The sequence below is a fragment of the Symsagittifera roscoffensis genome, chromosome 9, assembly GCF_963678635.1.
Source record: "Symsagittifera roscoffensis chromosome 9, txSymRosc1.1, whole genome shotgun sequence".
Lineage (NCBI taxonomy): Eukaryota > Metazoa > Xenacoelomorpha > Acoela > Convolutidae > Symsagittifera > Symsagittifera roscoffensis.
The window spans coordinates 53,398,337-53,456,049 of record NC_087070.1 but is presented as its reverse complement, the minus strand read 5'-3'; the positions used below and the strand labels follow the sequence as shown (position 1 = coordinate 53,456,049).

Here is a 57,713-nt window from a genome sequence, read left to right as displayed (position 1 = left end):
GGTCTCGCTGGTCAGTGTGAGTCAGGCAACGTTCCTTGATATAATTTTCACGCAATCTAAGCAAGTCTTTCTTGGTCTCCCATGTATTTTGATGGAAAAACTGACATTTTTACGTCAATTTTGATGCATGAAACAAAAGGAGCGCGCTCAACATTTTCGAATCATCTGAGGCGTCTGCTTCTGAGGACGTTCATAATGTCACACAGACCGAGGTTATTAAGTGCATCTGAGCCATATTTCCACCTGTTCTAAATCAAAGGTGCCTCGATGTTAAAATGAAGCTTTTTCCTGAATCAAATCCAGGCCGAGCAAAACCGGGCATCAATTGCCTTATCAGAGCACCCACCATCAATGAAATTACTACCCAGTTAAAAAACTTTGCTCAGCATCGAGCGTAGCGCCGAATACGTCAACCATATTTGAAAAGCGACCTCCGATAGCCCGCGTCACTCCAGTGCATCTGGGGCAAACATATTCTGGTTTGGCTACCAGCCGACCTGATAATCCGCAGCCTTTTTGTGAACCCAAAATTTGCACTGAGAGCGAGAAAAAGATTTGCTCCCAAAACCTTTACCGCAGACGACAAAAGGGTATTCGAGGAGAACAAAGACTGATGTCTGCGATCAGAATTTTCGTATTTTTTTAAGCATTGAATCGCTGTTAAGCGAAGATCAAGCGTATCATCTATTGATACTAAGTCATCCGCATACAAACTCCCAAGGCACGCCTTTACGTTGATTGAATCGATGTAAGAGGGCTTCTAGGACGAGGATGAAGAGAAGTGGACGGAGAGAGAGAGAGTGAGTGAGCGAGTGAGAGAGAGAGAGAACAGCAGAACCCTGGTATACACCGACACCTACTTTGTCATCAATTCAATTAGATTAGCAGCCAGAGACAAATGGTCAAAAAAGCTGGAGGAAGGTCTCAATAGAACAATTTAAACACCATGGAAAAAATCAGAATAAGTTTTAAGAACTCAGTTAGTTTAGAATGTCAAAAGTACTGCCAGTTGAAATGAATGGAGAAGAACTGACACAAAAAAACACTTTCAGTGAAACTTTGCAGTCTGAAAAAATATATATACACAGAAGCGAAGCGGAGCTTCCCAAAACTTGCGATACAAACATGAACGACTATGATGAACAGCTAAAAAGGCGAAATTGAAAAAAAAAACGTTTTTTTTGTAAAAAAAAGCAAAAAGGACGAGAATTTCCCGGAAAAAACAAGTGCACCATTTGAAACTTTACGAAGAATATTCAAAATTGCACAAAGAAACTGAACCTTTCTCCGTGACACAAACCAACAAAAATTAGCAGACACGATAGTAAAACTTTCGATTTCCACAACAAAGAACAGGTCGCGGCTGCAATCGAACTTCTGAGATGTGTCATCTTAAGAATGAGTGTTACTACAGCACCATTTGAAAAAATTTAACTTGATTCCATATAGAAAAAAAACTAATTTTAATGAAAAGAAAAAATATCAAAAATCAAAATTATGCAAAAGCTCTCAGAACTCAATTAGTTGCCCAAAACCGGAAAATGCCATTAAAAACTAAAAATTTGAGTTAATTTTGCACAAAATTCAGATAGATTTGGCGTTGCAGCAACTAAGCTGACAAAAAGCCGACAACAATTTTTCCACGAGCGGACAATTGTTCGCTTATAAAAAAAAACAGTTCCTGGCCGGATTCAACTATTGACCTTTGTTTTTATAGGCAGGTGCGTTACCTCTTTTGGACATGCGCGAAACAACGTGTGACTTTTGATTTCATATGAAACAAAGGTAAAGTGATTGAAGTGATTCTGTTAAACTAAAAAGAGTTTCAGTTAGAATGGTTTTTTGAAACTTTTAAATGGAACATTGGATTTGACTGATTCTTTTTATATTTATTATATAACATATTGAGATTTTTGAACACGTACATAAGAGTTATAACAATTTTGAACACGTGGGAAAATTTACAGCGGGAAACTCACACGTCTAACAAAACATGTTCACACAGGCTGAGTAAGCATATGCAGTTAGCCTTTTCTACCGTGTTTGAATGTTCACTATGCCTTTTACTGTTGAGCAAAAGAAACACATTATTTGCAAGACTTGACAAACCAGCCTTCGTACGCCGGCAATATATCCAGGACTTTAATATCACACCTCTTGAAAGCACAAGATTGAAATGTAAAAATTTTTCTCGAGTACGGGGAAAATTTCAAGAAGATTATCAAGCACCGCATGCGACTTCCAATCGCAAAGGAACTGGAATAACGCAAGATATCAATGCTAAGAACTTTCAAAGAAACCCTACCCACTCAATCAGTAAAGCCGCAGCGAACTTTGGATACTCAAAAAGAACAACATGGAGAATCGCGAAAGAGCTAAAATTAAAGCCATTTAAGATAATTAAAACCCAGAAAACATCCCCAGTCAATTACCAAATGCGACATACTTTTTGCCTTTGGTTTATCAACATGCTCAATTTGACAACCAATTTTGCCTCGAATGTCATCTTCTACGATGAAAAATGGTGGGTTTTGGACTCTGCTCCAAACTCTCAGAACCAGAGACACTGGTCCCTTGTAAATCCCCGAGAAATATTGGAATGCAAATATCAAGGCAAGAAAAAGGGTGTGCTGGGCGGGGGTGCTTAAAGGTACTTTATTGGGCCCATTCTGGTTCGTTGATGCAAGAGACAATCCGGTCACTTTGAACCAGCATACGTATCTTGACATGTAGCAGTCTAAACTCTGGCCAATTCTTCTGACACGCCGCGATCTTCGGCGCCTGTGGTTTATGCAGGATGGTGCAACGTTCCACTGCACAGAGAGAGTCTTCACATGGCTCAACTCAAAATTTGGCGCTAGGATTATAAGCAGGAGGAGTGCAATTCCTTAGCCACCCCAAAGCCCGGACTTGAATCCATTGGATTTGTGGCTATGGGGTCATTTGGGTAAATTGATTTTTGATGCCAACCCCAGACAGTCGCAAATCTTATACAAACTGTGGAAAACGCTTGTGGAACAATAACTCCGGCGCAGGGAGTGAAAGCAGCAACAAATTTTGAGAAGCGGTTACATCTTTGTATTCAAGAAAATGGTGGACATTTCCAGCAGTTATTGTAACTCTTATGTACGTGTTCAAAAATCTTAATCTGTTATATAAATGTAAAAAGAATCAGTTAAATCCAATTTTCCATTTAAAAGTTGAAGACGTTTAAAAAAACCATTCTAACTGAAAGACCCTGTAGTTGTTAACCCGAAGTCTATATTACGATTTGATAACGCTTGCTAATCGCAAGCGTCAAAATAAACTTGAAATATAACTCTTTTAAAAAGTTTGGATAGTATAAAACTGACGCTGCCAATTTACAATTGGATTGATTAACTGAGCAAAACGAAGTTCTCGCCCGGAGCCGTTCCCAACAGAAGAAGAGACTTTTGGCAAACTAGTGGAAAAGAAACTCTTGTGATCAGGAGTATGCCTACACAAAAGCTCTAAGGGCCACCAATTCATTGCAATGCACCGATCGTTACAGATACTGACTGTTAAAATAAGGAACATCATAAAGTGATGATAGCGGAACGATATCAAATTCTGGATACCGATTGTGATGCTAATACACTACCTTGCAGCCAAGTGCTTTAACAACTGAAAGTGATAAAGAAAATAAGTTCTTTGGGTTCTTGTGTATTAACATTTACTAACTCTTGTTAATGACTGTCATGTTTCGATATGTCTAACAGTTCTTTGTGGTAGTGATGTTGGACTTGATACGATAAATCGCACTTCAAACACTTTAAGTCAAACTGTCTTCACGCTTAGTGAGCAAGCAAATACTTTATTAGGACAAACATTGTGCGTACAAAATTTCATTGATCTGGCGTATCGCCATAGTTGTCTAGCAAGAAAGCAAAAAAGAAGGACTTATCATTGTCGTCAAATTAAAGCAGCCAGAAGCAATTGGTCGATCGAAGAGCTGGAGGAAGGTCGACTCAACAACGATTCCGATGACGCAGACTGAATTGAAAAACGAGGAGAGAGAGGATAAACTCAATTGAATAAATTTGCAAGCCTCAAGCCATCCCAAATAGTAAGACACGTAGCTATGAAGATGCTTGGAGAGCATGCAAACTGCCAATTGATGCTTGAAAAGATTCCCTGAAATTGAAAAGTTCTGATCCTGAAAGAAAGCCGGTCCCAAAAGGGTTACAGGACAATGCATCTCATACGAAAATATCCCATTACAAAATATCACATACCAATATATCCCCATGGACACAATAGCCCATGACATTAAAGCCCATGTCAATTAAAATATCCCATAAGGGATAAAAACTATTTTATGATATAAATTACCAAGAATTGGTGCATATCTCTAAAACGCAATTAAAAAGAGTCAACTCAGCTGTCTCAATTTACTTGAGACACCAAATAGAGATAGTGCTTAGGGTAGAAGACTGTTTTCAAGGGAATAATTTTTGCTTCTCAGCCTGCTAATGGAGTCATATTTGCGAACAATTTAATAATGACACACAACGCAAAGATATATCATTACACTCATACAATGAACAACATAATGACCGATTTTATCTACGGCAAAAGTCAACAAGGTAAAACTTTTCTCATCTTGGATGGGCACGAACTCACTAAAAAGCGAGACAAAATCTACCAGTCACTGGCTTTGTGCAAAATGGCGGTCTCATAAATGTCCAATGGCTCGTAAAACTTGCGACAAAACCATGATTTCTTTTAATCACGAACATATCCATGAGTTTAAGTCCGGTCGCGTGGAAGCAAGGCAGTTAGTTAGTCAGCTGAAAGAAACCGCAAAATCACAAATCAACCCTGTAAAAAAACAGTGGATAGCAACCAGTGAACGACATTCCCGACAAATATTTGCTAATTATTGTATATGATAGCGGAAAAGAGGACAACGAGGGAACCATTATTCTCGGCGTCATGGAAAATTTAAATGCTTAACAACCAGTGAACGACATTCCCGAGACAAATATTTGGGTTTATGTGTATATTATAGCATAAACGATGACAACGATTCATTATTCTCGCTGTCATGAAAAATTTAACTGATTTTCGCGTTCATAGCAAAGTTTGACTTTGTGATGGAATTTTTAAAATATGTCCGTTATTATCTTAAAATTATCAATTGTACACAGTACATATCCAGATTGGCGGCTTTCATCCCCCCTGCGTTTTCACTTTGCCTAGCAACAAGATAGAGTCCACTTACAAAAGCTTCCTTGAAGTCCTGATTAGCCTCATTGGAGACGTCATACCAACAAAAAAATCTAATTAACTTCAAACAAGCTGCCTTGAATGCATTTGCCTCCTATTTAAAACTGAATTCTTTTCATTTGCTATTTTCAATTATGCCAAAGCTTCCGTCGCAAACATTCAAAATTAGGTTTGAAAAAAAAACCTAAGAAAACAATGCTAAGCTAGCCTTAACCTTAAAGTGATCCCAGCTTTAAGCTTCGTTCCTCTCTCAGATGTCGAGTCTGCAATTTCTAAAGTAACCGACGAAATTTGCGTAACTGCCGATGAGTATGACATACCAATTGAAACTCTCGAGAAAATTGACGAGCTCGCAACTCGCAACATATTTCCCGAAAATTTACAACTGAGACAACTGCCCCCCGCAACACACTGTTCAAAACATAAGGCACTAAACTGGATTAAGGATGTTCGAGATTGAAGATCACTAATTAATAAAGAAAAAATAAATTAGTTTTAAGCTTGAGTATGCCATTGACACATGACTCAGATTTCAGAAGCACAGTTTCCTCACATACAAGTAACAGAGCTATAGCGGACCTCTCAAGCCTCTCATGTTTAACGGATTTTTCCGATTTCTTCGACAGGCGCTCTGACTGCGGACTACCTGATTGTTCGACTGCCTCTTTCCTTTTTTCTCGCTCGATTTCGGAAATCAAGAAGGGTATGACCTCGTCGCATAACATTTCCAGTTCGCCATTTCCCTTCCAAAAGTCAAACGGCAAAAGTCAACAAGGCAAAACTTTTCTCATCTTGGATGGGCACGAACTCACTAAAAAGCGAGACAAAATCTACCAGTCACTGGCTTTGTGCAAAATGGCGGTCTCATAAATGTCCAATGGCTCGTAAAACTTGCGACAAAACCATGATTCCTTTTAATCACGAACATATCCATGAGTTTACCTCCGGTCGCGTGGAAGCAAGGCAGTTAGTTAGTCAGCTGAAATAAACCGCAAAATCCCAAATCAATCCTGTAAAAAACCAGTGGATAGCAACCTGTGAACGACATTCCCGACAAATATTTGCTAATTATTGTATATGATAGCGGAAAAGAGGACAACGAGGGAACCATTATTCTCGGCGTCATGGAACATTTAAATGCTTAACAACCAGTGAACGACATTCCTGAGACAAATATTTGGCTTTTTGTGTATATGATAGCTGAAAAGATGACAACGAGGGATTTATTATTCTTGCCGTCATGAAAAATTTAAATGATTTTCGCGTTCATAGCAAAGTTTGGCTTTGTGATGGAATTTTTAAGATATGTCCGTCTTATCTTGAAATTATCAATTGTACACAGTACATATCCAGATTGGCGGCTTTTATCCCCCCTGCATTTTCACTTTGCAACAAGATAGAGTCCTCTTACAACAGCTTCCTTGAAGTCCTGATTAGCCTCATTGGAGACGTCATACCAACAAAAAAATCTAATTAACTTCAAACAAGCTGCCTTGAATGCATTTGCCTCCTATTTAAAACTGAATTCTTTTCGTTTGCTATTTTCAATTATGCCAAAACTTCCGTCGCAAACATTCAAAACTAGGTTTAAAAAAAACCTAAGAAAACAATGCTAAGCTAGCCTTAACCTTAAAATGATGCCAGCTTTAAGCTTCGTTCCTCTCTCAGATGTCGAGTCTGCATTTTCTAAAGTAACCGACGAAATTTGCGTAACTGCCGATGAGTTTGACATACCAACTGAAATTCTCGAGAAAATTGACGAGCTCGCAACTCATTTCCCGAAAATTTACATCAAAGAAGAAACAATTGGTCGACAACAGCGGGATTTTTTAGACCCCCCCCCGCTCTATGGAACCATTACAACAACGCGGCGGCAGGTCTCAATCGAACTACCAATGGAGTTGAAGGCTGGCATTACGGCGTTACGTCGCTTTTCCAGGGCAGCCACCCGTCGATTCATACGTTTCAGGAAAAAATACAGCTCGACTTAATGAAAAAGTCCGGATGATAACTAACTTACGCAAAAACTCAGATTTTGTAAATTATGTTCGAGCTCTGGCCCATTTGACTCTCTCCTAGATTTCTATTAGATTCTATTAGGGATGTGATTTCTATTAGGGAGGTGATAGAGGCCAATATAACAATAATTTGCCTTTTCCCTCAGCCAGACCTCATTACCGGTTACCTAGTACAGGTGGGTTTGTGTTTTAGTGGACAATTTTATCAATTTCGTGCTAAAACTTCCGATCCACCGTGAATCTATGGTATGATCTTTAGACCATGAGTCATATTCTTTAACCATAATTCCAAGTGAGCTTAGAAAGTCATAGCTTATTGCTTTGATAGTTCAATTGAAAATTTCACGCTCTGAACAGAACTTGATTTCACGCGCTTTTTCAAAATTTAGCATTGCTTTGCTCAGTTTGTTCAATATCGGCATCTTGTTTTTAATTCCTTTGATTATTGTATTGCGACCTTTTAATTGTTTCGATTCCTCAGATGTGACATTGTAATTTGCATGGGCTACTTTTTCCTGGGCTGTTCTAACTACTGGGTTATTTTTGAGTGGGATATCTTCGCCTAGGATAAAAATGGTAAGGGATAATTTGTCTTGAAACCCCCTAAAGAAGATAGTTTCCTTAAATATGAGAGTCGGGATATGCTTACACAGAAGCTGAGATGCTCCTAATTCGATGGGAAATACCGGTCAATTTAGGTATCCTCAGAACTTAAAAGAAGGAGCAACTAAAGAATCATACCGAAATGACATCAAAATCAGGATACCGATTGATAACTTGCAGCCAAATACTTGAAAAATGCAAAAATTATTCTGCACATGATCAAAAAATAGACCCTAAATTTGATTGAAAGTAAGCAATATCTTAGTCGAACATGAATTTGGCCTTCTGCCTTATCTTACAGTGCTCGATTCGAAGTGGCGACCTCTCTTTGTATCAAAGATAAGCTCAAAAACAGACAGCAACAGTTGTGGAAACCGATGAGCTAATGGAAATGGTGGAAACTGTGGAACGGAATTCCTTGCAAAACATGCTTTCAACTGTCGCATATCAGCAACCAATGCCACATTATGTGTTGGAAAGCGTTAAATGCCAATGGCTCATATTTATCATGATAAAAGCTCATTACTTTGAACAGGTAATAGAATGAGTCTTTGTTCCTAATAAGAAATTGATGCTTTTTAAAAAACGAAATAAAGTAACGGATATTAATGGCTACAATTAAACAAACCGTAGTTGGTTTAACAAATGCATGTTGCCGTAAAAGAGTGAAAAGCATACATTAAACAAACGAAAAGCTAGAACACAAACACCGACCATGACAAAAGTTAAAATATATGAGATCACCGGTTAAGCACCTGAGAATTTTGAAAGTCCAGCATCTCATTCTTCTGCAAAAGGGGATAAAATCAAAAAACTCCGAACGTATAAACAAATTGCATAAAAAGTTTATTACTGAAATTATGACAATTTATTAAATATGCTTGAGAAATCAACAATTAATCAGCAATATCAAACACCCGGACAAAAAGCTTATCAAACTTAGTTATAAAAAAGGATAGATCTTTATGATTAATGTTTGAATCATAATAATAGAAGCCTTGGGCTGCTACCATATTGCTTATTATCTCTTAATTAATATTCACATCTTTATGATTCATATCTCTTTAGTTGCTCTCCATAGCATATCGACCATCACAGGCAATAATTTGAGAGCGAATTATTCGGGTCAAGAAATCTATGTGTTCGGCGAAACGGTGAGTTTGATCAGCGTGTCTGATCTTGCCTGTTAGTGCGGGTAACAGGTCCCATTTCTGACTAAGAATTGAACCCCACGTTTGGAAACACATCCCCAAACTCCCGGTTTTATCATTCTTAGATTCCTGTCACACGAAGATTCGCCGCTGATTCCAGTCGCCCTTCTCGATACATCGGTTGCCGGAGCAATTGGATGACAATGACATTTTTCTTTCTCATGCAACCAACCACTCTTGTGATTGCAGAAAAAACGCAAAACTTTGGTAATTGGATGTTCCATGTTTTCAAAGTCACGTTCTTCGGCGAAAAAACTAAACAGATTGAAAACTCAGCACTGTGGAAAACAAAAGGAAAAACTAAAACAAAATGTCACAATCATTACCTTCAGGAAATCTTCACTTTTCAGGGTGACCAAAAACCTAGGAATTCTGATTGTCATTTCCTCATTATCCAATGAAGCTTGTAAGAATGCCCTTTCTTACTTGATCGAACTCGAGATGAGTCACTTTGCATTTTAGACCGGCAAGCCAAGTTGTAGAGCCAATCTGCACTATAGTATATTTAAGAGAGTTATTAAACACTTGAGCATTTGAGACAATTATCCCGCCTTCCCTCTAAAGAATTCTCAGCATTTAAGACAACTGCCCCCCACAACCCACTAAATATTTTTCGGCATTTGAGACAACTGCCCATCACAACCTACCAAATATTTCTCAGCAATTGAGACAAATGCCACCCAAAACCCACAAATATTTCTCAGCATTTGAGACAACTGCCCCCCGCAACCCACTGTTCAAACCATAAGGCACTAATCTAAACTGGATTAAGAATGTTCGAGGCTGAAGATCACTAATTAATAAAGAAAAAATAAATTAGTTTTAAGCTTGAGTATGCCATTGACACATGGTTCAGATTTCAGAAGCACAGTTTCCTCACATACAAGTAACAGAGCTATAGCGGCCCTCTTAAGCCTCTCAGGTTTAACGGACTTTTTCGATTTTTTCGACATGCGCTCTGACTGCGGACTACCTGATTGTTCGACTGCCTCTTTCCTTTTTTCTCGTTCGATGTCGGAAATCAAGAAGGGTTTTCAATTATGCCAAAGCTTCCGTCGCAAACATTCAAAATTAGGTTTGAAAAAAAACCTTAGAAAACAATGCTAAGCTAGCCTTAACCTTAAAGTGATCCCAGCTTTAAGCTTCGTTCCTCTCTCAGATGTCGAGTCTGCATTTTCTAAAGTAACCGACGAAATTTGCGTAACTGCCGATGAGTTTGACATACCAACTGAAATTCTCGATAAAATTGACGAGCTCGCAACTCATTTCCCGAAAATTTACATCAAAGAAGAAACAATTGGTCGACAACAGCGGGATTTTTTAGACCCCCCCCCGCTCTATGGAACCATTACAACAACGCGGCGGCAGGTCTCAATCGAACTACCAATGGAGTTGAAGGCTGGCATTACGGCGTTACGTCGCTTTTCCAGGGCAGCCACCCGTCGATTCATACGTTTCAGGAAAAAATACAGCTCGACTTAATGAAAAAGTCCGGATGATAACTAACTTACGCAAAAACTCAGATTTTGTAAATTATGTTCGAGCTCTGGCCCATTAGACTCTCTCCTAGATTTGTATTAGATTCTATTAGGGATGTGATTTCTATTAGGGAGGTGATAGAGGCCAATATAACAATAATTTTGCCTTTTCCCTCAGACGGACCTCCTTACCGGTTACCTAGTACAGGGGGGTTTGTGTTTTAGTGGACAATTTTATCAATTTCGTGCTAAAACTTCCGATCCACCGTGAAACTATCGTATGATCTTTAGACGATGAGTCATATTCTTTAACCATAATTCCAAGTGAGCTTAGAAAGTCATAGCTTATTGCTTTGATAGTTCAATTGAAAATTTCACGCTCTGAACAGAACTTGATTTCACGCGCTTTTTCAAAATTTAGCATTGCTTTGCTCAGTTTGTTCAATATCGGCATCTTGTTTTTAATTCCTTTGATTATTGTATTGCGACCTTTTAATTGTTTCGATTCCTCAGATGTGACATTGTAATTTGCATGGGCTACTTTTTCCTGGGCTGTTCTAACTACTGGGTTATTTTTGAGTGGGATATCTTCGCCTAGGATAAAAATGGTAAGGGATAATTTGTCTTAAAACCCCCTAAAGAAGATAGTTTCCTTAAATATGAGAGTCGGGATATGCTTACACAGAAGCTGAGATGCTCCTAATTCGATGGGAAATACCGGTCAATTTAGGTACCCTCAGAACTTAGAAGGAGCAACTAAAGAATCATACCGAAATGACATCAAAATCAGGATACCGATTGAAACGCTACTACCACTAACTTGCAGCCAAATACATGAAAAATGCAAAAATTATTCTGCACATGATCAAAAAAATAGACCCTAAATTTGATTGAAAGTAAGCAATATCTTAGTCGGACATGAATTTGGCCTTCTGCCTTATCTTACAGTGCTCGATTCGAAGTGGCGACCTCTCTTTGTATCAAAGATAAGCTCAAAAACAGACAGCAACAGTTGTGGAAACCGATGAGCTAATGGAAATGGTGGAAAGTGTGGAACGGAATTCCTTGCAAAACATGCTTTCAACTGTCGCATATCAGCAACCAATGCCACATTATGTGTTGGAAAACGTTAAATGCCAATGGCTCATATTTATGATGATAAAAGCTCATTACTTTGAACAGGTAATAGAATGAGTCTTTGTTCCTAATAAGAAATTGATGCTTTTTAAAAAACGAATAAAGTTACGGCTATAAATGGCATCAATTAAACAAACCGTAGTTGGTTTACCAAATGCATGTTGCCGTAAAAGAGTGAAAAGCATACATTAAACAAACGAAAAGCTAGAACACAAACACCGACCATGACAAAAGTTAAAATATATGAGATCACCGGTAAAGCACCTGAGAATTTTGTAAGTCCAGCATCTCATTCTTCTGCAAAAGGGGGATAAAGTCAAAAAACTCCGAACGTATAAACAAATTGCATAAAAAGTTTATTACTGAAATTATGACAATTTATTAAATATGCTTGAGAAATCAACAATTAATCAGCAATATCAAACACCCGGACAAAAAGCTTCAAACTTAGTTATAAAAAAGGATAGATCTTTATGATTAATGTTTGAATCATAATAATAGAAGCCTTGGGCTGCAACCATATTGCTTATATCTCTTAATTATTATTCACATCTTTATGATTCATATCTCTTTAGTTGCTCTCCATAGCATATCGACTATAACAGGCAATAATTTGAGAGCGAATTATTCGGGTCAAGAAATCTATGTGTTCGGCGAAACGGTGAGTTTGATCAGCGTGTCTGATCTTGCCTGTTAGTGCGGGTAACAGGTCCCATTTCTGACCAAGAATTGAAGCCCACGTTTGGAAACACATCCCCAAACTCCCGGTTTTATCATTCCTAGATTCCTGTCACACGAAGATTCGCCGCTGATTCCAGTCGCCCTTCTCGATACATCGGTTGCCGGAGCAATTGGAAAACAATGACATTTTTTCTTTCGCATGCAACCAACCGCTTTTGTGATTGCAGAAAAACGCAAAACATTGGCAATTGGATGTTCCATGTTTACAAAGTCACGTTCTTCGGCGAAAAAACTAAACAGATTGAAAACTCAGCACTGTGGAAAACAAAATGAAAAACTAAAACAAAATGTCACAATCATTACCTTCAGGAAATCTTCACTTTTCAGGGTGACCACTTTCTAGGAATTCTGATTGTAATTTCCTCATTATCCAATGAAGCTAGTAAGAATGCCCTTTCTTACTTCATCGAACTCGGGATGAGTCATTTTGCATTTTAGACCGGCAAGCCAAGTTGTAGAGCCAATCTGCACTTTAGTATATTTAGGAGAGTTATTAAACACTTGAGCATTTGAGACAATTATCCCCCTTCCCACCAAAGAATTCTCAGCATTTGAGACAACTGCCCCCCACAACCCACTAAATATTTTACAGCCTTTGAGACAACTGCCCCCCACAACCCACTAAATATTTCTCGGCATTTGAGACAACTGCCCCCAACCCACTAAATATTTCTCGGCATTTGAGACAACTGCCCCCCACAACCCACAAATATTTCTCAGCAATTGAGACAAATGCCACCCAAAACCCACAAATATTTCTCAGCATTTGAGACAACTGCCCATCACAACCTACCAAATATTTCTCAGCAATTGAGACAAATGCCACCCAAAACCCACAAATATTTCTCAGCATTTGAGACAACAGCCCCCCGCAACCCACTGTTCAAACCATAATGCACTAATCTAAACCGGATTAAGAATGTTCGAGGCTGAAGATCACAAATTATTAGAGAAAAAATAAATTAGTTCTAAGCTTGAGTATGCCATTGACACATAGCACAGATTTCATAAGCACGGTTTCCTCACATACAAGTAACAGAGCTATAGCGGCCCTCTCAAGCCTCTCAGGTTTAACGGACTTTTTCGATTTCTTCGACTTGCGCTCTGAATGCGGACTACCTGATTGTTCGACTGCCTCTTTCCTTTTTCTCGCTCGATTTCGGAAATCAAGAAGAATATGACCTCGTCGCAAAAAATTTCCAGTTCGCCATTTCCCTTCCATTCTATGACCTTAAATACTAAATCGTCATATGAGACATATCTCTCATCACATGACTCATCTTCGAAATGAGCCGTTTTCACGAGAACCTGGCGTATGAATGGGTCGTTTATCAGAATGACACCTGTCTTGATTTTTCCTGATAGACTGAAGTATACAATGAAACCTCTTGTAATTAGCAGTGGATTCTAAGAAAGATTTTCTTTCCTCCGTGCCCTTTTTTCTTGCCCAGTTTCCTCATTTTTTCATTTTCTGGCGGTATTTTCAGATCAGCTAGTTGTCTTCACAGGGCTGATCTTTTTCAGGGACAAAAATATCGAAAGGTTTTTCTTTCCATTCTGTCCATTTGATCCGGGCAACCCAATCAAAAGACAAGACTTTAACTGATTCCCAAATGTAGGTTGTTTGATCCAGGACTTGAGCATCTCATTTTCCCTAAATTTTTGTCGCAGCATTGATTTGAATTTTTTGAACTAATTCTTAATTCTTCTTTGTTCGATTGTTTCTTATGTTCATGAAAATTTTTGATTGAGTATCGAATCTTCGATGAAATCATTGACTGAGATATTATTCTTAGCGAAATTGTCACTCTAATTAATTTCCGGACTCAGTCTAATAACTGCCTCATAACTCTTTCGACCCTACCCTAATCAATTACCCCAGCTCCCCACAATTTGTCGAGCCTAGGTTTTTACTAAATCATGCCAAAAAGTTCATACTCCCCCAGACAACTTGTAAGCTTTCTGGACTTCAATTCAATTTTTTATTTGAATTCATAGTAAACAATTTTGGAATCAGGTGCAATCAATTAGTATCAGTTCAACCATTTAATTTAATTAAAAAATTAAATCAAAAGTAACTTTCTCAACTTTTCAAGTCAGTTTTTCAGTTCAATCTTAGCGAAAAAAGGAATTAAGTCAAAAAAATTTCACCGACAAACTTCCAATTTCCCATGATGCGACCACGCCATTTCACGCCACCAGCAAACAGTCCGTTCATGACATGGTCACCCTACACACCGTGGCAATTTAAGCAACCCCGATCATCCCACCCAACCACCCCCTCCCCCCTAACGAACGAGTAGTACCTCTAGTCACTCTGTTTCTCACCAGGCTGCGAGTCACCAGCCTCCAAACCTGGTCATAAAAACGGATGGCATTCTGACGGAAACGGATATACAAGACCAGGAAAACATTCCTCCACTGAAAAACACTCCCTCCGTCGCATAAGTGTGTATCCCTAACCGCAAAAGAGTTGATCCGTAATCAGACGTAAGTTGTCACAATTGCTGTCAGGATTTGGGAAAAAAAGCCTCAAACATTTTTTTTGGAATGTTTGGCCTAATTAAAAACAGGAGGAGCTAAACAGTAAAAGTTAGTTAAATATTCGTCTAAAAAATCCATTTAACACCTATTTTTAAATTTGCTAGATTTAGAAAGCTCCTAAAATCTTATCAAGTTGGGAGGCTCAAAAGTGATTCCCTACGGAAGAGAAGACGACGATAAAACTCCTGACGTCAGAGATAATCAACTCTTTCCAGATAGAGGAGGTCATCCACCTTTAGGATCAAATAACTCTGTTTCGGTTGATTGTCTGCTTCCTGTACGTGTTTGCTGCCCCGCCAATGCTCGAGAAAAACATCAACATGGTAAGCATCTATGCAGCCGTCCAGGCCGCTATAGATACGCAGAAGGATGGTAGTGATGATGACCAGACATTGATTCAATTGTCCGTTGCGCCCTATCTTGGTAGTTTAAAGTCGTGTCAATTTTTTTTATAGATTATTTGAATATAACAATAAAAGCTGCAATTGGGTTTCAGGAAACTGTGACCGTGTGTGTCATAGACTACCAAAATGGGTAGCGGAGGCCATGAAAGTGTAACTCATTGGGGCCAGGAGCTATTTTCTGATACGCGACGAGGAGCCGAAACTGGAAAGCATTTCGAAGGCGATTCCAATACGGTGACAACAGAGTTGTTTTTTATCAACTCTATAGAAAGACGTATTTCCGTTCCCGCCAGTTATACGGCCAGACATCTATGAAGGTTTCTCTTGTTATATTGTTTTCTTGATTCAAATTGAGCGTGTGTTTGCAGAATTGAATGACAATTTCATTAAAAAAGATATACAATTACATATAAAAAGATAATAATTAAATGTTTGTTCTTTCAGCTTGCTGGGAAAATATTTTGGAGACTCAGGTGGAAAAACTGATGCATCTAACGAGTGACTCCAATTTCAAGATCAAGACAACAGTCCAAATGACCAAAAAACTCTATGAACTTGTTGAGGGCTACAGTTTCAAGGAAGTGGAGTCGGTCGTTCGAAAACGACCAGACACGCAGAGGTACGGGAGGCAAAGCAAGCGGGCGAATAGTTTGTCAATCTGTCTCCATTTTCTACCTTGAGTCTGCAATCCCTGATGTCGGCTTTCTACAAGAAAATAAAATGGGACATACATGACCAGGGTAAGGTTTTGGAGCAGGATGGTAAATTGCAGTCTTCCAATAGAATGCGCCAGAAGAAAACCCTGAAATTGGCAAGCGGGATCACACACACTTGCAACACTGTTGAGAAGTTTATAATGCTTAGCCAAACTTTACTCTTGCAGAGGAACAAGACTCAGACTGGATAGGCATCTGTGACGTGAAAATCATGAAATTTGGAAGGGGAAAGTAAAACTCATTAAGACATTTTTAGTTATTAAGGTTTTGTATCTTCAACTTCAAATAAAATAGCTCCAAATTAAATTGAACATTAAGTTGTGGGGGCAGTTGTCCCAAATCCCGAGAAATCTGAAGTAAGGAGGGGGCAACTGTCTTAAATGTGAATTGTTTCGTTATGAATATTAATTTGTTGTAAATATTGTTCCGTTTTAAATATTGTTGATAATTGTTACATTGCCACGGAGTGTAGGAGGACCATGTCATGAACGCAAATAACAACTTTTTTACTATCGCATTTGGGATAGAATTTAAAAAAACAAAACTAAAACAAAATCTGACTTGGAAAAGAAAATCGTAAATTCCAGAATCAATGAAACAAACATACCAAACAGCTCAAATATTATTAAAAAAATCTATCTCTATACCATTGCAAGGCTAAAATGGCGGACGCACCTTTGCTTTTTTGCTCTATTTGTTCAATTAACAATGGCCGCACATAATTCAAACAGAGACTATTTAAGTTTTGTCATCCGGCATGGATCGACAAACTAACTTTATACGTATGTTATTTATAGTATTTATAATCCTATGTTAAACGCCTAGACGGCCGGTCACTTGACCTTGATAGACAGAGAAGACGAACTGTATTTGAAATAAGAATCAGAGTTGAACTAATGTTATCTGTCAACTAGTCGTTTTATATCGTTCCGACTGAGAAACAAGGTTTATCGATCCATTCGGATTCAAGAATTAGAATATCATACCCTGCGGTATGACATGGCGCAGCCAACAAGATATTCCAAAAACCCACTGAATATTAACCCATTTTGGGAGAAAGCCTCTGCCGAACCACCACTAGAATGGTCAAAGTGGGCAGCTATATTGGAGATGGCTGTATTCGCAAAGGATGGGATTGAAATTCGGAATTTATTGAGAGCCAGACCATTACTCGTCGAACCCGCAGAACCCGTGTATGAAGTTGAAATAACGGGCGAAACAGAGGCACAAAGAAAAAACCGAGAGGTGCGCAATCAGGAGGAACGAGTTGGTTGGGAGAATCAAGTCATAAAAGCCCGGGAGAAAGCAGTATTATGTAATTCATATAGATGGGTCGAGGCAGACGCAAGAGTCCGTAGTTATCTTTTTCTCTGTCTGGGAGCCGAAGGTCAAAGACAAGTTCAACAGAAAAGACCTAGCCTTGTATTACACAATGTAACCACACCAGAATTTATGACAACACTGGAAGATATCTTTGTTACTAACGGAATTGTAGCATTCGAAAGATATAACTTTATTTGCCGTAAGCAAAAGAAATCGGAGAGTCTTGAACAATTTCATGCAGATCTAGTCGAATTAGCCTCACGGGCTCATTGTGGGGACAGAGAAAATGAATGGGTTAGAGACATGTTTACAGCACACATGAGCAACGAAAAAATCGCAGAAGAACTATTAGCACAAACACGGTCCCCACAAGAGGCATATGAATATGCAATCCGTCGAGAAAAAGGAATCGAACACAGTCGTACCATGAAGATAAACCCAATCGGGGGACAATCTACAACAAAACAAAAACCAGTACATTATATCAACACACGGGGTGGTCGATATAACTATAAAATAACCAAAACTCACAAAGAGGTCGGGGTGGTTTCCGCAGACGACCATATCCGCGTGGATCACAAAACACAAGAGGACAACAAAGAAATAACAATACAAACACTTCGAAACAATGTTATAAATGCGGAAATCAAAACAATCAGAATCATCTTCAATCTTGTCCGGCTAAAGACAAAATTTGTTCGAAATGTGCCAAACGAGGTCATTTTGAAAAAGTTTGCAGATCCACAAACGTTAACTATTAAGGAAACCAGCAGGATGAGCAACAGGAAGAAATAGAGACAGAGAGCCTAGAAACCGAAAACGACCGGTGGCTTTCGCCGAGTTTACATCGAATAACGGATGGGATGATTATCAAATAGACAAATTCTCGGTTATGGCAATCGCTGAATCTTTTGAAATTAAAAATACAATTATCCTATCGGAGGATGACCCGAACGGTCATATTGTTAAACTAGAAACAAATTCAGAAGAATTATTCGCCATCGCTGACTCAGGAAGTCCAATGTCGTTTCTAAATGAAAAACCGCACGGCGCCTTCAACAAAACGATAACTCAGCATTATTCAAATGCATCCCACCGGACGACACGGCCAGGAATCTGGCATGCTATAATGGTGAAACAAAAAATCCGAAAGGAAGATTGATTATAACAATTGAATCAGCAGGCTGGAAAATTCAATCAGCCCCGTTCGTCGTTGTAGATGATCAAAAGGCCAACATAATAGGACGCAACATACTACCACAAACAGGTGTCAGGTTGATACAAGAAAAACCTAAACAAAAAGTATTGAGCATACGCGAACAAGAAGAATCGGATCCGGAAATTAAACAATGGGTCAAAGATAATTTTCAACAACTGTGCATACGTATTGGAAAATCAAAAAATCACATGATGAAAATTCATTCTTCATGCCAATACAACAGAAAGAACGACATATCCCGGTACACCTACAGGAAAGAGTCGAAGGGGAATTAAACAAACTGATGGCTCAGAACCACATTATCAAACTAGATAAATGCTCAGATCGACAATTTATTAGCCCAATTGTCATCACAGTAAAAAAGGATCAAACAGTCAAACTCGCGTTAGATTCCAAGAAAATCAACAAACTTATTCACAAGAACAAATACCAAGAGCCCAACATTGAATTGCTGTTGGACAAAATTGCACAGGTGGTAAAATCAGACAAATCCAAACAAACATTATTCTCAACACTCGACCTTCGCTACGCATATTCACAAATCCCTTTGGATAAAACAACCAGAGAACAGTGCAACTTTAGTCTTATTGGTGGTAACGCCACTGGGACCTATCAGTTTCAAACAGGAGTTTATGGCCTCACGGATATGCCAGCCGAATTCCAAAAAGAAATCGATCTAACCCTTACAAATTGTACGAACACCTATGCCTACTTGGATGACATTCTAATCGTCACAAAAGGATGGTTGGATGTACACAAACAAAAGTTGCAATCAGTTCTGAAAAAACTGGACGAGGAAAATCTGGCGATATCAATGGATAAACGTAAGTTTGCATGCAAACAAGTTGAGTGGTTAGGATTTACAGTTAATAGCGAGGGAACAAAACCACTTATAAGAAAGACTGAGGCCATCGAAAAACTATCACCACCAAAAACTTTTAAACAATTAAAAATCTTTATGGGTTCCATACATCATCCCACACGATATATACCAAAATTGGCACAAACCGCTGCCGCCCTACGCCCATTACTAAAAAACACAGAAAAGAACAAACCACTTGACTGGTCCACAGAGCATAACACAACATTCAAAAACATTAAAATTGGTAGCTGAAATAACACAAAACAAACATTTTGATCAACATGTTCACACTCGCATCGTATGCGATGCTTCAACTACAGGATTAGGAGCTGCGTCAGAACAACATTCGCCAGAAGGTTGGGTCGCCGTAGCTTACGCGTCACGTTTTCTGAACTCATTAGAAGAAAAATTTTCTGTAAACAAACTCGAACTATTAGGGGTCGTGTGGGCAATCAAACATTTTAAATACTATCTATATGGAAAACACTTTACCGTCATCACTGATCACCAAACTTTAATCAGCGCTTTAAACGCAAGCGAACGATCAAAAACAAGTCAAAGCCGGCTCACACGTTGGATTGACCGATTAATTCCCTTCCACTTCGATATCAAACATCTTGCCGGAAGTAAAATGGGATTAATTGATTACATGTCCCAAAATCCGGTTCGATTGGCAATACCCCCTAGTGAGTATGATGAGGAATTTGTTGTAGCATCAATTAGGACATTCATTAATAATCTGGAAATGATTGACAACCTCATTCTAAATAATCTGGCCAATCAGAACAAAGCACCGTATGAGCTGATCAAAAAGCGCGCGAAAAACAAAGGGTTATTGAATGCTGCTTCAAATACTCAATTAGCAATGAAACATTCCAAACATTCCGCAACCGGTCATTGCCAAACTAAAAACAGAAATCAGTCTCACTCAAAATCTGCTATAAATCAGTCAACTCTCTTTCGATCGCTATCTCAACAGTACCAAACAAGCTGCAAAAATTCAGTCCACAAAATTTCAATTCATCAGAGTAACAACTCAAAAATGAGCCGTAAGGAAAGCAAGGGTTTTAAGGGAGGATTCATCCCACCGGAGCTTAAGTCAACAGAGCCAAGAGGACGAAAAGAATCAACCCAGAACTGGCAGGGTTCGTCTGACCGAGAAGAAAGTCTTTCGGACCCCAGATGGCATAAGCGACCTCCCACGAAGGGAAAGAAAGGAAACCCTGACTTAACAAAATCGCCACAATAGAGCACGACACATCAACAACAACACCCGTACGGGATGCCAGGGAAGTGCTATCGGCTAAGATGCTAGAGACCAAAAACAATCAAGTTTCCCGAAGATCACCTTCACAGACACGAATACATCTGGAAGCACAACGGTCAGACCCGAACCAAAATATATCATGAAAACGACGCAAACACAAACGAAAACAAATAATACAGCAACAACTACACAAACACTCGAACCACAAAATACAACAACAGCCACACAAACACCCGATAGAAGCAAAGACACCGCAGAAATATGTGTCAGTCGTGTAGACCCGAATATCTGTGTACAATAAGAACGGACACATAACGTAGAACCACCAGCAATGGGACCGGCTGCACAGTTAGAAGCCAGTCACGAAATGATTACAGATGAACTGGTCGCGACGGTGAAGAAAGCCACAAACACGGTGGAATCAGAGGAGGACACACCTTTGTTTAGACAGAGACTACAGCGAGTATTGGGCGTTCATCGCCGCAGCCACCAAGAAAGATCGAAATCTGCGTCCCTTAATTAACTTCGTTAAAAAGAGGGATTGGGAAGCTATCAAGGCTTCCTACGGTCAGTACTGGCACAATATTTGGAACAGGCATCATGCCGAGAGGATTGCCTACTCATAGACGAGAAAACCGTCATTCATTCACAATTGAGGCAGACAGTTCTCGACAGTCTCCATTTGACACATCCGGGATCGGCAGCAATGTTGGACTTAAGTAACCATGTCTGGTTTCCCCATATACATCGGGCAAGTGTGCAGATGGCACAAAATTGCAAACACTGCACTGAGCAAGGTAAAAATTTTAATCCCATCATAGGAAAAAAACATTCGTTTTAAATGGAACTAGTAGTCGAACCCAATGAGGAAGTAAAATTAGATTTTGCAGGGCCCCTTCCGGACGAATTAAATAGAGACGCATATATCTTAGATGCAAAAGATAAGTGGTCTAAATTTCCAACTGCAAAAGTCGTTACGAATACAACAGCGGATATCGCTATTAAATTTATGCAACGGTACATTTCGAATAACGGGGTACCCCGAAGATTAAGATGTGACCAAGCACAGACATTTAGAGCTAAAAAAAATTTCAACTGTTTTGTAATACAAACAATATAAAATTATTGTTTGCGCCGGTAGATGATCATAGAGCAACAGGGGTAGTAGAGAGGATGATACAATTTTTGAAGCGTAGATTAGCGGTCATGAGAATCGACAAAACAAATACACCGTACAAACTCGCATCAAATGTAGCCGAAAGTATTAAAACACTGAGAATTACACCACATAGCGTAACAAAAATTTCACCACTTGAGGCCCACATGGGACGTAAGCCAAACACACCCTTATCAAACGTAGCAACTAGTAGTTCACCTGACAATTTAAATTGGGAAAGTGCAAAACATGCAAGTTTAGATCGAAAGAATCTTACAAAGCCGCCACTACCCGCCGATGTAAGGCACGATTTGCAACGGTGGTCAGAAGACGAAGTCAATATCAATCAAAGAGAGCCCAAACTTCAAATGCCTCGGAACCTGACAAACTCAGACTTACCGACACAAAAAGACACAGGTGCAAAATCTAAAGCTATAGAAATAGTAAAGGATAAATTAAACGTAAGATATAAGGGAATACAAGCAACGGTAGACAAAAACACGAAAAAACGGATAGATCAGGTAGCACGGAAAACAGTTAGAATAGCAACGAAGGTTAAGGATCCGAGAACATTCAAACAAAAACACAAAACCGTTGACGGAAAAAATCTTACATATACCCCACACAACGCTTGGGTGCAAACATTCGGAAAACAACCAAGATTACTAAGAAATAGCGGTGCCGCATTTGTCCCAAACCCTTAAATATACGGACCATGCAGACCGTCTCGACTCAAGAATTACATTGCCTATAAATCCGCGCGGAGATCAGGACCATGCCTACGTTTTTTAGACATCGAGAACCCTACTGCTCCCCAGCATCCAATGTTCAGACAAGACGAAACGACTGGCCTTCCAAGGAAACTTACCCAAAAAGAAAAGATGTTGGGACAAGAAAAAACCGATAGTCCAACAAAGCGGAAAGCAAGAGCAACAGGAAACCGGACCGGCGGGCGACTGAAACGAAAGCTACAAACCAGCGGAATGAGTTTGCAAACGGATATCCCGGCCGGGGGGACTTCAAACAATGACAACATCATTTTACAACCAGTAACACAAGACTATGACGACCAGGATAATGACGATCAATCATTGGCCTCATCAGAGGATATTGCCCCATCGCCTAAAAGGCAAAACAAGAAAAGAACACCACCCGCGATTTCAGCGGAACCGTTAAGAAAAGCGACAAGAAACCGCCAATCGGCGCTGTCCAATGCGTTTGGGAACCCGGTACCAATTAACGCCATTAACAATAAACACGACAAAGAAAGGAAAACGCCGCTCCAATTTGAAATTGATTCACGACCGGACAAACGAGATACGGGCAATTATTCAAGCCTCAAGTCCCTAATCCAAGAAATGGGTTTCACTGAAAAGACCCAATACAGAGCATGTATAAAACTGATTGAAGCGATTAGCCTGAAACACAAAACAGGCCACATAGAAGTAGTCGATTTAACCTCGCCCACAGAGGACGACGCCACAGCCGGTAACAATAACTAAATTTTATTCGTCAATTCGAAACTACAAGAAGGCGGGACGGAACAGACAAAGAAAAGCAACACATTACAAGATGACGAGGAACACGAAAGCCAGGGGGAGGAAATTGCCAAAGATGACATACAAGCAGAGAAATTATATGTCACAAAGTCCTATCGGGACTATAAAACTCAAACCTGTCAGTCCTTAGGGGACTCTTAAACTCACAAATCTGTCAGTCCTAAGGGGACTTTAAAACTCAATTTAAAAAACGATTGTTTATAAATTTTGTTGTCAAGGGGGAATGTCATCCGGCCTGGATCGACAAACTAACTTTATACGTATGTTATTTATATTATTTGTAATCTTATGTTAAACGCCTAGACGGCCGTTCACTTGACCTTGATAGACAGAGAAGACGAATTCTATTTGAAATAAGAATCAGAGTTGAAATAATGTTATCTGTCAACTAGTCGTTTTATATCGTTCCGACTGAGAAACAAGGTTTATCGATCCATTCGGATTCAAGAATTAGAATACCATACCCTGCGGTATGACACGTTTGTCCATGGATTCAACATATACTCTACAGGGTCGAGGGCAGTCGAAGATTTTCGAGACTGAAAATAAAGTCCAATTTTAAAAAGTAAAAAAAAAATACCACCAGCGAACTTCCCGCCTTGAATCGCCGCAGGCGATAACTTTTTCTTCTTTTTTTGTCTACACTCTCAAGGTCACTGCCTAAATCAGTCGTAGAGTCTCGCTTTTTTGGGATCTTTCCTACGGGATACTTGAATGGGCATAAAGCAGAGATTCAGCGGTGCCCTTTGTCAAAACAAAACCACCCAGCTCTTTAATCATTCCTTCAACTATTTCTTGAGGGGCTTAGGGCGGTTTTCGAGACCTTCCGATATCTGCCGCTACGGTTCCATCGTGCGCCACCAACACGTAAAACCTCATGCTACGTAGGTAACTGATGTTGGTCTCGTCCCTCGCCCACCGCGAGTTTTGAAACTTGTAATGCCTTCTGGCAGATTTCGAAATAGCCTGGCCATTTTTCATTTCCGCTAAATGCTAATTTTGATCCTTGCAGATTAAAAGAAATTTGCTTCCCCGAAGATAATTTTACGGACTTCAGAAACTTACAAAAAGAAAAGAAAGTTTCAAGAAATATAGGATCCTGATTATGTTTCAATCCTCCGCCTCGCATTGTTCTGGTCTGAAAGTCTTTGTTGGCAAGGTGATTAGATTTTTCCAAGTAAATACGAGACAAATCAAACTACAGCGTGTACAAATGTTCGGACTTTTTCCTGAAAAGAAAAACAACAACAAAATCATCAAGAATTATTTAAGTGTCAATATCTTTCTTCTCTGACACTTGATGAGAACTCCAGCAAAAACTGTTTTAATTTTAAAGGTATTTTTTAGCCAAATGGCTTTAGTATGAATCATAATTGATGAAAACTAACACATTAACAGAATAATTTCATTGGATAATTGAAACACAACCGTTAATTTTAAATAACCAAACAAATATCTACTCTGTCCTATGCTAATGGGGCACATGGCTCCTTGTGTAACGAAGTGTTATACAGTTATAAATCAAATAATTCAATCGAAAACTAGAACATAAAAAAGATCAACTTGAAAGGATCGCTCCTGACGGCAACTGCGGCTTCTCTACTTTCGGGTTTTGTTTTATACTTTTACTCAAAATTTCATAATCGCACTCTTCGTCTTGGGCAGTCGGACTGAATGGGTCCAACACATAGCCCAACTTAGTTTTGTAAAATTTCTTTGCTTCTTCATTTATGTCAAATACAGTGAGCATGATTTTGCTGAACCCGTTGTAGAAAGCGATTAATTCTAAGAGTTTCATCAGGAACGTTCCCAGTCCCTTCGACTGACTGAGTTTGTTCACTTGGATCTCATAGCAGTAAAGAACGTCTTGATTGTCTTCCACGACAAAGCGCAGATGCACGAAACCTGCAAAACAAATAACTGAGATGATGAATCACTGAAAAATTTGTCCCCCTCTCCTTCATGGTTAACTTGAAGGGCAAGGTGACAATGAGATAATTTTTTTGGGAAATAAGAAATTCAAAAACGTCTTGAATAGTTTTTTCAAAAGAAATGTAAGTGCATTCCAGAATTCACCCACCGTGCAACATATTGGCATCATCGCGGGCTAAAACATATCGCGCATCATTATCGAAAAGTTCGTCCCATTTTTCACGCTTTATCCACCCGACAGCTGACTTCTCGTACATGTCTCGCATGTTCTGTTCGAACACAGAGAAAATCTCTTCGCTTGTCGTTTCATCAAACGATTCGGCTTTTCTATAAGTAATATCTAACTTCAAGTCGTTTTTGCTGAACTTGGAAAATGGTTTAAGATTTTCTAGTACATTGTCAGAATTTTGGGCTCTTCTACAAAACTGATCTAATGCACAAAGATAGTCATTCGTTAGTTTCCGAAAGGCTTTTTTATTTTCTTTTTCTTTTCGACCTCTCGATCGACCTGAATTGGAAGTCATGGCGTCTGAAAATCAAAATTGGTAAACTTCATTGTAGTTTGTTCAACGCATTTTTTCGTATAATTCATCTCGAGCTTTTATCAATCATTATAAACACGAAAGAAAACGAACTAATCGAGAACTAATATTATCATATTTAAATCAATAAAATCCAACAGTAAACAAACTAAAAAAAAAACAACTGCTATGCAGATCATCCATTGAAGTATCGGTTGAGTTCAATCAAGAAAAATATCAACAAAGTACAGCTCAAAAAATGGTCGTTCCAGGATGTGAAACAAAACAATCTCATTTTACCCTTTTATAGCAATTGCGAAGTCAAACTTCGGGTCATTTTGATGTCTTTTACCGTGAAAGAAAGATCTATCAGCTAAAATACCAGCCAATCAAAATGCTTACACCTAATCAAAAACCTGAGTAAGGTTCACGCTCTTCTTTTGGAGTTTCGAACATTCAACACAGAGGCGAAGCTGAGCTTCGCGCCACTTGCTATGCAAAAAAGAAAGACTCTGTTTGAAATCAAACAAAAAAAATTGATAAAAACTTCAAAAAATCGTTTTTATCAATAAAACACTGAAACAGAAGCCCAAAATATCGGGAACAAAGTTGCATGTATCACAAGAAACTTTAGAAAGAGCTTTCGGAATGCTAGAAAGAAAATTTCAAAAACTAAGCTCTGCGGAACAAAGCCGACGAAAATTGGCAGACCAACAATAATCGAAATAAGCCGAAAAATTGTATATGCAAAAATCAGTTCTCGACAGGAATCAAACATTGGAAGAAGTGGAAATAATTGGAGTGGACTTGGCAAACAATGGATTCAGCTTAGCTCGGCGAATGAGCTTTAATTAGAAACACAATGTGGCTAAAAAGTAGTCCCAGATGAAACTGGCATTAACAGTAACATAGCAGGAGAAGTAGGCCTCCTAAATAACATGAATGGGCGGTATATTTATTTAACTCCTCAGAGGTGACGTTTAGGCCCAACTTGACCACTAATAAAAGAATCACGTTCCCCTAATAGCTAGTAGGTAGGGATTGGAAGAGTGCATAGATTGGTATTTTAGATGCTTGGCAAGAATTAGCTACCCATGAAAAGGGTCTTTCTCTACCCCGGGAAAACGAACCATTCAAGGGATAATTCCATAAAGACCTCAGGAGACTGTTCAAAGAAGCATAGTTGGTTAAAGGGTGAAATTGAACTCGATATTTACACAACTTACTTACAGATACCCTTAAAGAACTTGGAATTTAGCACTTGTGTCGTCACAGGAAGAATTCAGTTAAGATCTTGCGAAAGGGGTACCAATGTAAATGTTAGGACTTGTAGGGACGAGCAGATCTCTAGGTATGCCTAAAACTTGAAAAGACAAACACAGCGAAAAGGTTACGGATAGACTATCCTTAGGCAGAACAAAAAAGAAGCTACAAGTGAGAGTAGTTTGAGTTCTTATTGTTAGCAAGAGAAAATTTGCACTTTGAGAGCGGACGGTTGGTTCTCATTGTTAGTAAGAGAACATTTGGTACTTAGCTATAGTATACTTGGTTCTCAGTTAGTTAGAGAACAATTACCAGAGACGATAGATAGCGCAGTCAGTAGATAGCTGGTTCTCGTTACATTTAAGAGCAGTGATTCCTTGAAGTTAAAGAGATCCACTGAATTTCCTTGTGATCCACAGAGATACTATCAATTTTAGCGGGTCGAACTGAGTAGTTGAGTGGAATTACAGTGTGTAATTGGTTTATTAGACTTCTCTAGAGAGAAAACAGTTTAGTTAAGTTAGTTAGCAAATAAATTGCAATTAGGCGATTGTGCTGATAAATCGCGGGCCCTTTCCTTTTGCATTAGATGGCCAGTTAGAGCATTCTGTGTTTAGACTTATCTTAGCTGAACGTAATTACCACTTTGCGATGTCATTAAGAGAGAGAGAGAGAGAGAGAGAGAGAGAGAATGAATCCAGAGAAACAATCCCTAAATATACATTGGCACTCTCTTTATCGAGCGAACAACGATCTTTGGAGTCAGCAACAACGAATGCTGGAGGGGTTGAATAAACCACGACAAAAAAAATGGATTGAAACAGCTTAGCAGCAAATGAAGTGTTTTTCAAATCGAGAATTGACGATGTGTTTTTAGTGAGAGCTTTAAATAGGAAATGTGGGTTGTTCGAACTGCATCAACTATGTTAAGTTTATTATGAAGCACCCGAGGATAGAACTAAAGAACTACTGTGGTCCAAGACAAGAAGGTGATGTCATTCATGGCTGGACGCTCACGAAGTTGGAGACAGGGACTATAACCGATGAAGCAGCAGTTATCGTCGGCGAGAACGTGTTCAGATCCCTGTTAATTAGTCTCAACACGCTGAAGAGAAAATCAGAAATCAGGGTGGACTCTCAACGGCGCCGTACTCAAGCAGGTGGTAGTTCGGTGCCGTTACTGGAACGGATCGGTCTTCCCTTGGACGAAGGCGGAATGTGGCAGAGTATGGCCCACTCCAACGATGCCAGAATGCCGACAGGAAAGTTGGTGCACCTAGACCCGAATGGTCTGACAAGAGGCGAACTTTCGTTTGCGGCAGAGTCTGCGGTAAAGAAGCGGATATCAAGATCGACAAAACGACCGATTGCACTTTGATATCCAAAGGTCTGCTTAAGCTCCTCTGGTACGTTGCCGCTGTCCGGGGTTCAATGGAAAGTTGAAAGGAACCTTCAACGGAAAAGATAGAAAAAATGAAGCAATTGGATACAGCAGGGCGAAGATCGAAATTGGAAGCTTTGACGAGGGGTTCACATTGATCGTTGTCGGCAACTGCATGCTTGACTCCGATGTGGTACTCAATGCTTAGGAACTCAAAGAGAGCTACATGATTCATTTGTGAGCGACAAAAAAGTAGCGATCTGCCACGAGACTGATGCTATGAAGTCTATCCCAGTAAATATTGAGAAATTATCAAAAACAGTGACGATCGTGCTGGACAAAGAAAAGATTCGGACGAAAAAGGAGATATCGATGCGAGATGCGGAACAATCGAAGAGGCCGAGTGCGAGCATGGTCAACGAACGGACCACGACGATCGAACCAGATTTAATTACTGCGAATTATTCAAGACCAGATAATAATGACAATTCATCGGACATGAAGGCGCTGCTGAAAGCGGCGGAAGGGTCATCCGAGGTCTACCGTAGCAGCATTCGATCAATGGATTTGTCGACAAGCTTCTTGTTGGGATGGAGCTGGAAGAGACTACTGAAGTCCACCATATGAATGTCTGCGCTTTCATGATCCTGGAAGCTTGAAGCGTTTAAAGGGAAGATTCACGAATGGCGGGATGATCAGATTTGTCATGTAATTATCTTGGGTCAGGCAGAAGTGGATGTGTAGATTGGGACATTCACAGAGCGACTGGATATCGTTGTGGTGGCGGCCACTGAGATAGATGTCGATGTGGTGCTGAGCCTTTCAGAACAGGAAGAACAACACGGGATGCTCCTCGAACGCTCTAGAGGGGTGCTGGAGACTGAAAGGGAAACGACGGTTGAAGTGATGCAGCATCGTTTTGAAGTTGTGCTTGAGGGGGCAGAAACCCAGAGACCCCAAAAGAACAAAGACGAAGACGAACACCAGCCAGCCGAATAGCTCAGTGAAGGGTTTGGTGTAATAGCCGAGCTCGCTGGAAAAAATAGAATCAAGCCGGGAACCAGTAGAGGTGAAGTAAGGATAACTGCCCGTAATGACACCTAGTGTTCGACTCTATACTCGGTGAGGGTAAGGATGAGGTCGCAACAGAAGTCGAATCGAGCCCTGGACGAAGAACAAGATCAGCACTCGATGAATAAACGAAAGTTTGGTAAGTTTATATAAGATATCGAAATTTTCAATAGTTGATGGACTAGATAATGATCTAACACTTGGATTCGTTTGGTACGAACGGAACAAGGGTTTCGTTTTCGAAATGAAGAATTAAGTTTTGAAAACTGGTGCGAAGTGCATCAGTTCAGTTGAGGCTAGGTTCAGATGTCCTGGGAGACAAAGTTTCGTGTCTGAAGCGGGATGGAGACCAGCAGACTATGCGTCGACGCAGAGAGTGCAAAGCCGCCAGTGCGCGTGCTAGCTTATCGCGAAAGTGAAAGTTCTGGTACGGAATTGGCTATGTGCGACGTGACAGTGCCATGCAAAAAGCAAGGCGGCGAAGTAGGACTGGTTGACGACGTCGCTGAGCGAATCGACATCGAAGCTTCCGGAGTTAGATGTCAGGAAAACGAGCGAAAGGAAAAGAGTCATGGATCATTGAAGATGGGGTATTTGCGAAGTTGCAAATACAAATGAACGCATCTGCCCGACGGAGATGAGACGAAATGAGATATCGGTCGATGAGCATAAAGAGGAGAATGCTGGATGTTATGATTGATTCGACGGAAGGAAATTGACGGTATGATTGCTCCGAGCGGAAACAAGAACGACGAGAAAGATTCTTTAGGCGAGTCTGACAATAAATGTCGAGTATGGGCGAGGACGAGACGACAGCTAGTTCTCCGAGTTGTGTGGACAATGCCTATGAGGTAGAGCAGATGATGTGATAAGCCTGCCAAAGCCCAGATGACGAGAAAACGGACGAAACAGCAACTACTTGGGCGGAACCATTCCAAGAGATGTCGGAAATGTGCGAACACAGATTGTCTATGAACGGACGGGAGAAGTTAAAAATTGGCCGGTAATTAAAAGCCTCTTTCAGGTCATCCAAGCTATGCTGAACAGACAATAAACGAGGTGGGCTCGGCGATAGAGGAGAAGTGGCGCCTAGAGATGCTAAGGCTGCCTACTTCCACAATTTGAGTGATCGATGGAAAAAGCTGCCTTCGTTCGGCGAAGATGAAGTTGACTCGGGTTGGGCCGCATCAGAAAGCGAGGTCTAGAAGCAGCGTTGGCGTCCACCAGTTGTTTTGGGGGAGTCGGATGACTACATGGTGCCGTATCAAGACTACCGGCACTTCGTAGACAGATGAAAATGACAAAAAGAGATGTAGGAGACTCGGTGAGAGGTCGCAAATGTAGTTGGAAGACGCAGCTCAGTGAGTACAACTTCAAAACCTCCTTACTAGTCTCATCGGTAGAACTCATAATTGGATTAGAAATGTCTCCACTATGATAGTAGGATGGCGCCTAAACGAAAATAGGGTTTTTGCAAATCTGGAAAAGGGTCGAGACATTTCACGAAGCCTTAGATTATTCACCAGGACTAATTGCACAAAAAACTACGGTAATTAAAGCCCGCGTTTCACAACGCTGCAACAGTAGTAATCCTAGAGCCGGTAAACACGTATGTAGGTATCGGGTAAGCGGCATGTGGTATAGTGAAAGTTAACGAGTAGTACGTAGCTTGATATTCAGTAATAAACACGATAAGTAGAAAAGTACACATACAGCCTAGTCCAGAATAAGTTCGACTGTAAAAAGTAGACACCTCTGCAAAAACTCTCGACCCCTCGGATTCCCTGGGGCAAGTGATAGCGGTTCCCGGCAGTGCAAATAGCCCTCATAGAACTTGGTAGCTAGCGGTCAGAATGTGACCAAAATTTAGTATATTACAGACCTAGTTGCAAGAAGCTAAGTTTAAAATCCCAGAACCAGTGTACCCTAAAGCAAATAGTCCCGACCCGACTTCCAGAAGTCGTTTCTCCAGCTGCAATAAACCCAGGCAGCCACAATTTTAGGATATGATAGGTAGTTAACAATGGACTCCATGAAATAGAATTTGAGCCAAATCCGGCGATTAGACCGGATGTTATTAGGACTTGAAAAAAAACAGCCCTTGGACAGGAAATAAGCAATTGAGGCAAAATAATGAGTGAGGAGTATTGATTCTTTAGCGGCAATAAACACAAAACACCAACATCGGAAGAAGACCCCTTGTGAGTAAAACCGCTTCGGCGACTCCTTCCGGTTTAAATAGCCTTTTCCTGGGCAAAATGATAATGGACCTTAAAAATGGGATAAGTTGGTAAAACATATTGGGATATGGATGAAGATTGGTAACTAGGACTCCCTTGGGATTCTGGACTCGAAAAAGGAAGATTGACCCCAGATGATATTTGAATGACCTTCAGGCGTTTATGACCAAAACTGCAACGAAAACCCCAGAGTTAACACCGCAAAGTGGCGTATTTGCCAGCCCCAACCCTTGGAAACTGGAATGGGTCACCTCACTTATAATTGGGAGGGATCTTAATTATTGGGAACTGAAGCAGAAGCTGAAAAAGATAAAGCTTTGCATAGTAACTTTGGAAGTAGTGGAAATAATTGAAGTGGTCTTGGCAAACGTTGGGTTCAGTTTAGATTGGCAAATGAGCTATTAAAAGAAATTCAATAAAGCTAAGGAAAAGTAGTCCCCGATGAAAGTGGCATTACTAGTAGCATAGCCTGTGAAGTAGGCCTCCTAAAAAACATGAATGGGAGGGATAATTACTTAGCTCCCCGGAGGTGACTTTTTAGCCCAACTTGACTCCTAATAAAAGAATTACGTTCCCCTAATAGCTTGGTCGGGATTGCAAAAGAGCATAGATTGGAATTTAGATGCTTGAAATGAATCAGTTACCCATGAAAGAATTTGTTCTTGCCCCGGGAGGTCGGAACGTTAATAAGATAATTAAATAAAAACCTTCGGAGACCTTAGGTTAATTAATCATAGCTTCGTTTGGAGGTCAAATTGGACTTGATATTAGCACAACTTAGTTACAGATACCAATAATGAACTTGGAATTTAGGACTTGTGTCGTCAGAAGAAGAATTCAGTTAAGACATTGCGAAAGGGGTACCGAAGTAAATATCAGAACTTATAGGGACGAGCATAACTCTAACTATGGCTAAAACTCAAAGAGACAAACATAGCAAAAAAAGTTACGGATAGACTACCCTTAGACAGAACAAAGTAAGCTACTAGTTGGAAAACTTGAGTTTTCATTGTAAGCTAGAGAACAATTGCGCTATTAGAGCGGAATGTTGGTTCTCATTGGTAGAGGGAGGACAATTGGTACTGAGCTACATTATAGTTGGTTCTCATTTAGTAAGAGAACAATTACCGGAACGAGAGATTGCGAAGTCAGTAGATATATGGTTCGTTAAATTTCCTATTGATCCGTAGAAACACTGTTAATTTCAGCGGGTCGCTCTGAGTAACTGAGTGGAATTACTGTGTGCAAGTAATTAATTAACATTTTCTAGAGAGAAAGAAAAAAAATAGTTAGGTTGAATTATTTTAAAGTTAAACTGTAATTAGGCAATTGAGCTGATAAATCGCGGACCCATTCCTTTTGATTAGATTATTAGATTTTCTTCTGGCCACTTATTTGGACCCTTCTGTATTTGGACTTACATTATATAAATTTAATTACCATTGGGAATTCTTGCGATCGTATCGAGCAGACGAGACAGCCTTAAAAGCAGTAAAAAAAGGAGCAAGTAACATAATACAGTATAAAATCGTTGCCAATAACTTAACCTTTTCGGGATTGTGGATAGAAGTAAATCTCGAAGCAATCCCCTATATCTACACCGGAACTTGGAAGAAAGCTGAACCTCAAAAAGTCGGGCTACGGGAAGTCAGCCGACGAAAAAAAACAGACGAACGATAGTTCAAAAAAGCACAAAAACAGTGTGAAAAAACAAAACAGGTTCAGGCATTGTATTAACTCTACGCCAGATGCCCCGGATGGTTGATTGAAGTTGAATTCATAATTCAAACGGTAACTAAGACGAAAATACCTGAGCAGCAACCTTTCATGCCAAAAAAAACTCAAAAAAATCTTAACTGATTAAAAAATTACAGGTCTCTTTTCCCCTCAGAACACACACACGCGCACACAAAAACTTTTAAATCCCCAAACGACAAAATAAAAGGCCACTATTTCGATATAAATTAAACCGAAACTTATTAAGCTGACAGGAGAAAAAAATTTTTGTCAAACCGAGTTGATATGCTACAAAAAAAAAAAACAAATTTCGATTCGGTCGAATTGTTAAAATGCTGAAACACTTAAAACAACAACATTGAAAACTGTTTACAGCTTAAAATGGTTCTTAAATGAGGCAACTAAGCCGACAAAACATAAGCAGACACAAAATAGGCCGAAAAAAGATTCTTGTAAGATTTGAACTAAGGACCTTTGCCGTGCCAGGCGTATTCGCTATCTCCAGGCTAAGTGTGCAGAAGACACTGAAAAAATTGATTTCATTATGAAACAAGGTACCACCAGGAGTCCAGATGAGTCCTGTAAACTAAGTTATTTACGGGAAAAAAGTCCAGCTTCCTATTGCAATACACTTGTTTATCGCAAGGGTAAATAAATTTTTGGTGAACGATTAAAGCCACTCTCTGTCTTTCAAATTATCTGTCATAAAAGAACCCCACTTAATTTTTGATTCGAAGCATTAATATTAACTATTGAGCTGTACCATCAAAAAGAGACGATTGTAGATAGCTAGTTTGGATTATCGGTAGCCCATAAGAAAAAATTGCAGCCTCTCGAAGCGCATGAATAAAATAATCGTCCCTGATTCGGACCTTCTTTTCTCACTGTCCTCTCGACCACTTGCTGCTCACAAAGACAGTTCATAGTAGGAACTACTCCTGGAGTTGGTTGACTCCCATTTGTTGAATAATCACGTGTTATTACATTAGAACCCGGTCCTTGCTGTGACTGGTTCCAACTTGATGTCGAAGCACCACGATAAGGTCCCGATGGTGTCCTTGAACCTCTGGAACCCCTCGACATTGCAGATCCTCGGGATCCTCTCCTAGGTATCGAACTGTTTCTAAAACTACTCGTAGATTGACCTCGCGATCTATTTTGATTCGCCGAAGCTCTAACTCGACTTGTAACTGTGCGTCCTTGATTTCTTGAATTAATATTCGAGCCCCGATTGAACGAATTCGAAGTTCTTTCAGATTCACGAGACATATTCGCTGCCGACGACGCAGCTGAAAAATGACTTGATCCAAGCGAACTAATAACATTCCCGGAACGATTGGGGTTCCCAGAATTTGAGGTTTCTCGGAAAAGATTAAGAAGGTCCAAATTACAGCCAGCTAGACATCCTGAATACTCCAGACCAAAATAGGGCGGGACAGAATTCGGTTTGAATCGGAATTCTAACAACTTTGGTAACTCCGAGTCGCTACTAGGAACACTACATCTTAAGCATTTAGTTCGTGAAACTTCAACTGAAGTTGCGAAATTAGGAATGTTTATACTTGCATTACAGCTAGGAAATCCGTCACATACGATTTCCCAGAACGGATTTTGGGAACTATTTTGACTTTCTGGGTGACTTCTTCGTCGATTTTGTTTTAGATACATAACAGATGAACAGCGATTGCACTTCATTACTGCTTCTGATTGTTGACTAACATTACTGCTGCTATTAAAACTACTGCCATCATTGCTACCATGCGTTGACCCAGTTTGAGAATTGATACCAAAATATTTTCGAATAGCATCTTCAAGTTTAATTGCTCCTCGTTCTAGGGCACTAAACGCTGATGTATACTTTGCTATTTGGGTTCTCAAAACCTGTTCTCGAGTTTTTCGACCTTGGCAAATAGCTTCGAAATCAATTTCCATTTCAGCTCTAAGTTCAGGTTTACTCATTCGCTCACCTGTAGACGATCGATTTTAAAAGTAGACCAACTAAACAAACGTTGCTCGTTGAGATCCAAAGGCAAATATTCTAATATCAGACACATGACCAATTATGCTGATTTACTTCTCCATTAAGATTACATTTTGGTAATTGAAAATTTTACTATGGAGTCACCAACTCCAATAATTCGTTTTTCTTTAATTACATCATTCAAAATTGGCTTTTTTAAAACTATTTAATAGCTCCTCCCTTCTGTATCATTCCTTTGTTTTAAATTTCAAAGCCAATTTATAGCACAGGAGGTCTACTACTTGAAATCTATCGCCTAGTGTACCTATAGTTTCGTATCCTTCCACCAGACCGATTCCCAAAGGACAAGGATGGAATTGTCTGTTCACGACTGCCGTGTAATCTCTCGTCTTAATCTTCTCAATATGCTCCGCATGTGTGGCATCTGTGCCTATGCCATGGTTCTCCATCAACGAAATCAAATCAGCTTCTGTCAATGTTCCTTTTCTTCTTCCACCCGCCTTCAATTTTCAAACGCTTAAAACATATTTTACCCTTTCACATTAAATGTTGATTTAGAATGGTGACAGAAAAAGTTCTCAATACGTTCGCCGTTCTCAATAACGTGACAAAGAGGCGGAACGAAGAGAGTGTTTACCCCCCCCCCCCCCCGTCGAAATTATTTAATAAATCCGGTTGCCAAATATGCATTAATTTAATTGGAGCCAATATACATTAGCTCTAATAGCGCTCACCGAAAAAATGAATCTTTCGACGTAAACCATTCATGAGCGATTCGAAACTAAGGCGAGATACGTAAAAATGTGCTATTTTTGTTAACTCTCCAAAAACTAATTTTTTCGCCTAGGGCGTAGAAAGTTAGGCATAAAAGGGTTTTTAGAGCGCTTTGAGAGAGCTCAATTTGGCCGACTTGAAAAAAATTGCTTCCACGAGAAACATCTAGACCAACCGCTGGTCGTATTAAGTACTACACTTTTACCTAGATGCTCTGCGAATCACAGAAACCTCAATTATTACATTAATATCCTTTGAAACTGGAATTATGCAAATTAGGGTGAAAGAAGAAAAGATTCCTGTCAATAAATTAGGTGGCGAGGTACTCCCTCCTACCGCCTCTATAGACGTCGGTACAAATTGTTGCCCGTTTTGATAAGTAGGCAGGTTCTTATTACCCCAATAATGATACGGATAAACTTCCAGGTAGTTTCTTTCGCTGATTGACAACCCGCTCGCGTGGAAACTCTCCTCGGCTATTTTGATTTCAACTTTGCACTCGTGGCCAATCGCGTCGCGAGAAACACAGGCGAGAAAGTGACGAACTATGAATTCGTAAACTTTCGTTTCGTTGCCCGACAAGTTTTGGGCATACTTAGTCGGGTGTATAGGCGGATGAGCGTTGTCAGTTTTCTGTCCATTTCTGGGATTGGGTCCGTTTTGCAGAACTCGTTGAGCAAAACTCCCCCACCGACCATCGCTTGTTTGCATTTCAACCAAAGGCACGAGGTTCAAATTCTTCGGGAAAATATTAGTCTCTGTTCTTGGGTAAGATATAAAACCCGAGGTGTATAACTTTTCCGCAATTGACATAGTTTCCCTGGCGCTGATTCCGAGCCACCTCGAAGCTGCCTTTTCTAGTTCAACTGTATCCAGTGCGACAGGTCTCCATTTCTGTCTTTGTCTGTTCTCGACTTTAGTTACAGTTGCTAAATTTGCCTCTTTACATTCGTCACAGATCACTTCAACAAATATTTCGTCGAATAGTCTGACTCGATTCCAGTTGAAGTCCACGTGGAATTTGGGCGTGCCGTTTTGCCCATCACTTTTATGCGTAACCTATGGCCATGTCTAATTTTATGGGGTTGGGTTCGCGCACTGTTCTAACAAATGAGATGAGAAAATATGTAATAAGTTTAAATTAATTTCGAGAACAATTTCTGACTGTCGTTTTTATGGAAAACAATTAAGCGAATTTGAGCAATCTGGATCAATGGGTGAAAATTTAATTTGAAAATTAAAATCGTAAGTCTAAAATCCTAAGAAAAGAAATCAGAAGTGCAACCACGAAACAGAAAACTTGAGCGTGAACAACTTAAGACATTTTCCTAAAAAAATAATCCGGCCCTATATAAGAGTCTCCAATGCCTTCAGCTCTTAAAAATGAGCCCAGTACGAGAAAAGGCGTCAAAAAGTTTTAATCCGAAATCTGCAAATTAAAAACTAATTTCGAAACTTAAAGTCAGTTAAATTTTTTCACTCTACTTGCATTTTCGTAATTGGCCGTATCAATGAAAAACAAGGATAGCCTGTGACTGTGCAACAGAATAACCCGACCAAATACAACAACAAAAAAATTAAAATTGGTGTCGTTTTTTCTGATTGCTGAGATAAAAGAATCTGAACCAAAAACAAGAGCTTAGGCAATTTCGACAGTCACAGTGAAATAAGCAATTTGGACAACACATTTTTAAAGAAAAACAACAAAAAAATGACTAGAAAAACAAAAATCGAAAAATAAAATTTAAAAAATGCAGACGTTTTTTGAATTTTCGAAATTCTTGATTCCCAAAATGGCGTTAGAAAACTCCAAAAACTTATTTTCCTAGAAAAAACTAAATTAAAGCACACATAAGATATTGTAAACGGCTCAAATTAAGCATAAATTGCTCGACCACTGTAATGGCTCGAAACATGATCAAAAATTTGAAACGGGTTTTTCTCGAAGCTGAGAAATTTACATTTCGTTTCAATTACGACTGAAAGGGCTTTGATATGATATATCACGCGACCCATTCTAATGATTAATTAGGGTACCTGATTTTGCGTGGAAAACAAAAAAAACTAACACACCCGAATACAAAGTTCCTCTGCATTTTCAATAGTCGGAACAAAAAAAACCAAATTTGAGCGTGATCAAAACTAAAGTTTTGTTCTTGAAAATAGTGCACGACCTAAAGGGTCTTCAATTTGTTCATTGATACTTAAAAACAAAAACTCACCTCTATTAACTTGTTATTAAGCGTAATGCTCCAATTGAAGTCGAAATCACTTATGAGTCAGATCAAAGCATCGAGTGCACAACGCATTTATGGGAACAGTGAATAGCAAGCATTTATTACTCTAATGTTAATTTTCAAAACCTGCTGCAAAAATGGAACTCAAGTGGAAAACATGTTCACTTTAAAGCTTCATTAAAGTCCTTCAGAAAATAGATTTAAAAAGATAACAAAAGCTTGAATAAAATTCTCAGCATTGATTGTAGTTTAGCTTATATTATATACCTATGCTTTTACAAAACTTAAATATGCGAATTATCTTGGAAAACAGTGAACTCTTAATAGAACACAAATTTCCAACTGTCGGAAAAAGTCTGACAAAATCAACAATTAAACTCAAGGCAAAAGAAAAATGAGTTTTTTAAACTCGGATATGAAAAATAAATTGAAGCTATGTGAACTTTAAAGTCTTTTTCTCTTTATCAGTTTCGCTATACTAAAATATTATCAGTTTCGCTATACTAAAACATTATTAGTTTTGCTATACTAAAACATTTCGCATTACTAAAACAGGTATCTGGTTTGGCGTGGAAAAACCTAACCTAGGGTTTAGTGTAGTCGGAACAAAAAATCAGAAGTTCAGCTCTGTATCACAGTTACTTCCAGAGGAATAATACACGATGCCAAAAAACTCAAGCAAACATGGATAGCCGGTTGCTTTGCAAGTAGCACATAATCCAACCAAATTGATTTCAGAAAACAAATAAAAAATAGAAAAAGTATCAAAATTAGAAAAAAGTATTTGCAATTTTCGTTGCCTAAATGTACTTTTGATTTTTTCCAGAAAGATCGATTGAATTAGGTGAAAAACAAAAAAGGAGCAGCAGATATGATTAAATATTATCGTTAAAATTCTGGTAAATTTAAAATTGGGTGCCTCTCACCAAGTTCAACTAACAGTGTCTGCAAATCGAAAACATTTAGAACAGTTTTTATCGGCATAGACAATATTTTCGAAATTACTTTTTCGAAGGCTTCAAAAAGATACCACATTTGACCACTTACGTGCTTTCCTTGATTGAGGTAATCAATATTGGCTGGAAAAAACCGACCCGACTCCAAAGTCCGGTTCACTCTTCGAGTGGTCGGAACAAAAACAGCATGTACTTTACCGAGTTAGGTTCGGAAAAAAACTGTTCTTATTGTTCAATTTTAGTTACAGTTTCACTCTATTTAAATCTCGCTCTCTTCAATTAGACATGGCTGCAAACCTGGACTTTCCAGAATGGTTCCTGTACAAATTCGTTTCTTTCTCTCCATCGATCCACCACAAAGCCCAGTGTAGGAAACTGACACGGTCCAAAACTGATTACCTATGAAAACATTCAACGAACTCTATCTGTTGGCTTCACAAATCTTACAAGTCGCAGCTTTAACACCGAGGCGAAGCAGAGCTTCGCAAGACTTTCGATGCATTAATAGAAAAAATGGTATCAAGGAAACCAAAAATAATAATTTCCAAAATCTGATTCAAAATCGTTAGTTTTAAAGTCAAAATTTGCCGTAAAATATTTCATTCTTTTTTTGAAAGCCTGATGCAAATTAATTACCGTCGGATCATTTGCTGAAAAACTCCACTAAATACCACTCTGTGCTACATAAATAAAGTTGGCACTAAGAAAACGAACAAAAACTGAAACCAAAACCACAAACCCGAAAAACAAAACCATGTTTTTTTTCAATGAAAATCTTTAAATAATATGTACGCAACAGGAACAAAGATATTTAGTTGATGACTTAGACGGGCCAGCATCTGCGCGTGTTTCTTAAAAAATTAAATGAAAACAGTTTACGGGAAAAAAGAAAGCCCAGTTCCCGATTATTACAAGACACTTGCTCTCGCAAATGGAAAAAATTTTAATAAAAAGGCTACAATGTATCGCCCAACACAATGAATATCATATATTCATCTGCCAATTTGATAGATTTTCAAAAAAACGTGACCAGAAACTGTTATTGTGTTTTTATAGATTTGCACTGATATGCATTCAAGAATCAAAAATCCAGCAAGAATAACTTAATACCTGATTGCACAACTGCTCATATGATCTCTGAAGTCTGAGAGTTTGGAACCGCGTGAAAGCCGCTCCGATTCTGAGATCCAACTCTCGGCGACATTCAACTGCTTCCGAGAGACGTTCGTCCGGGGCCACCAGATTATTGACTGCACGATGAATTGCAGCCGGCGTCATTTCCGAGAACCTAGCCCGCTTGACAGGGATGCTAGACTTTATGTTGCGACAAACTTGCAACACTTCGAAGCCGATGTTTTCACCTTCTCTATCACAATCTGTCCATAAAACCAACAATGTTGCATTTCTCACCAAGTTTTCAAGATTTCGCTGCACGTTTTTCATGTTGTCTGGAACAAACCGATCCACTGGGGCCTAAAAATCAACAATCATCCACTTGCGTTTTAATTCAAATTAATTTATTTTCTCCACGGTCTTAAACTCTTCTTGTAAAACTCAATTTTTACTACGTTACTTTCAATAGTAAAGCCACAAGTTTCAAAATTGATTCCTATCATTTCTTTACAAAATAGCCGCTACATTGAGTTTAGCAGCTTCATAATCCACAACTGTTACTTATATAGCACCCATACTTAGTGGGATAGACAATAATCGACGCCCGATTGACAATGGGGACTGCCACTCTTCAGATGCTTTTTGATCGCTTACGAGAACTGATTTTAAGAGTAGTATAAATGAAGACAAAGGGATCCAGAATTTTCAGAGAGGGGCTTCAAATGTTTTCATTTTTTTAATGTGCTTAAAATTCCTTTTTTGAGCAATTTTTCTGAGGTAGGAGTTGAAGAGGATCTCCTCTTAGTTCAAAGCAAACACTTTCAGGGCTGTGGGCAGTAAGAGGCTATATTTTTCATTCCCCCCATCAGGAATAATATTGAACAAATAATTAGAAATTATGCTATTAACGTCAAAAAATGTCATCACCATCCTCACTTGAAAGATTAAGATGACTTTTTTGGAAAGTACCTGAAATAGATCAGCCGGTCGACAGTTCTTCCACTGCTTATGCTGCTGCTGTGAAAACTCCACCGACAACAAATGTCCCGATACACTCGTGAACACCATTTGAACACTTGATGTCCTCCCATTTTGTTCAGACCTGGAGCCAATGCAAAATCATTGAGAACATTATCATCATCCAGTTTTGTTGAGCCATTCTTTTTGAAACCGTTACGCTACATAGTTAATTTTTCACATTTAATAGGCACATAGCCATATTTGAAATAATTTTCTAAAAACTTATTTTTGGGTGAGGGGGATCATGAAAATGAAAAAAATGAAAATGAAAAAAAAAAAAAATCAACATAATTTTGAGAAAAATCGAAATATACAGAAACTACTGTTCTTTTATAAAGAAATCAAGAAATAATTCAAAGTCAGGAAATTTGATGCTCCGGATATTAGCACGTCAACAATTTCAAATTTTTTTTTGAAAAACCTAAGTTGAAATCTTGCAAAACTATATACAACGATTTCCCTTCAAAAAACAGTTAAAAATATAATGTATGTAAGACCTGTATCAACAAGACTGCTCGTATCAGGGCGAGACCCTTAATGTTCCAATTCCATTTTAAGTTCTATGGAGCAAAGAATAACACGAAAAAAAAATAAGTTAAAAATTTAAAATGAAATTAAAATTAGAACACGAGATTTTTTTTGAAAACCATCCCCCTATTTGGAACGATTTCTAAGACGGATTAAATCTCCGCTTATGCGTTACTAGAGCGAAATAAATCGTGCGTTAATTGTCCCAAATTGGCCAAAATGGCAATCTTTAAACCCCCATAAATTTACGAAAAATGATCACAGGGGAAGTATCTTTTCAAATTTGAGCTCAGGAGCTCTGAAGAAAAAACCCACACCGAGCACAAATATTCCGTTACTTTCGTTACGAAAGTCGGAACAATAATGAGGTGACAGTATTCATATCGGGTTTTTGCGGCTATACACCCACCCCCTAATTGGATATAAGTGGCAATTCAAATTTTGAGATGAAATTGAAAGCGCCAAAGCTAAAAACAAACAATCATTTAAACACCACTCGCAAGCAATTAGCAGCTGCTCGATTAGGAAATCTAGTGATAAATTTGCAATATACTTTTGTTTCCTAATCGAGCAGCTGCTAATTGCACGCGAGTGGTATTCAATTGTTTGTTTCATTCGCTTTCGCGCCTTCAATTTCAACTCAAAACTTGAATTGCCAAATTTATCAATTTAGGGGGGTGTAACCGAAAAGACCACTCATATCAGTAGCTGCAGTTGCATCAAACAGCAGCAGGATTGTCACCTCTAACAACTGACTTGGCTGTAAAATGTAAAAACAGTTGTTATTGATTACAAAACAGCTACGGCCGGTGTTATCATAAAGATGTAAAACAGCGTTTCTTAAATTAGACTCAGATGTTCATTCGATACATATGCAATGAGCCATTGAAAAAAAAACAAAGAGTAGCTTAGAGACAATTTTTTCTATTTCAATCAAAAATCAGTCATTTTGTGGTGGTTTGTTAGACCTTTTAAAAGTCACTGAAAACAGCTGAAAGAGTAATGCAGTGTTTTTACTTAAGACATCAGTTTGAAAAAAAAATAACAAAAAGGCAAATTTCTATTAAAAAAAATAGTTTAAAAAAATTACTTGAACATATAACTTGAAAAAAGGTAAAAAAAATAGCAACAAAAATTTTTTGGTTTTATAGAGAAAAGTTCATAAACAGCTCTAAAAAGAATTGAAAATCAATTACCGAGCGTCAACAAATTTTGGGTTGAAACCTATTTCAGCCGAAAACAAAACTGTTGTCAAAAAAAACTTCATGAAGTTTTTAAAATGTTTACGACCCATCCAACCTGGAACACATAATCGCATGCGAATATATTTGCACTCGAACTTATGCAATGAAGGTTGACTAAGCCGATAAAACATAAACTGAAACTAGGGGGCCCAGCTGAAAGCTGGAAAGACCTGTTTGATTATTTTAATATTGATTATTTTAAAATTGTTTTAAAATTTTAGGTTTCTCAAGTCGATAGCGCCCTTCCTACGCAAAAAAAGTGAAAGAGAAGCTTATGCATTCATTGGTAACGCTTTGGTAAAAAGTTTTCATAAGGGAACTTTTCAAGTCCATAGGTGTTTCCCTAGACAATAGGGGCCCAGCTGGAAGCTGGAGAGACCTGTTTGGTTATTTCAGAAAAAACGTTATACAAATTTTTGATGAAAACGTAAGCATAGCGGATTCCATTGTCTAAAAAATACACACAATAAGTATATTGAACCTTTGTTCCAATGCCAAAAAACTTTTAAAAAAACTTTTCCTAAGTGTACAGCTCTTCCCCGAGACAAATTAAGGACCAGCCGCTTGGGCAGGGGAGTTTCCTACAACCTGGTCTATCGATTAAACCCTTAATCCCAAATCTGGATGGGTAGTTTTTGAGGAAATCGATAATTTCCGAAAAAATAGGCAAAAAAATCAAAAAAGTGACTTTTCCTAAGTCTATAGCTCTTCCCCTAAGCAAATTAGGGACCAGCCGCTTGTGCATGGGAGTTTCCTACAACCTGGTCTATCGATTAAACCCTTAATCCCAAATCTGGACGGGTAGTTTTTTTTTGAGGAAATCGAAAATTTCCGAAAAAATGGGCAAAAACTGAAAAAAGTACCGAGTTGTGAAGCTTTTCTAAGACCGTAGGGGGTGGGGTAGGGTAAAAATTGCCCTAAATTTCATGCAGGCAGGTAGGTGAAACGCTACTGAATCCCTTGGTACCACTTTTATGAGAATCTGCCGAGTAATTTTTTGGGAAAGCGAATTTTTCGAAAAAGCGTCTCAAAAAAAAAAAAAAAAAAAAAAAAACCAGATCTCATCTGGAAAAAAAAAACGTTTTCATAATACCTGTTTAATAAATCAAACAGGAACTGTTTAAACATTTTAAAAAAGAAATGAAAAAACCCAAAATCAGACTTGGTAAATTTACAAATTACTGAACTTTCAATAGTAATAAAAATAATTGTTTAAATTGAAACAAAACAAATGCTCTAAGAAATAAGCCAAAAAGCCCCTATCAGATTTAAACAATGGCGTTTCAAAAAAAAAAACGGAAAAGAACCGCTAGAAACTAGGGCGAAAACCACAATTCCGAAAAAATAGATGAATTTTTACACAAAATATTTTTAACCTCAAACGGCTTTACCTAATTACTACTTAAATTACAGTACTTTTATTTGAATTTTCAAGAAATTGAGCATGTCAAAAGATGAAGGAGTCCAGGAGATGAAATGAGTCCTGTGAACAAAGTTAATTATTACGGGGAAAAAGTCTAATAGCCGATTGCAATACCCTTGCTTCTCGCAAGGGTAATCAGACCACCACAACCTATACAAATAATTAGCAAATTTCAGCAAAAAGAAATTATCATTAAAATGTTATCCTTAAATTAGTTTTAAAAAAATGTTACTTAGAGGAATAAGTTACTTGAGAATAAGTATAACTCATTTCTCAAACATCATTTATTGTAACAGATTGTCGCGTTGATCGTCTCCAAACACGAGCATAAATTACTGTTGTCAGAAACTTTTGGTCTGCAAGTATCATCTTTCATCGACTTTTTTGAACTAGCTATTTCAAACAACTCAATTTTTTCAAAACATTTGTTCGGGAAAGACACATCAACACAGAGGCGAAGCGCAGCTTTGCAACACTTACGATACAATTAAAGCATTGCACTACAATATGTTCAAAAGAAAAAAAAAGTCAATTTGTTTGAAAAATTAAGCTGAAAAAACACTTGAAAAAAGTCGAAAAAATATATATACAAAAAGGCCATAACTTTGTCTTGGATGAGGTTCAAAAATATCCTTAGCAAGCATTACACAGAGGCAAAGCTTCACTTCGCAAATACTAGCGAGAACACAACAAAAAGCAGCTCTATAAAGTGCAATAAAAAAAAGTAGAAATAAGCCTCGAATTAGTATACGACTCGGATTCGAACTGCAACCTACTACGACCAAGAGATAACAACTCACGCACTAACCACACATACACGAACGCTTAACAAATCACAAACACTAGCCACAAAACAGCAAAAAAAAACAGATGCTATGAAATTTCTACTGCTACAGATCGTGATTTTAGCAGAAGTGCCACCAAAGAAGTTAACACTTTTAATGAACACTTTTGAGAGTTAGGTTAGAAAAAAAAGACGGTTTGTACTAATACACTACGCTGATGGATACTGTAAAAATTAAGACTGAGCGGCTAAAAAAACTTGGGTCGACCCTCGTTAAGCCGAAAATGTTACTGTAATCAAAATTTTAACGAACTCTTGAAATAGGCAAAAGCATTCAAAAAAATTCCCCGTGAAACTGCGCAACATAAGTTGACTTAGCCGATATAACATAAGCCCAACCCGTTTAACCAAAAAAAAATCAACATTTGGTGGATTTACAAACTAAAGAACAATTTTCAATTATAGCAAAAACTGTTTGAATTAAAAATTAAAAAAAATAAACGTATGCTTTGGAAAAGAACTGGTAAACCAGCCGCCAAAAATTACGACGAAAACTTGAAGCACGAAAAAATCTACATTTTATTTTTATAAAAATATACTTGAAGAAATTGATTACTACCACTCAAATGAACCAAGTAGTATCATTTGAATTTTGAAGAATTTTAGTATCTCTTGAGCAGCAGCAAAAACTGAGCAGAACATTTTGTAAGAAAAGTTGTTTGCACAAAAAGTCAAGCTCTCGACTAGAATTTAAGCCTACAAAAAAAACATCAAGTTCGATTTTTTGTCTTCAATTATGATACTTCACCAACGGACCATTCGAGTTCTTAGAAAAATATCTTCTGGGGAAACATGTTTGCACAGACCTACCTGAAATTATCATAGTGGAATTGGTAAACTCTGTTGTAGGTGCTCGCACCCGCATTGTTAGAAGCAGATCCGTTGCTCAGAATTGATGAGATAGTCTTAGCTGCGTCATTTTTCTCAGCTACATTCAAGATTATAGACATCACACTAAATAGCACGAAGACAGTTCATTTAGGTGGCCCATGTATACCAATCTTGTCATAAACAATTCTAACATTATTCATAGTCGGGAATAATCAAGTTTCTTGTCATGCTCATTGTCTGAAAAATTTTAAAGAAACTTGATCTTTTTTTTGCAATTTTTTAATTTTTTTAAAAATACCAATCACATATTGAGCAAAAGGACAACGACCGTCTCTTCACTAATTCGAAAAAAACTTCACGGGTGAATTCAAGGGCAGTAGAACGATATTATCGTAGAAAATTGCAAGAAATGGGCGTGGCACAATTTGAAGTGCCACCACTTAAACAGAAAAAAAAGCTTCAAGAAATGACTACACTGATCGCACTTGCAGTCACGAAATTGGTAGGAAAGACATAAACACTTAAGAAAACGGAGCGCAATCGGACTGAAATTCAAAAAAAACCATACTGAAAAGGTGCCAAGGACACATGGACAAAATACAATCAATTATTGCAATTGTGCCAAAATAAGTCAACCATTCCAGTTATTCTAAATTAAATCATACATAACTTTAACTTTTGCTAATTTTAAACAAAAATTGCAGCTTTAAATTTTAAAGCCAAAGACGGGTTTTTTTTTTTGTATTGCATTCCAGTACTTTTGTAATGCAACGTTAAAAACTTAGCAAACAGATAGTTAAAAAAACTGGCAAGCGTGTCTTCAAGGATCAATAGGCTCGCAACAAGTTGGTTCTTGTTCTTATCAAGCTATTCAAGTGTTTATAAGCAAGCTATTCAAGCTAGGAAACTTTGCAATTATGAAGTTATTTCAAGAAGCGATTCAATCCGCAAAAATTGAAAGTTTTTCTTAATAAGCTAATCAAGCGATGAAAATTTGAAAAAATTTCAATTTTTTTTATACCGAAACGTTTTTTCCAGGAAGTTTAAGTTTTCGTACGCAAGCTATTCAAGCAACGAACATTTAAAAGTTATTTCATGAAGGGAATGAGATGGCGAAAAACTGAAGCTTTTCTGTTGAAGCCATTCAAGCGATTGACTTGAAATATTTCAAGTTGTTGGTTGTTACACCGAATCGTTTTATGAAATTTTTCTGAGTGAGCTAATTGAGCGAAGAATATGGGAATTTGTCTAATTGGTTTCTTAGACCGAATAGTTGCGCGAAAACTTGAAGACTTCCTATGCAAGCTACTCAAGTGATGAAATTTTGAATTATTTCAATTTATTTCATTGAGCCAATTGTTTTGCAAAAAAAAAAAAATTTCCACTGCAAGCTATTCAATCAATGAATTTTTTGAAATGTTTGAAGTTGTTTCATAGAGGGAATCAGTTCACAAAAAACTGTTTTTCTTCGACAAGATTATCACGCTACCAAAAGTTTGAATTAACTCAAGTTGTTTCATGAAGCGAATCGGTTCACGAAAAAATAAAGTTTTTTTTATGGCAAGACATCCAAGCTATAAAATATCTCAAGCTATTTGATACAACGACTCGGTTTCGAACAAGTTTAAAGTTTCCTAAACAGAAAACTCAAGTTTAAAGTTTCCTTGCTTAGGAACCTAGTCGAAATCTAGTCGTTGTATAAAATAGCTTGAAATATTTTATAGCTTGAATGTCTTGCCTACGAAAAACTTAAATTTTAAACAAGTTCAAATAGTTCAAGTAATTTTGAAGATCGAATTGAATCGCGAAAATTTTAAGCTTTCCTAAGCCAGCTATGAAACTAGAATGAATCAGTTCATAAAAAAAATAAGAAATTTTTCCTGTGCAAGCTAATCAAGCTAACAAAACTTTGGACTAGTTCAAGTTGATTCATGAAGCGAATCATCACGAAAAAAATTTTTCATAAGCAAGATACTCCAGCGAGGTGACTTAAAAATATTCATTCCGACTGCCTTTAAGGTTTATGGAGCAGTAATAACATAAACAACATAAAAAAATGAAACAAAATAAAATTAAAACTTTTTTTAATTAAATTTGATTTGTTTTCTTTGAAAACCATCCCCCCACACGCCATATAAAGTACAAAACAATAGATTTCGCTCCTTCTAACAAATCAATTATGGCAAAATAAGCTTCTTTCAGCCAATTAGGAACGATTTCTAAGACGGATTAAATCTCCCCTTACACGTTAATAGCGTGAATTATATCGCGCGTTAATTATCCCAAAATGGCAATCTTTAAACCCCCATAACTTTACGAAAAATGATTACTGGTGAAATATATTTTCAAGTTTAAGCGCAGGATAACACTACCTTTTGAATGATTTTTAAAAAATTCCGTCAAAAATGGCTAGTTAAAAAGTCGAAAATTGTCGGAAGAAAAAAAAACCATCCCGAGCAAATATTCCGTTACTTTCGTATAGAAAGTCGGAACAAATTTAATTTTATTCCCGCGATCTTAGGAAAGCATTTGACACCATGGATTATAATATCGAGTTTAAAAAATTATTGTGTAATATATCGTAAGATATTAGTGTGCTTCTATAGAAAGCCAAAATTGGAGAGAAAGCAAAAACTGGAAATACGAATGTGTGCTCAAATTGGTGCCACAGCGCTCAATACATGGAAAACTGTTATTGTTCCGACTTTCGATACGAAAGTAACAAAAAATTTGTGCTCGGGTGTGTTTTTTTCTTCAGACAAATTTCGACTTTTTAACTCACCATTTTTGACGGAATTTTTAAAATATCATTCAAAAGGTATTGTTGTCCTGAGCTTAAATTTGAAAAAAATTTCACCTGTGACTATTTTTTGTAAAATTATGGGGGTTTAAAGGTTGACATTTTGGCCAATTTGGGACAATTAAAGAGCGATATATTCCGCGCTATTAACGCGTAAGCGGAGATTTAATCCGTCTTAAAATTGTTCCAAATTAGTTGAAGGAAGCTTATTTGCCATAATTGATTTGTTACTAGGAGCAAAATGTGTCACTTTGTACTTTAATTGGCATGTTTTTTGTTTCATTTTAATTACTTTTTTTATACATTTATTTTTTTCATGTTATTTTTTCTTCATAGACCTTAAAAGGCAGTCGGAACATTCAGGTCTTCGCCCTGATACGAGCAGTCTTGTTCCTAATTTACATTTATGATATGTCAATAGCCTGTTAAGATGTAAGAACGCTTCCATTCACTGATGATAGTAATAGTAGCGCATTAAGACGTACTGTAACAAATATAAAAGCAGATTCGGCTTTCAAAAAATGGCTGAATGCAAATAACTTGTGATAAACCTTGCCAAGTGTACAAATAATTCACATTGAAATGGAAAACTACCCCTAAAATTCACATGTGCTTCACAATTATAGTTGCTGAAGTTAAACTTCACTAAAACGAAGTCTAATTTTCATCAGAAAAATCAACTACTTCCGTGAAAGACGTGAAGCTTCGGATGACATTTTCATAGTTCGAGCAAAAAATCAAGCGTTCGCGTAACATATCATCAAACAGCTTAAGTTTGTACTCAGATCAACTTAAAAATTACATTCGTTCGCAGGCCTATCTAAGTGAGATTTAATTTTTGAAAACTCAGTTCGTTACTAGAAGAGCTCCTCAAAATTTATTGAAAATCACAACCTTTGTACTACTGTGAAAAATGTATCCATACGCTGCAGAGCTATCAAGCTCTTCAATAACCTGAGTCCAAATATTTTAGTACCTTGTAACCTTTAATAAATAACAGAAAACGTTACTTTCCAATTTATGTGAAATTTTTCGGATCATAATTTTCTTAATCATAATGAACTAATTAATTTCATTTACTCCAAATTATTCATAGCCTAAAGGTGACACACTACACTCCGATCCCTGGAGCATGGGTTAGATTCTCGGTTAAGGGGTACGTAAGGGGCGATGGAAAAAGAGGTGGTTACATGGGGGAAATTTTGAAAACATTTTAAATAGTGATCTCGGTATGAACAATTTCTATTTTATTTGATTTCATAAAGGCATGTGGGTTAGCTGAAACAAGCGTCAATATCGGCCCGACACGTGGGGTTCGATTTCCGTAGAGATAAGTTTTTTGCTCTTTAGCAGAGCCAAAACACACTAACATTTTACATTTTTGTGATTGTTTAAAACCATACCTCATTTAAAGCTTCTTAAAAAATTTCAAGGGTAGACTTAGAGCAGATCAGCTTTTCTCATTATCTACTCTTTCCAGGGATTTCATGCTTTCAGTAATTTGTAATTTATTCTTGTTTCTCGAAGTTGATTGATTTTCCATGCCTTTCGTTATGATATAATTTATCTTCTGTCGAGCAGATTATTGCGTTAAGTCAATTTAAACGATTTTTTAGCTTGGAAAATTATGAAAATTTTTGCGCCCTTCAGTTCTTGATAAAGTTGTAATATGCGATTTCGGTTTCAAACTTCATTGCCTGAAAAAGGTGTGCCATTTAAGTTTCTGTTGGTTACTTGTACAAGCAAACGTTTCTGTGATACTGGGAGTACACATTTTAGCAAGTTTTCTCTCAATATCATATATGCGTATTAACACGTACTAAAGTACAATAACGGATATTAATACAGGACATTGTGAGTGTTCGCGATTTTTTTTTTCATCAAATTTATGCAGGTTAAAATTAGACGATAATCATATCGATTTGTGATTTACATCGCTTGAATTTTCAATGTGATTTCGCAATATGATACAATTTGTTCGGTCGATATAGAAAAGTTTGAAAAATTTAAACTGCATTGAGGAAATCACATGAAGACACGTTTCTACTATCTTTTTCCGTAGTTACCTTTCCTAGCGTATACAAATAGCACTTTGAGTTCTGTTTGAAAAGTTTGGCTCTGCTGTCTAAGTTTTCCGAAAATAAAAAGAGTTATTGGTTTTTCATTTTCTGTATAAAATTGTTGCTTCTGTTGTGCTTTGTTTTGCGGCGTTTTTGTATAATTTTGTATCTTTTAAACTATCAAACAATTTTTAATAAATATTCGAAAATTATAATTTGAAACTAATTCGTTACATTTAATGTTAAAATTCAAGCCTTTTTTTCCTATTTTTTCCTTTTAGAGGATTTTTATACTTAAATTTTCCAACAATTCTTTCTCTTAAATCATTCTCCAAGTGTTCTCAATTATCATTTAAGCTTTCCTCTTAGTTTTTGCTGTTTTTCTTCTTTGAGATCGAATCAACGCATTCCAGGTGAAATTGTATGATGATGCAAACTCAGGCTGATGCAAATACACGATGCAAACACAGGTGTTCAACTACGAAATTACATTTTGCTTAAAATTTGAACTATTTCAAGTTTTCTTCCAAAGTTTTTATTCCAATTTCTGTTCTGAAAATATCACTGTTCGATCGCTTGCAATTTTTATCAAATGTTTTGTCAAGATGGCATGTTGTCATTGAAAATCTAAGAAATGATTCTGCAAACACAGGTGTTCAAATACAAAATTGCATTTTGATTAAAATTTGAATTATTTCAAGTTTTCTACCAAATGTTTTATTCCAATTTCTGTTCTGAAACTATCACTGTTCGATCGCATGCAATTTTTATCAAATCTTTTGTCAAAATGGCATGTTGTCAAAAAATCTAAGAAATTATTGTGCAAACAGGTGTTCAAATACGAAATTGCATTTTGTTTAAAATTTGAACTATTTCAAGTTTTCCTCCAAATTTTTTAATCCAATTTCTGTTCTGAAACTATCACTGTTCGATCGCATGTAATTTTTCTCAAATCTTTTGTCAAGATGGCATGTTGTCATTAAAAATCTCACAAATGATTGTGCAAACACGGGTGTTGAACTACGAAATTGCATCTTGATTAAAATTTGAATTATTTCAAGTTTTCTTCCAAATTTTTCATTGCAATTTCTAATCTGAAACTATCACTGTTCGATCGCATGTAATTTTTCTCAAATCTTTTGTCAAGATGGCATGTTGTCATTTAAAATCTCAGAAATGATTGTGCAAACACAGGTGTTCAAATACGAAATTGCATTTTGTTGAAACTTGAACTATATCAAGTTTTCCTCCAAATTTTTTTAATTCAATTTCTGTTCTGAAACTATCACTATTCGATGGCATGCAATTTTTATCAAATCTTTTGTCAATATAGCGCATTGTCATTAAAAAACTAAGAAATGATTGTGCAAACAGGTGTTCAACTACGAAATTGCATTTTGATTAAAATTTTAACTATTGCAAGTTTTCCTCCAAATTTTTTTATTCCAATTTCTGTTTGAAACTATCACTCTTCGATCGCATGCAATTTTTATCAAATCTTTTGTCAAGATGGCATGTACAAATCTCAGAAATCATTGTTACGTTTATAAAATAACCGAGCCAAACATGAAAGCTTTTGAAAAGACCAATTATCTGCTAAGTATCAATTAAAGCCTATTAAAGGCCTGGTTCTATTAAATATTGTCTCAAGAGTCATTGCAAAAATGAACAAATGAAAATTAGTCGTTGTTTTTTCAACTGCAGATCTCTTTTGCAGTGGCTGCAAAAAACATTCTGTTCATTGTTTATGAAACAACGAGATCCGGAGCAATTTAGGGGGAGCTCTCAGCCTCTCTCAGAAACTGAAAACGTTCATCAGCCAAAGGCCCTCCCTCCCTTTGTTAATATTACAGTTTGGTATCATCCATTTTTGGCAGACCGATTTAAATTCACTGAAGACGCCATTAAGCTTTGAAAACACCAGGAACGATATGATAACTAGTTGATTATATATATATAGAAAACACGCAAAATCGCGACTTGAATCTAAATCTTTTTATGGCGCCCCGCAACCAGATAGGACTCCACGATTTAAAAAAAACATAAAACAGCCATAATTTGAAGAGACTGTAAATAATAGAGCCGAAGAAGACTCTACCACGAAGAAACTAAACGTAAGTGACACTTTTCTGCTTCGCTGCTGTCGCAAACATTCCCCGAAGAAGGCATTAATAGGCAAGATATCAAATATCGAACTACAAGCTATAGCGAAGCTTTTAAATTATATTGGACACAGGCGAAACATATGTAATGTTCGAAAAGAAACATGAGAGTGTTTGAAAACAGTAATAAACGCTGCCAATAAAAAATTGAAAGCAATCACTACCTATTTCAAAATCAGATAAAACCTTACACAGTTAAAGGTTTTAAACGCTTTTAAAAATTATAAATGTAAGAATCAAATTTCGATTCGCTCAAAACGTTAAATTACTAAAAACAACTACAAAGATAATTGTCTACAGCAAAAATAAACGATTCTTAGATGAGGCAACTGAGCCGACAAAACAGAAGAAGAAAAATATTAGTCAGACAATTTTATTTGAAACAGGAAATTTCGGTTTAAAAAAAACACGTCCCGGTCAGATTCGAACCGTGGAGCTTTGCCGTCCCAGACGTAATCGCGACTTCCAGGCTAAGTGCGTAGGAGACACTAAGAAACTGGAATTCATTATGAACCAAAGTACCAACAGGAGTCCAGATGAGTGAATGGGAAAAAAGTCTAGTACTGACGGGAAAAGTCTAGTACCCGATTGCATACACTTGCTTATCGCAAGGGTAACAAGATATTGAATAGCAGAAAGAAGTCTTTTTTCCCAAAAAAGTAGGCTCAAAAATTAACCTGAATAAAGTCTAAAACACCGACCGAGCAGCAACTTAGGCAAAAAAAACTTGGGTCGACGCTCGATTAGCCGAAAATGAAACGGTAGACAAAAAAAATCCAGCCATAATTTTTTTAAATTTTCACGAACCATTCCTCCTGAAACAGGCAAAAGCATTGAAAACAAATCACCATTGAAACTGCGCAACATAATTTGACTAGCAATACAATTAAAACATTGTATTAGACAGAAAGGAAGCCGAGCTTCTCACCACTTGCGATACAAAATTGAATGACTAAAACCCAACGAAAAAAAAAATAATTGAAAAAAAAAGAAAAACTGCAACAAAAGCCCAAAAGATCCAAACATAATATATCTACCATTGAAAACTATATAAAGAGCTTTCGGATCGATAGAAAGAAGCCGAATATTCAAAAAAGGTCCTTTTAGAGGAATTAAGGTGACAAAAAGAATCTAAATTGGCCGAAAATCTACAGTTTGCAAAAAAATCAATTCTCGACTTGAATCGAACTTCCGGGCTTTGTGGTTTCAAGCATGGGAGTTACAGCAGCTTGGAAAAAAGCTCAACCTTAAAAAAATCCGGTCTAACGGAACTAAGCCGACAAAAAAAGAGAAGCACGATAGTCACAAAAAACAGGTCCCGGCTGGCTTTGACCTACAAAGCTTTGCCTTCTCAAGCAGTTGTGTTACCTCTATGCCAAATGCGCCAGATGGTTGACTGGATTTAATTTCAAAAAAATCAAGCGGTAACAAATCCGATAATACCTGAGCACAAACCCTCGAGGTGAAAAAAATTCAAACTAATAAAAAAAGTCCCCTTTCACCTCAGGATACAAGCACGCACGCAAAAATTATTTTCGGTCCTCAAAAGCTGCAAAAAGAGGGCAAAAACAGATTTTAAACACAGAGACGAAGCGGGGCTTCGGACCACTTGCGATATAACACAATTACAAAAAAAGCATGTCGAAAAAAAAACATCTTGAAAAAAACTAGGTGATCCAAAATTTTCGTATGTCTCGATGAAGGACACGTTGGGATCAGCTTAAGCTGAATACTTTGATATTTTTGAATTTTTTACACTGACGCCGGACAAAATGCGTAATAACAAAAATTCACATTTGCCCAAAACCTTAGTTGTTTCTCTAGTAAAATTTACCAAAGCGACTTGAAAAAATAAAAAAAAAAGGAACTCTACGCAAATATGTCAGGCAGGAAATTTGAAATTCAAACTAGCAACTGAACATAGCTTACGAATTTGAAAAAAGGCCGACAATCTTTGAGCAGACACCACTTGAGCCGAAAAAAAACTGATGTAAAAAAACTTACAAAAGTTTCAATTACCCCGTACCCCAGTCAGTAGTTAAATTTGAATTTTTCATGAAATTGAGCATGCCAGCTAAAAGACATGCCAGGTGAAGAGCATTGAGCATGTCAAGTGATTCGCTAATTTTGTTAAACTAGTCGTTAAGCCAGAAACCAATAAAGCCGAAAAAAGACGATTTTTTTAAACGAAAATTTTACAAATCGAGTTGGTTAAATTACAACCAAGGTTAAAGTGAAACTTCGATTGGGCTGGATTTTTAAAATGCTAAAATAACTACAATGAGAACTGTTTACAGCAAATATAAACTATTCTTAGATGTGATAACTAAGCCGACAAAACACAAGCAGCCAAATATTGGGCTAACAACTTTATTTGACACAGAAAAATTTTAATTAAAAAATATCAGGTTCTGGTCAGATTCGAACCCAGGACCTTTGCCGTTCCAGGCGTAATCGCTACATCCAGGCTAAGTGCGCAGGAGACGCTAAGAAACTTGAACTCAATATGAACCAAGGTACCAACAGGAGTTCAGATGAGTCCTATGAACAAAGGTGTTTACGTGAAAACAGTCTAGTACCCGATTGCAATACCATTGTACATCGCAAGGGTAACAAGATATTAAATACAAAGCAAAAGAAGGAAGTCTTCTTCCCAAGAAAAGTAAGCTGAAAAAGTCTGAAACACTATCTTTTAAAATTGCATACATTTGTCTTGGACGACGTTCATACAAAGCCTTTACAAACATTGAGAAACAATGACCGAGAAACAACTCGGACGAAAAAAAATGGGTCGATGCTCGATAAGCCGACAACAAAACTGTGGACAAAAATATTCCAGCTATAAATTTTTTTGAAAGTTTTACGACCTATACTTCTTGAAACAGGCAAAAGCAGTAAGAACCGTTCGCTCTTGAAACTGCGCAACATTAATTGACTAGCGATGCAAAAAAAAAAAATTGCACACAGAGGGTTTTGCAAAGCTCAGCGAGACTTGTGATGCAACAAAAAAACACATTGCGCTACAGGATAAAGAATGCAATAATGAAGAGAAGTCAAAAAAATTTCTGAAACATTAAGTTCAAAAAATTACTTCAAACAAAATTTCGAGAAAATTTTAAAAATTTCAGCTACAATAGTTTGTACCATACCAGATTCACTTCATAAAAAGCCTTAAAAAATTAAAAATCATTCACTGAGCAGGAACAAGAGCGACAAATTTTAGGTCCAAACCTGTCAAGCAGAAAACAAAACTATTGTCGTAAAAAGTCATAAGTTTTTATATAAAGTATTCGGACGCATCCAAACTGAATAAAAACGTATAAGAATACATTTTTCCATCAAATTTATGCAATATCAATTAACTAAGTCGATATTTCATAAGCTGAAACTGTTTACATGATTAAAAAAAAACTTAAGAAAAAAGAACTGAAAATCACACTTGGTGAACTTACAAATTTGCAGACAAAAACTGCAAATTGCAAAAACTGTTTAAATGGGAACAAAACGCATGCTTTAAAAAACCAATAACAACCCTAACATATTAAAAATGGCGTTTAAAAAACAACCGTGAAGATTTTGCCCTCGAAATTACGCAAACTAACGTGTAACACACCTCCAATGCTTCGAATTTTTAATAACTCATAAAAAACCACATTTATTGCAAATAAGATCTGCATCCTTTGATTGTACCCTGACAGTACCTAATTACAGGGTTGTTTATTATAAAATTTGTAAAGTGTTTTTCAAGTTTTTTCAATTTAATTTTTGATAAACTAGAAAATTCCGTGAAGTTTTTTATATGTAAGTTAAGATTAAATAAGAAACGTCACATTTCAGATATTAAAAGCAATTGAGCAGTCTCATTTGAACGCCAGAATTGCATCTCCTGGGAGTACTCTTACAGTACCCAACTACAGCGTTGGGAATTTCAAAATTTCAAACTTCATTTTTCTAATTTTTTTTAAAGCAATAAAAACGTCATATCTCGAAAGCTACCAAGATTTGAGCAGTCAGATTTCAAGGCAGGTTTCGCAACCTCTGTGAGTACTGTGCCAGCCCCCAATTACAGGGTTGTTAATTATATATTTTGTAAAGTGTTTTTTCAGT

At 37.6% G+C, this 57,713-nt stretch overlaps 2 protein-coding genes across 2 annotated transcripts; both read right to left on the bottom strand.

Annotated features, from left to right (window-relative positions):
* Window positions 1-24,551: 24,551 nt before the first annotated feature.
* LOC134853915 (N-alpha-acetyltransferase 40-like) lies at window positions 24,552-25,945 on the bottom strand. The gene is made up of 2 exons (XM_063869882.1): window positions 25,569-25,945; window positions 24,552-25,393 (listed from the first exon to the last, which is right to left on the bottom strand). Exons 1-2 carry the CDS (start codon window positions 25,942-25,944, stop codon window positions 25,047-25,049), a joined length of 723 nt encoding a protein of 240 aa, XP_063725952.1. The 5' UTR covers window position 25,945; the 3' UTR covers window positions 24,552-25,046.
* An 8,450-nt stretch (window positions 25,946-34,395) lies between these two features.
* LOC134854502 (DNA topoisomerase 3-like) lies at window positions 34,396-46,817 on the bottom strand. Its single transcript, XM_063870780.1, has 7 exons — window positions 46,564-46,817; window positions 41,664-41,796; window positions 40,692-41,054; window positions 39,879-39,980; window positions 36,696-37,447; window positions 35,919-36,091; window positions 34,396-35,600 (listed from the first exon to the last, which is right to left on the bottom strand). The coding sequence occupies exons 1-7, from the start codon at window positions 46,701-46,703 to the stop codon at window positions 34,423-34,425; spliced, it is 2,841 nt and encodes a 946-aa protein (XP_063726850.1). The 5' UTR covers window positions 46,704-46,817; the 3' UTR covers window positions 34,396-34,422.
* Window positions 46,818-57,713: the final 10,896 nt, after the last annotated feature.

Bases quoted from the DNA above. Each gene is read 5' to 3' on its own strand.
- LOC134853915 (XM_063869882.1), bottom strand. From the start codon at position 25,944: ATGACTTCCAATTCAGGTCGATCGAGAGGTCGAAAAGAAAAAGAAAAT. The intron at 25,394-25,568 runs GTGGGTGAATTC...TTTGTTTTGCAG, and splicing joins TGATGCCAATATGTTGCACG to GTTTCGTGCATCTGCGCTTT.
- LOC134854502 (XM_063870780.1), bottom strand. From the start codon at position 46,703: ATGTCTATAATCTTGAATGTAGCTGAGAAAAATGACGCAGCTAAGACT. The intron at 41,797-46,563 runs GTAGGTCTGTGC...CATTGGCTCCAG, and splicing joins TTCCACTATGATAATTTCAG to GTCTGAACAAAATGGGAGGA. The intron at 37,448-39,878 runs GTTTGCAGCCAT...ACATGGCCATAG, and splicing joins AACCATTCTGGAAAGTCCAG to GTTACGCATAAAAGTGATGG.